The sequence below is a fragment of the Hirundo rustica genome, chromosome 3, assembly GCF_015227805.2.
Source record: "Hirundo rustica isolate bHirRus1 chromosome 3, bHirRus1.pri.v3, whole genome shotgun sequence".
Lineage (NCBI taxonomy): Eukaryota > Metazoa > Chordata > Aves > Passeriformes > Hirundinidae > Hirundo > Hirundo rustica.
Window position 1 is genome coordinate 83,573,569 of NC_053452.1, and position 72,089 is coordinate 83,645,657.

A 72,089-nucleotide genomic window follows, 5' to 3' on the forward strand; every position below is an offset into this window, starting at 1 on the left:
GGATGAAAAAATACAGTTAAAAAGTTAAAGAAGTTAAAGTTAAAACTATAAAAAAGTTAAAAGAACTGGTCGTTTTAAATTAGGCCAGTCATTGGGTGATCTTCATTTTTTTGAAAGAAAAAAAAAGTACATGGCATCGCATTTTTAAAATATTTACAATAAGGTATAACTTTGGTTTTCTTATACATCTTCATAATGACTTAAAGATTACTGTTAATTATGCCTATTGATCTGAAATAATAAACAAAAAACCCTGTAAAGTTGCATGACAGATACTTCTTTGAAATATACACATCCAAAGATCAAGCTGTAAATGATGAAAGAAAGAGATGTGAGAATAGCTTTGGGAGGTGTGACAATTAAGAAATTAGCTGAACTATGGTGTGCAGGAGTTTGGATGCAAGGTGGAAGCAGAGGTGGGAGGCTCAGACCAGGGCAGCTGACAGCAAAAGGCTGAATTTGCTTTTATGTACTCAAGGAGATGAAAGTTAGAAAGAGAACAGGTAGCAACAGAGTGGCGGCCTTACAAGAGTAAATGGAATGGTGTTACAAATGTCTTCCTAACTTTTGTGCCATGTCCTAGGTTACAATGTAAAATGTGCCCAAAGTATGTATTCTATCACCATCTACATGAAATGTTGAAACTAAGTTGTGCACCACTGTTTCCCGTGCCCCCTCCCTCCAGACTATCTTCTGTTAATGGCCCATCAATGCCGTCCTGCATGACTCATAGATAACTCTCCCCAGGAGCTATCTCTGTTTAATAGGCAATCAAGGACCCATTACAAAACTGATAAAATGATATCAGTCCATTGTGAGATGCTCCGCCCAGGGGGAGGAGCCAAGCATTCCCACCTGGATATAATCGGGGCCTTGGGACAGCACAGGCAGCCTTACCCACTGGCTTCCCAGAGGACAAGAGCTACCCGACCTTTCTGCAGGAGCACTGCTTCAACAAGACCACTTCATCTGGACTGCTACCACCACAGTTTCAGGTTGTATTCTGACTCTGTCAGTGATCCTTTGTACTATTGCATGTGTTTTATTTTATTTTACTTTTTTTTTTCCTCTCCTATTAAATTGTTTTTTCTGACTTGGAGTCTCTCGCTGGTTTTGCCTTCAAGCCAGCACATGCCAACACTTTTTTTTCTCCACACATTAGAAGTTACTAGAAAAGGCAACAAAATTCTTTATCTGTTTTTGGCAGGCTTTCATTAATTGCCCCTCAGATTTTCCATGATGAGAGTTCAAATCCTTACTTTTGAAGACCCTGGATTTTGTCTATGTGTTCTCTGGGTTTTGCTTCCCTTCGTTCCCCTGCTCACTCTACTCAATCCAACTGATGTGTGTTTCATCTTTTTCTCTACCTTTTACAGATTTTACCTACATTTCTGGAGTTCCCTCAAGGACTAAATTTATTGTGTTACCAACCTCTTCTTTATGTCCTTCCTCAGAAAAGGTTTCCCTGGAAACCCTAACCCTGTTCTCTCACAAAAGTTAATCCATGCCATTTTTCTCTATACTTACTCTTCCTCTTTTTGTATTAATAAGGTATTTAATTAACAACATTTAGATCTATGGAGAAAAAAATAAAAGCTCCAATATTTTGATTGACCTTGAGTATGTATGACTGTAATATCCTTATTTTACAGGAGGGACCCTATTTTGCAACTGAAATGATGAAATGGAACTTTAAAAAGACAGACCACAGGGAGGTATACAAATACTAAGGAAAATAAATAATTGCAACATCAACCATATGGTTCTGTTTATACCAATCTGGAGTGTTTGGGGAATTTTTAAGGTGAGATTCTTCACTCTTTCTCCTTGCAACCAAGCAGAATGCAGCAACCTGTAATTTCAGATTTCACCACACTGTAGTGTGCCCCAGAGCAGAGGTTGCAACAGGGCCCCAGTCACGAAATCACAGAATGACCTGGGTTTGAAGGAACCTTACAGATTGTGTAGCCCAACTTCCTTGCCATGGGTAGGGACACCTTTCACTAGACCAGCTTGCTCAGGCTCGCATCCAACCTGGCCCTGAGCACTTCTAGAGATGGAATATTCTCAACTTCTCTGTTCCAGTGCCTCACCATCCTCACAGTAAAAAATTTCTTTGTAATATCCAATCCAAACCTCATCTCAGATTAAAGTCATTATCGCTTATCCTATCTTTACAGACCATTGTAAAAAGTTCCTCTCCAGCTTTCCAACAGGCCCCTTTAAGATACTGGTCTGCTGCTCTAAGGTCTTCCATGAGCCTTGTTTTTTCCAGGCTGAGCAATGCAAATTCTCTCAGCCTTTCTTCATAGGAGAGGTGTCCTGTCCCTCTGATTAACCCTATGGCCCCACTCTGGACTTTCTCCAACAGACCAGTGTCCTTCCTATGCTGGGGACAGAAGAGCTGGATGTGTAATCCAGAATGAAGACTATCACATCAGTTTGTCATTTTTTTGGGTAATAGTCATCTCTCAGGAAACTGAGCACAGAAGAAGTCAATTTTACTTTTAAATAGTAGGATCCAACTACATTAAATAACTCTCCTGTGGATGTATTACTGAGATACAGTAATTGCTACATTTTTAAGGACAGCCAAATATTGAAATATTTTGCAGCTCTCATTTGACTGCATTGTCCTTGGAAGTGATCACTGAAGTGTGTTAAAAAGGAGTTGTTGTAGCACATACTGAAAAAGAGATACAAATGTTAGTTGTTTTGCAAAATTGTGCTTTGGGATTACAATAATTAGGAACAGTGGAAGTCAATGCATGTTAAGAAAATGGAGTTTGTGTGGCATAAAATATGATTGCTCATTTTAGACCATTATTTTTCCTTGTGCCTTACTCATTTTGGTGTTCTGTCATTTAGTGCTGTTAAATCAGCAACTTTAGTAAATTATTTTTGTGCAAATGATGTATACCATGAACCTGGTTTCACCATTTATAAGGAGTTTGTTTGTTTGTTTGTTTGTTTTAGCAGATGGGAAACTACAGTCCTTTCTTCATTTATTTTTCAGTCCCTGAGCACTACTGGGAACCATGGAGTCAATCAGTGCAAATGAGTCAAGCCATATATCTAAAAACAATGAGCTACTGAAGAGATAGTTTTGAAGGGGAGAGCTTTTTATTAACCTTTCTAACACTATCCTGAAAGGGATTCTCAGTTCTCACCAGCTTCAAAGACAATTCAGTGTTCAATATTTTCTTGCAGAACTGGCGGTGCAGAGACGAGGGACAGATGATGATGTGCTCATAAGACCAAAAACACTTCAGAAAGGCAATGCTATATGTAAAGAAGCTTTTTTTTTGGTCAATTTTTAGTATGTCATGGATTGTGCAGTGACAAAAAATGGCATAAGATGGCAGTAAGAGCTTGCAAAATACAGTGGTTTGGTGTGACATAGTCCAGTGAATCAACTGACTGTCTTGAAATAAGGATGATTGTATAACAGGTGATAAATGGGGATTTCTGGACTCTTGGGGGACTTTGTTGTCTTTCTTTTTGCATTTTTCTTCTCCTCAGAGGAAAAAATCTCCAGTTTATTTGACATTTAAAATGTTTTATCTCAGTGTGGGAAAATAGAATCGTTTTTCACAGTGCATTGCCATCTGTGTGGAAGTACTTGAAATTCACTGCTCATACTTTTTAAATTTGTGCTGTATGAAAACCACTCCAAATTTAGCATTATATTAAATATGGTGTCACGTGCTGATAGAAACAAAGTAGGGCGAAACAACCGCGTCAGTAATGCGCATGCAGCTTTACAGCCTTGCTAGTGAAGCAATATGGACAAGGGGCTGGTAAGTTTATCACTGCTGAACTCCAGCGGAGGACAGGCTGCTTTGGGCCCAGACTTGTGTTGGCAGCTGTAGTCAAACCCCAGGAGGGTGGAGCTGGTGAGCCCTGTGGGAAGTTTTGTTAGGGGCTCACATGACACCAAAGCTCTAGGGTCTTTTCATGATTTTCCAGTCCAGGGCTATGAACTAGAGATGCAAAACCGCCTTCTCTTGGCTAGAGAAATGACTTCCGAACATGTAAATAATTACTGACCGTGATACCTATACAAAAAATTGAGAGCTTTATTTCTGGAGACTGATTCCTGTAAGCTTAAGAACTGCTAAGATAGAAAATGTATAAATTATTTGCAAAATATAGCTGTTCAATTTCTCAGTGCTAATGATTTCATTAGGTCTGAGTTGATATTTTCAGTAACAGCTTTATATTAATATATGTATAGTATATGTTCTGCAGCCCTAGTAAATACTTTAAGTTCCTCTCAGTCAAAAAGATTCACATTTCCTGAATCCTTTCCAGTGGTGATGATGATAGCTTTTTTAGCTACTGCTCTTTGTCCTTAGATCTGAAAGTGACTTATAAATGTACACACCTCTGACCAGAAATGGCTTTATATGATCAAATAAAGTAAAATTAACATAAAGTAACAATGAGCAATAAATGTCTTCTACAGTGACTGGCAAGGTATTGCCCAAGCTCTGATTTAGTGGGGAAAGGTAGATGTGGAAGGGACCTTTATGTTTGTTTAAGTTCTTTATGACTTTCCCTCAACAAAATTATTCTTTTTCAGCATCTGCTTTAATGTAATTGCTGGGGAATTATGTGGTTATGCATGATTTTTATTTGATAACTAAGCCAGAGGTCAAAGCACAAAACTGACATTTAGAAAGATGATGTGGATTTGTTGCTCTCCCTGAAGGCCTTGGTCTGTAAGCCAGGAGATGGATTACAAGTATGAATATTTTCATCTTACACTGTAGTTCACATGCACCTGATTGCTTCCAATGAAGATTTCAACATTTTAGGAAATAAAAGCTCGATTGATTTTCTTCAGCATTCTTTTTTAATAATGATGTTCCTGGGAAGGTCAAGTGGACATTCCATCATATGTCTTTTCAGGACAGTGTTTGATCACATGTGGCATAGGAGCTTCTCTGCACTGTAGAACAGGTGCACCATTTAAAACCTACGTTTTAAAACATTAAAAGAGAACTAGTAAGGAAAATGAAGTGCAACTTGAGGTTTCAATCATCCATTTACTCCAAATTTGTGAGAAAGAGTAGCTTTAGAAGTAATATAGTTCTTTCTTTCCTTTTGTTAATATTTTTGTTTGGTGTTCAAATCCTCCTTCATTATAGTAATAAATTAATAATAATGAAATTACAGTAAGGGTACCTTTTATTGCATCTTTACCCCATTGATTCTAATGAGAAAGTAATAAAGATCCCTCCGTTTTGATTCAGTTGTGTAAAGAACATCAAAGTTTGGGTTACTGACGTTCGTATTTTTGTGTTTAACACACATAGATTCATAGGAGCCATTTGCATTGGAAACATACCTGAACTGAAAGTGTGAGTTGTTTTTCTTCAATCTGCTTAGAAATTATTTTAAATTGTAAGTAAATTTCTTTACCAAACTGCTGTTATTCTTAATATAGTAGATTTTTGAAAATTCAAGTGCAAGGCAGCTTTTTATTCTTATTCTTACCTTTTGAAACTGCAGAATTGGAAGCTCTCAGGTAGACTTCCACAGCTTTTTAGGATTTAATTGTTTACCCATCTTTATCCATTTATGAAGATATTTCCATATTTCAGGTATGTATTCTGATAAAAACTGTCTTCCAGTGGGAATTCTATTAATATATGGAAATCAGAAAGTTATCTATATAACAACTTTTTATCTTACCTGAAGAGAGAATGGATGCTCTCAAACCAAGATTTTTTTCCCCCATTTTTGTTATATTCAATGCAGTACCATGATTGACAATTCCTGTCTGCAAATGACATATTTTCAAGATCATTTTAGCCTCTGACTTCTCTTCCCCATAATTTTGAATGATACAAGGTATCTTGAAGCACAACACAAACTATTTCTGATTTCAGTAAGAAATCCTTGCCATTGCTATTACAATGGAAAATTTGGGAGTGTTCATACATTGTCACTGAATGCAGCCTCTTTCTTGTGTACTGCTTTCTTGTGTACTGCTGCATGATACTGGAAATAGCTGACAGTGGTGAACTCATCCTCATGTCAGGGGAGGGCAAAAATCACTAAATTAGTCACATGAATTCACCTCAACCACAAGCATGAACATGTTTTAACAACATTGTTATGCATTACCCCAATCTATTAACTTCTGATAAATTCCAGAATAGAAGGAATTCTAGAATTCAGGTTGAAAGTCCGTTTTTCATCAGACAATTGCAGAAAAACTCTTGCAGTACAGATTTCTGAGAGAGTCTTGCACATTTCTTTGGTCTTTCTACTGGCCATAAGTGAATGACAACCATATGGAGCAATTTGGAAGCAGTTTATCAGGTTATGCATGACAGCACAAGATATGAAGTCAAAAACTGCTAGACCTTCTGGACTGAAATGGGATAAGTAATACATTGGCCCTGTCTTAAAGATTCAAGGGATAACTTTTCCTGCAATGACTGGACTAAACCGTTTTGCTGTTCTGTCATAATCTTGATGAGTGCCTTTGCACTCATATTGGTTTTCCCCTTGAGGTCTGATCCAAAGATCGTTCACAGAAAAAAGGATCTTCCAGTGGGCTTTGGCTCATGTCAGTGAGTCAGGTCAGGTCAGGCATCACAAAGCTTGGCAGGAAAGGGAACCAAGTCACAAAGACCACAAAGGCAAAGAAAATCCGCAAGTGACATTAGAGAGTGTAGTGGAAAATGACACCAAGTCAGAATTCATCTTGACAAAGTCAGACATCGAAAAGTTACTTGTCATATTTTCTTCATAGCCATAGGATAAAAAAGAAGTGAGCTAGTGATTCATCGAACCTGTCTTAGATATCTACTTTAGGTTGAGATGAACTGCCTCCTGGAGGTGTCTCTTCCTCTCCTTCTACTATAAAGGAGCCCAGGGGACTAGCTGACATTTAGGGAGCTGACTTTTAGGTGATAAATTTAGAAAATTTCTGTCAAAGGAATCTGTGGAAGTATCTCTCTTTTGCTCTCTCTCCTTTGCTTCCTCCTAGCTATTAAGACAGTATTACAGGTAGGTCTGCTGGCTTGAAAAGGCACCCTCCTGAATCTCTGGTATGTCTGGAGATTATGCTTTCCTCTAGAAAAGTCTCAGCTAGAAAACAGACATTTATTTATTTGACCTGAAGTAAGTTTTCCTTTCTCTGAAAATCAGGATTTTTCAAATTTAAGAGTAATAATTACAATTTAATAGACTTCTTAGGTTACTTAAAAATGAGAATAGACTTCAAGATTCAACTGCACCTCTGTTTCCTTCCTAAATAATATAAATATCCTGTATTATTCATTCTGTCCCTTCTAGCAGTACGTTAGCATTTATTTAAATAAGGTTTTCCTATATCTGCTAACTACTGCTCTAGAGGTGGGGTCCAGGTAACACATTCTTGTTGAAATCAAAAACTCAATAAGTTGACTTCGTATTTAATGCCTGTCTTTGCAAATCTGCCACAACATTTATTTGGGAGAATAAATGCAGAAATAATTGTTTTATAGAACAGAGTATATCTGTGTCCTTCACAGAGAAGAAAAGAATTTCAAAACAAAATATACCTTCTGTTTAATGCCATAAAGCAGAACAACTGACACTTAATTTCTTCAGACCATTTGTTTAGAGCTGGGCTGAGTTCATTTTTTTCACATTTTCAAATGAGATGTTTTATAGATAGCTTAATTCTTAAAGGTATTTGGGTTCAAAACTGTGTGTTGCTCCACTGTGTGGGATTTTTACCTCATACTGCCTTTATAAGGAACAAAATATTTGGAAATTGATAGTCAATGACATTTAAGCTTCTAAATTTAATTAAAAATATATTTAGGCTATTAAGGGAGTTAAATCTTGAAAATTTAGATTTGTATATTGAATCAATTTATGATTTTGTACTCAGTTTTGAAAGAAAGTTATTTGATTAGAAATAGTATTTTTTTAAGTGGACCATAATTCTTCATTCAAGTGTAACATTTTGGTTCATTGCAAACAAATATCTTCAGGAAATTATTAGTGCAAATGGAAGCAGCTCTTATAAGACACTCATGAACTGCTTTGGAAATAATCATCACTTGAGAAACAGACTTTAGTTTCTTTATTTTTTTCCCATTTCTTTTTAATCACTGAGAGAGAGAGAACAAAGTGTTTGTTACAGCAAGGCAAGGAAAAAGAAGAAATAACTGCAAATAAAATGGATCTGCTCATTAAATACTTGGAACATTGTGGTGGGACCATATGTAGTTTGAATTTGACAGTTTCTGATATATATATGGATCCAGATTCTCCAGAACCAGATATGTAACTTAAAGTTGCTGTTTTTGTAGCAAGTGTGGTTGGATCCTACCTATCCTATCTATTCAGAAAAGGTCAGCTGTGGAACAAATAGAAATATTACTTTTATTTTTAGTTATGCGTGCATTGTTTGATTCTGAACCTATGGATACATCAAAAATAGAGTAAGACATTTAGTATAATTGTGAAGATATGCTTCTTCCTGGGGTTAATATAAGCTGTCTTCAAATGTGAAAACAAAATATATAAAATTATAAAACAGTCCACTCTGTATTTTAAAATATTTTAGAATAATATGATAATTAATTAAAATGCTTATTAGTAAAAACATTTGCCAAACATAAAATTAAGATAGTTTCCTCTCAGTGCAGTTCTCTTTTTGGGTTAGCCAGAATTTTAAGCACTTCTGGGAATGTTTTGGTGTTAAAATATATGAAGGTAAGTTTTTCTTTATCTGTTTCATTGTCTTAAGAAGATGCCTAGATTTATGGTCTTCAGAAATATTTTGATTGGTGCTCATCAAAAGAGTATTTTAATATCCTTTCTGAATCCCTGCATTAATTCCTCCAAAGCTCCAGGATTAGCTTGACTAATAAACTCAGTTCTGAATAAACTTAACAATGTTCTTCATTGCTTATAAACCTATCTGTCGACAACAATGAATCAGCCAAAAGCAAGAAAGCCAGAGGAAAATTAAAATCCTTTCTCATATTTTATCGAGAAGAAACAATATTTTGCTTTCTCTCTGAAGCTGGTTTTGAGGCTAAGTCTTGAAAAAGTGCTAACAACTCTCTGCAGTGAGCACACTCTTCCCTGTCATCCATGCAGTTTCTGAAACTGAGAAATACAGAGCAAAGAAGAGCATAATTTACAAATTCAACTCTGAAAATTACATACACATTTTCCTCCCTGGGTCTGAACTGGAAGCTAGAAATATTTTTATGTAAAACTGTTATAGACATTCCTGTGTTCATTTGCCACACTTTACATCTGGTAAAGCTGGAGCTTGTAGTCCATGCCATGTTCAATGAGAAAATTTAAAGAGTTTGCAGACTGTGGTTGTCTCTCTCTTGATGGATTTGGACCACAAATACAAACATTTGATTCAAACATAAACCTGGCACATATCTCCTACACAGAGAAAAATACAGTTGAATAGTTTGTCAATAATGTGAACACACAAAGTAAAACTGATTCCAGATGGCTTTGTAAACTCCAGTAACTCAGCAAACGTTAGATAAATTGTTCTGTTCGTTACTCTCAGTAGATGAACTAAGCTATTAAACAGCAGTATGTAAAAAAGAAAAAAAAAAAGCCATTATACATATAATTTTTATCTATTCAGAATTTTAGGCTCTCATGCTGAGTCGTTATTGTAATGGAAGTGCAATGTTCTGGTGAGAGGGATAGAAGACTGACTCTGCTAGCTTGGTTTTGGATTTCATACTGATACAAACAACCCTGGTTCATAGGAGATAACAACTGGGAGTAAAAATCACAAAACAAGGTATCTGAATATTAAAGTTGTATATTTCACGAACCACAACTTTTTTAGATGTTTACAAAATCTGGGAGTGAGCATGGTGGATATAATTTGCATGAGCAAACACTGTCACCCAAATATTGAATGGGGCTTCATGTGCTTTTGTGTCCTTAGCCAAATGCTTGATACAATTCCAGCAGTAGCTTCCCAGCTGGATGGTTTTGGCATAAATGATTGCCTCACTTCCTGAAGGTGAAAGGAGCTGTTTTCCCTTCTGTGGTCTCTTCTAGGAGCACATTCAGGCCTTTGAGATGCAATTTTCATAATCTGAATGCGTAATAGGAAAAGTGTCCCTTTGTTTTTGGTGATGTATATTTTACCTTTAGACTGTAGGTTGAGGGGTGCTCCTCTGTGGGTATTTCTTGATGCTGATGTAGCTGCTGAATTTCAGCTATTCCTTTGCTGTGTCCTCGGTTAATAAAAGTAATGTTATATCAAGTTTCCAGGAGCAAGAGAAAGTTCAGGCAAGAAGAACTTGGTAAGGGACTGTCGTTTACATTACGTGATCCTGGCTGATTCTGTCCTTGCCCATCCAAGACATACCTCCAGGAAGATTTCCCCTGGTGTGTACATTTTTTTTAGGATCCCTTATTTTCTGCTATTGGCTAAGAGAGTTTGTGGTGGGCGGACAGCTTGGTCTGGGATGGCATTTTTTTCCCTTTCCTTATGACTGTACTTCCCACAAAACTTAGGGTGTGTGCACAGGGCACAAAGCCATCTTGTTCCAGATAGCCCAGGTGAAGGGCTGCAGTTTCCTGGGCAGAATAGCTGGGATGATGTGGGAGCCATTCTTGCTGAGAAGCAGAATATCTAGGCTATGGTGATGCTAATATGATCTCACTGTTCCCAGTGACCAAGCAAAGTTGATAATTTGGGTAACATATCCATCTTAATTTGTATGCTTATTCTTTGATTTTTAGAACGGCTGAAGTTTAAAAACTTCTCCTGTTTAAAAATCCAAGCATCAGGAAATTGTCCACACAATAATGCATTTTAAAAAATGTTCTATCTTAAGTATGAAAGTCAATCCATTGAAAGTATGGTTGCTATGGCTTCTTTCATGGATTTTGCACTTACTGTCTGTAAAACGCAGTACCTATCTGTGACCTCCACACAAGGTGTCTCCAAACTCCCAGGGAAGTGATATTCAGCAGTTCATGAACAGGCTGGGCACCCAAATCCTGTATCATGTTTTACAATGGAGCCAGTGTTAAGTACCTGTCCTGGAAACATAATTTTTAAGCTCATGCTATGTAATTATTTTTGTTCTGAATTCAGTAGGGTTGGTATTAGCAATAGACAGCCCATGGGGATACATTGGAACACCCTGTGGAAATGGAGCTGTTTCAGTACCTCTGCACCCTCTTGATGCTGGGGTAGGAGTGGGATTTTCATCCTAGAACTATTTCATGAGCTCCGGAGATGAGCTGTTGAATAAGAAACATATGTGCTTATTGGGGAGGAAGAGAGGTGCTTTTCCTTCTTGTCAAAATTCAGCTCTCAGCCAGGAAAAATGGAAAGCATCCTTCTGCTGGGCCAGTAACCACTCTAAGCAAATGCTCTCTGCAATTGTCCCATTGCAGACAGACCACTGGATGTCCAGGAGTGTAAGCTTCCAGGGACACAGGGGAAAAAGGGTCCTGACATTGTTGGGTAATGGTAAGAGCCACAATTTGGCAGAAAGGTGTCACTTCTATCACTACTCATGCATTTTATCTAATTGCTTTCTAGTTATATGTGCGTAAATGTTGTTGGAATAGAGATTAATATCTAGGACTCTTGGACTCTTGACTCTGTTCTGGTTTAAACCCAGGCATCAACCACAGAAGTGCTCTCTTACTCCCCCATGCACTCCTGGTGTGGTAGGGAGGAGAATCAGAAAAACAGTAAAACCCATGGGTTGAGATAAGAACAGTTTAAGACTTTAAATACAGTAAAATATATTACTACTACTACTACTAAGCAATTATAATAACAATAGTAAGAACAAAATTTTATGGAAAAGGAGAAAGAGATATAAATAAAACTCAAGAGAAATAAGTGATGCCCAAGAAAATTGCTCTCCACCCACTGACTGCTGCTCACCCCATTCCCAAGCAGTGACCTCTCCCTCCTGGCCAATTCTCCCCAGTTTAAATACTGGGCATGACAGTCTGTGGTATGGAATATCCCCTTGGACAGTTCAGACCAGCTCTCCTGGCCTTGCTGCCTCCTGACTTCTTGTGCACCTGCTCACTGCCAGAGCATGGGAAACTGAAAAGACAGAATCATAGAATGGTTTGGGGTGAAAGAGACCTGCCATGGGCAGAGACGCCGTCTCACTCAACCTGGCTTGCTTATTTATTTATTTATTTATTTATTTATTTATTTTTACCCGAGGGTTTATTATTGTGGAAGATAAAAGAAATGGAAACATTTTTGTTTCATTACTCAACCAAAAAGTTGTGTAGTTGAGCTATCAGAGAAGTTGCAAAAATATATTATTTCAAAATAAAATTAGAAAGTCCTAAGTATTTAAAAGATCTAGCAAAGGTAGCTTAAGAGGAATTTTTCCCATTGCAATATTTTCTGTTTCAAATTGTTTCGATTCTTCAGCCGCTCTTTAGTGTAAATATATTTTTTTCATGTATTCTGGTTTATGAGTGCAGAGGCTGCTGATGTGATGTTATGTCCAGAGACACTGGCAGTCTATCCAAATAAAATACTGCTGGAGTGTGAGGCAGAAGTTGCTACTGCTGCATTAAGTGCTCCAAGGATTGTAAGCATAGTGGTGCTTGAAGAGTTCACAGCAGAAGAATTGCTAGGCAAGGATGTAGCCTCAAAAGCAGGAGGATTACAAACAGCAGAACTGCTCTCCAAAACATCAGAGTTTCCAGATGATGATGTGCTGGCAAAACTGGAAAACATTGTAAAGAAGAAACTGGTAGCACTATTACCACTGCTGTTCATGGGAAATCTTGGCAGCTCAAAGCTTGATGTTTGCAGTCCTCCAGATCCAAAGGAAGGCAAGGGTTGAGTGATTGTGTTCTTTAATTCAGATGGCACAGCTGCTTTTGTCAATGCATTTGAAGCTTTCAACTGAGACAGCTGATTTTTTCCATTGTCCATTCTGTTGGACAGAATTTATATAGAATTCTAAATGTTAGTGTTTGCTCTGCAGTCATGGCACTCCAGATGGAACTATTCTAGCTAGAAATCTAAGAAGCCTAAGACATTCAGGTTTTCTTTCATTGGTGAATAAGATGAAACTATCCATTGTTGTGAAGATTCCCAAATTTCCATGCCTTTCACTACACAGTTAAGATGTCTCTTCCTCTTTATAGCCATCAGCAATATTTTGACTGTTCGTAAATGCAGAAAATCTGTTCTGCAAAAAGTCCTTGACCTAGGGTAAGAGCTACTTAGCAACAACCAAAACATTAGTGTGTTATCAATATTAATCTGATACTAAATCGCAAACCACAGCACTGAATAATCTACCAAGAAAATTAACTCTATCACAGCCAAAACCAGGACACTCTCAGAGGAGTGTTACTTTACCCAGTTTCCCTGGGATTTATGTCACAGTGTCATCATTCCTGACATTAAAATAGTAACTGAAGAACAATTATTCAATTGGGGGTAAGATTCAACTGTTTTAATGTTAATTGCTTTGGAGTTAATTGTTGAGTAAGAAAGTGATGTAGGTTCTTAATTGTTGGACAGAGAGACAAATTACTTAGCCCATCCTGAAATGAGCTATGCTGATGAATCTCTGAGCAAAAAGACACCTCTATAAAAAAAATGCTCCATTGAGTATAGAGGTTATGGAGAAGACTTGTTTGCTAGAATTGTTGAGCTTGACAGATGAAGTGCTGGGAGACAAGTTGCATCCTAGGTTTGCTATAAATCAGGGTTTGGGTTCCCTATGAATCACGCCATGAGTGCCTTAATGTGATTGATTTTAAAGAGCAAATGGGATGTCAGAGGAGGATTTGAACATAAAACAGTCCAGTCTTCCTCCTGCATATGTGAAAATTAAATGATTGCTCATGTATGGAGGAGTTGCACACCAAAATAGCCTGAACAACATAGGAAGCAATTCTGGTGTGTACAACAAAGCTGTAACCGAAAGCCCAGCCAGCTTTCAGAGGTCTGGAGAGCCTTTTAAAATATTCTTCATGTAATTTCAGTATATATATTTGAGATGAAGAAAACCATTATGGTTATGTTTTATTCATATTTATCTTCTGCAGAAAGGTAGGAGCTTTAGGAAATGAGACATGCTGTGCCCCCAAGGGGAAAATCCTCCTGTAGATATGTCCTGTACAGGCAAGGACAGGGCAAGTCATCTGGTGGGCACACTGCATATTGCCTTGCTTGGTGGAAAATTGCAAGTTTACTTGGATTTTTCTCCTGCTGTTTTTTTAAACACTACTGAACCTGTCACTATGGAGGGAAGGTTGTATATGAAAAATGTCCAAAAATGATTAAGGTAAGTGGCATCCTATTGTGTTGTTTAGTGCTTAGGGCATAAATGGCAAATCTCAAAAGACATGACAACAATAGAAATAATGTGTAAAACAGCAAAGCAAAAATTACCATACTGTATAGTTTAGTTGTATGCAAATCAGGCAGCATTAAATGTCAGTATCCTAGCATTTTTAAAGAAGGAAAATACAGAGCTAACAATGTTAAACTTCCTGGTAGTGCTGACAGAAATCCTTTCAATTCCCATGTGGTACCAACAGAAATGTGAATGTCTGTACATTCTACTCATAGCATGTCAGTACCAACCTCAGGGGCTCTCCAGGAAACACAACACAGTGAAGTGAGCACTGGTCTGGGTCCACCAACAGATATGGGTGCTGGAAAACTGTGTGTCTCTGTGTATAGTCCAGCTTTAAGATTCCTCTCACCATACAGGAATTGACAGCCTTACAATGCCTGTCCTTTCTGCCTCCCCCTGTCCAGGACTGTATGTCTCCTAAGAAATTCACAGTCAGCACTAGGAGGGGAAAGTTGTCTCAAATCACTTTGCGGGGATATGGCGAATAAGCTTCCATCTCACATCCTCATCTTTGCCCGGAGTCAAAGTTTTCCTACCTGTGCCTCCAGAAAGGCACTTCCAGACACCCTCAAGTAAGGAGATTGTCTCAGAAATTTTCTTTAGAAGTGGAAGAGTAGTCATGTGTAAGACATAACTAGAGGAAGTATCAATGACTTCCTTACATGTAATCTATATAATGTAATTTGGAGTGGGCAGAATACTCTATATGGGACGCAATTCCATTCCCTTCTCCATCTGAAAGAGTTCCAATTACCTCCCACCACCTAGGAGAATGTCCCAGCCAGCAAGATATAGATGCTCTGGCAGATGTTAAAGGAAATAGAAGGAAGTAGAATAGAAAGAAAAGGGCTGCTAGTTACATTTTTTTAAGTGTTGCCTAAAATTGAATGGGAGCAACTTAATTTTTAATATATTACGGAAGGATAAAAGTCCAGGGAAAGAGCAAAACAGCTGATCCATCCAGCCTGGGGCCAGCCAGCCAGGAGTCATACTTGCATGAAAGGCAAAGTTCTTTCACACTGTAGTCTCATCTGCCCAAATTAAGTGGAAACTTGTGAAACATATCCGCTTCTTCACTGTTAAAAGATTGTAAGACTTAAACCTCTTATACAGTCATTCCATTTTTCTGGCCCAGCTTGGAGATACATGCTGCTTAGGTCTCTTCCATGTTCTTTCTCCCTGTTTTTTCAGTGTCTCTGCTAAAGCTTTTAACTGTTCTTCCATTCTCAGTGCTGTCTTTGATGTCTGTTTATTCCTGGTACCATGCAGTGTCACATAATCAGATGCAATAACCTCACTGAACAAATCCTTCCATTCCAAGCAGAAAATATTTCGTGCTGTTGGACATAGATAAAAGTATACCCTATTTTGCAGGGTACATATTTCCAGTGTCATTTCTGGGCAGCTAATCCCACAAGGCAAGTTCTAGGAGTCATGGAAATAGCCCCAGATAATTTTTTTCTGATGCACCAGCACTGTTTTATTTAAAAAAAAAAAAAAAATTTGCAAATCCAATGTGAAAATAAAGGGTCCTAGAGACAAAAGTAGAATTCACAGCAGTTGTCTTAATTTTTTTATTACTTTATACTTTTATCTTTATATTTTTAATGAACTAGTATGAACATTTTCTTATTTAATGTTTAAATAGCTGCCATGGGTCTTTTGATAACTTCATGCCTTTGACTTATCCACATATCAGAGCTTAGTGGTATGACAGGTGTAATGAGCAACCACAACCGTGTATTTTGCTCTGGAGAGTTGTTAACTAATGACAAAGAAATAACACCATGATTTCGACACACATTCTGCACAAACTTAGGGATGTATTTTGTGAGTTAGCTGCAAAGAACTTATTATGGTTGGGAAGCTCCATCATTTACAATGTTGTCTGCAGTGGGTACAAACCTGCAAGAGAAATGGATATATGGATACATGGATATATGGATATGATACAAATTTTGTATATAAAATTCACTTCTGTGTAGAAGCCTAATAAGAAGCCTAAATACCACTTCTTGTCTGATGTTACAGAGAACTTGAACTTTGTGTTTGCAATGTGTTTGCAATTTTAAGTTTAGCTAATTTATTATACTTACTGCAAGTTATATCACAGGAATGCTAAAATGCTGGGAATTTTTTTCTGCTGATATCCATCACTGCTTGAATGTATGTTTATACCTATATGGTTCAGCCATCTGACTTAACTATTTTTTTTCATGGATAACATTGATTAAATTTGGAATTTTACTTCCTTCTCTACCTTTTCCTCTTCTCAGATGATGGTGGCTGTATTTGGCAGGGGCTGAAAGCGCATGTGTTCTATTCCAAATATGCCCAAATGTAACCATAATTTGGTTTAAGGGGGAACTGTTACAAATACTTGATTGACCTGCTATTTCTTCATACATGACCCCACAAAAGAGGCTGCTAATTAATGGATTTAATTTTTCTTATTGCATTGCTTTCCTGTATATTTTTGTCCACTTATATGTCAGCTAGAATCTCTGTAAGGCAGGGACTGGTAAACTGGTAAGTTTTTAGGCTGTGCACATCTTGAGACTTCTATCTGTGACTTTATTTTTGTAGCTCTCAAAACAATGAGCACAATTTATAGTACTTTCCTGTTTTGTAATGTTGAGTTATTCCATCAGATCTCAATGTGAAAGTTACTTCAAAAGGAAGCTGCTGGTTAAGAACACAGAAATTTGTCAACCTGTGAAGTGTTTTGACTCCTGATGAGAACTTTCCCATTTAAAAACTACTTACATCCTTTTGTAGTATTTTTTGATCTTATGTTGAAGATTTTAAATTGGCTTTTGAACTTGTGTTCAGCATTTTATACAGCTGAATTAATAGTAAGCTTTATGTTGTCTTTTTCTTGAAAGACTATTCAGTTCCATTTTCTCCTTATAAAAATGCCATAAGGGGCTCCCATGAGCCCACGAGAGAAAATGAAAGCTTTCAGTTAATAAAATGCATTTACCTGTGTGTGGAAGCTGTGACTGACTGAACTTCCCGGAGCACTGCTGTTATTATATACCATACATCTCCCACAGATATACAAGACTCAAGGTCAGTGGGGAACAAGAGTTTTTGTATAAATGCTGGTATGCAGAAGTCCTTCATCTTCTGAAGTTGTTGTGCCTGAAGTGTGAAATGGCCATGAGAAAATTTGCTAAAATAACTACTGCTTGCCTGTACACTCAGCTGCTTCTCCGAGAATGACATTTGCAGCTGCAAAGGGTTTCTGTGAACAGGAACAAAATGGTTGTGGTTTAGCTCACAGAGATTTTTTAGCAGAGGAAGGTAGAGAGAGGAAAGGAAAGGAGGGGAAGGGAATCATAGAATGGCTTGGTTTGGAAGGGGCCTTAAAAACCACCTAGTTCCAACCCCTCTGCCATGGGCAGGGACATCTTTCACTAGAGCAGTTTCTCAGAGTCCCATCCAACCTGGCCTTGAACACTTCCAGGGATGGGGCATTCACATCTTCTATGGGCCTCCTGTTCTGGTGCCTCCCCACCCTCACCATAAAGAATTTCTTCATAATATAGAATCTAAACCTGCTGTCTTTCAGTTTAAATCCATTCCCCATTGCCCTATCACTATAGGCCCTACTGAAAAATCCTTCTCTTTCTTTCTTATAAGCCCCTTAAGTACTGAAAGGTTGCTCTGAAGCCTTCTCTTGCCCAGACTGAACAATCCAATTCTGCTAGCTTTTCCTCTTGGGAGAGATGTTCCATTTTTTACCTGTGCTTTAGCAATGACCAGGTAAACTGAGGTTTTCTGTGGGAGGAAATGGGTTCCTCCCACTTATTGGCTGAGGCTTGTTTTAAATTGCTCAAGCTGCTTTTAAGGACAGGACTGCTGGTAAAAGTGCTCACTCTTTATGAGAGAAGTGTGTTCCAGTATCACTTTGTTTTAGAGACGATAACTATCTGCTTGTGTACTTACATCCTTTTTAATTCCTTAAACCTCCTTCAGACTTAATGCATCTCAACATTTTTATGTCCTCCAAAGACTCCCACACAATCATCTCCTGATTACTTAAATATACTAAATAGTACTGGTCCTCTACAGCTACTTTTAAATTCTTACCATTTAGGTGTCTAAATTGCCTATCTTTGTATATTTTAATCAGTTTCAAATCCCACTACAGAGGTTTGACATTTAACCCATGACAAATTAGTTTGCCTAACAGTCTTAAAAAGAACATAATGACAATCCAAATAAATTTTACAGTACCAACCTGCTTTATCTATTAGTAGTATGTTAGTAGAGACAAAACTTTCTTATGTAGAATTGCTTTGTCTCTATTGCCTTCCCTCTAAAACACATAAGTAGTGGAAGCCACACCTTCAGAATCATTTGACTAATTTCTTTGAAGCTGTGCAAATTTGCGTCCATTGAAGACTTGACCAGTAACACACAAGTCTAACCTCATCAAGCAAGCCCTTCTCATGCAATTAGTCCTTAATTGTGTGAGTAGCCTCATTTAGGTTAGTAGTGAGACAGAATCATATATTTTGGCAGCTACAGGCTTTTGTGCTGAGGTGAGTCACCTCAGGAGCATTTACTTAGGTGTTATATCAAAGAGCTGGTAGCTCTTTGAACTCCCAGAATTTTCCAAGCTGAGTTGTTTTCTGCTCATGCTGCTGAGGGTTGAGATACTGAGAACGGAGCCCCTTCTCCCCACCTTTGGCCTTTCTCTGAAGGCTTATCTCAGCCAACGTTCTTCATTAAGGAAATGGGATTCCCCATTCCAACACTAGCTGATGGATAGCAGAGCTGCTCTCTCAGTGCATGCAGCCTGGGGAATGCCTCTGACCTACTGCAATGGAAGTGAGCACTTAAACTTGTGTTCCTGTGATGCCAAGTATGTGCACGCTTTCTCTATAAATTCACTGACACTCACATTTGTTTTGTAGTTTTCCTGTGAGCTACCTGAGAAACTTGCAGGTACACATTAGTTATTAGTGGTGACCAGACTCTACTTGCTTTCAAGGTAGCTTTTCTCTGTATTAATTATAAAAATCTTCCTCAGGGTTTTTGCTCAAACCAAACCTGCAAGCAGCATGCTAGTTGTTGGGTTGCAAGAGTGATATACTCGCAAGTGAAAGGGAGATGTTTCCTTGAACCCTTAATATTTGAACAATCTAACAATGCCCCCAGGGAAGATGAGAGCCTTGTGCATGACTATCATGGCTCTGTTATGGGGACCCCACTAAACAGCCACTGTGTCAGAGGGTGGTTTGTCCAATATTTCAGGGTCACACATTGACGGTGTCCCAACTCTTTGTTGGTTTATTATCAGTTTTGTCAAGCATGTCATCCACTGCCAGCAGCTGTCAGCACCCTTGAAGGATTCAAACTCACACTTTATGGAATAGCACACTTTATTATCAAACACACTGGTAACAGAAGACTGACAGGTTAAGGTTCAGAGATTGCCATCAGTAATATACTGACTGCAGAAATTAATCTGAAGCAATATCCAGACAAGCTCTAATCACCAATGATAGCTTGATCAGGATAATAATTTGGTGAACATAAAATAAGGTTCTTACCCAACTGGCATCCCTATGGAGACAAGACAGGTCCAGCCTACTGATGGATCCCAGAAGTTACAATGGAGTCTTCTCTAACCTTCCCCCTACTTAATCTATATTTATATTATTTTCATTGTGAGAGAGGAAAATGTAAAGTTATAGTTTCATGTTTAGGTGGAATTTGAGTGACTTTACTCATTAGCTTATGCAGGGCATGAAAAGTAATATGTATTTTTGACTTAATGAAGCAAAGTTCAGCTTTTGATTGCCGTATGGATCATTCCTTTGGCTTGGTTCCATCCTTTGTTTCATATGTGCATTGATTTCAACAGAGCATGACTGCAGCACCTTTGTGCCACTCCATCCTTTGTTTCAGGGCTCCCTTGGACTGGTACACCCACCTTCCTCAGTGTTCCTGCTTCTAAGGTGTGCAGGCAGTTTGTGAACTATAGCCAATGCATGCTCTCCTTGCCGAACTTTGGTTTAGGGTTTTCCCATATATGATGTATATATTTGTGTCTCTATGCTTTTTCCCTCCATTCTATTTGTCAGATACTTGGGTGTGCTCAGGGTAAGAAGTAAGGGCTGTAATTTTGAGTTGTAGATGCTTGAGTGGTGACCCAGGGGATTAATCAGCTTGGTGGTTTTGTGCCTCAGGCAGCTGAGGATGAGCACAACCCCATGTGGACTTCTTGAGGGGGGCCCCCAACAAAAGATGCTTTGTATTATACAACAACATATCAAATAAAAATATCAACATAGGCCTGTTTAAAGTTTCTCAATAGATAAATACGTCTGAAATTATCACCATCTTATTTTTCAAGAGACTTGGGTAAAATGACCATTAGAGTTGATAGGTCTAGACATAATGCTGCTAGAAGGTATGTACTTAAAAGTAAATTGTTGCAAATGCTGCTATTTATATAAAAATATTAGGGGGATGCAGAATTGTGAGTAGAAATACTTTGTCAGCTTCATTATCAAAGCAATATCCAATGATATCTGGTGAAACGAAAAGTATCGCTGGAGAGAGATAATGCCATGTTTCTTTTTTTTGTAAGTAAGCACTGAAATGGTGGTGGTAAATTCAGCCAGGGTATTTTGTGTTATTTTAAAAGGATTCTTTAGTACTTTCATTCCTTTCTATTGGCTTACTCTGCAAATGGCAGCTAAAATATTTTCACAACTGCAGATGAGCAGAGGGCATATGCCATGGAGTCTCTCAGGCAGGAAAAATCACAGCATGTGGCAGTATAAATATGACATTGAACATTTACTGGTCGTTCAGAGACCTGTGATAAACCCAGAGCAGAAACATAAATCTTCCTTCTTCATTTAAGATTATATCTAAGTAATGTAGTCTCATCTTCTAAGTTAAATACAGAGGGTGAGGTTTTTTGTTTTATATTTGAGGGGAGGGAGAGGGAACAACTAATTTACAGAAGAATAAAAGTAAAACTGTCTTGAATTTTTGATCTGTGCTGTTATCTTTGAGGTGGTTAAATCTTCTGGGATGCAGTATTCCTACACTTGGACATAAGATGCTATAAAATATGAAGCTGTATAACTGATCGTGTGTAGGCAAATAAGGTCCCGTTTCTCACTGCTCAATATTAAAAATAAAAATCTCATAAAGCATGAGACAGAAAACTCAATCAAGTTCATGGGTACTGTAAAAACCCCTATGAATATGAATACTTTTCTACCAGTAATAAAAGTCTAAAATGAAAAGGTATGAAGTAGAGTAACTGATTTTGAATGAAGATACTGACATCTCAAATTCAGCAGGAGAGAATTACAGGGAGCCCAGAGAAAGCAGGGAGCTAAGCTTAAAATAAATTCTTTTCATTGCCATTCATTGGGGAATATGCCCAACCACAAAACCTTCCTTTGTAGGAAGCAAGTCAGAGGAACTGTCTCAATATAAAAAGACACCAGAAGAGTTTTAGAAAATTCAGTGGAAAAGGAAGAATCAAACTGATGATATCAGGCAGTATGAGCCAAGCATATACTTGTGTTGAACTCAGGGTTGAGTTTGTTGAACAATTAGTTGTAGCTTCTACTTTATTGTTTAAAATGGTTTTTTTCTTTTGGATGGTTCAGGAGTGGCAAATGTAACACCAGTTTTTATCAAAGAGAATTCAAGGAACTACAGAACAGTACCTCTGACTTTTGTGTCGGTCAAATTGGTAGAAGATGTAACAAATGACAGAAAAGAGTGGAGAGGTGAAATACAGCATAGAGGAGAAGGGTCAAAGCAGATTTCATAGACTGAAGTCATCCTTCACAAATCTATTCTAGTTCTGTGAAGAATATGTGTGTAAGGGTGATGAAGTTAATAAATCTTTTTAAAAAATACTTTGATGATATTTTTAACCATAGAGTCTTGATATTAGAGTAAATGATCTCTATTTCACAACAGAGAGGAGTATGCACAGCTCCAGACTCTGTTCTGTTTACTGTATTCATTAATGATTTGAGAAAGGGGATAAGTGATGTGGTGACAACTGCTGCTTGATCAAACAAAATATTTCAGAATAACCAAAAGTTAGACCAACTGCAAAGAGCATTAGAAGGACTTCTTGTTATTAACTGACTGTAAAATAGAAGTGGCAGATGAAGTCTTGGGGCCAGGTATTTTAAATAATGCACCTGGGAAAACCAGGCTCAAATATATGTATGAAATTGTAATTTCCCTATTAGCTATGTGAATTTGAAGTTATTATACATAATTTTCTGAAAAAAATTATAACGATTATCGATAACTGAAAAGCAAATGGGATGCTGAAAGTTATAAGGAAAGGGATAGAAGATAAAATATCTCTTTGTCACTGTTACATATATGGAGTGTTGAATAAAGAGCTCATTTCTGATGCCTTAGTCTCAAGATGATGTAGTAGAAGTAGAAAAGATAGAAAAGGACAATAAGGTTAACCAGAATTTTGAAATGGCTTCTGCACATGGGGAGATTAAATGAGCTATGGCTTTTAGCCTGAGAAAGAGGCTACTGAGATGTATATGGTGCAGTTCAGCTGGAGATGATCATTCCCTGTCTCTCCCAGCCTGTGCAGTATGGACAGTGTAATGGTGCTATTAGACATCTGGCCTGAAACAAACAAGAGGAAGTATTTTTCCACACAGCCTGTAATAGAGCTCAGGAGTTCATTGCTACATGATGTGTCAGATGTAAAAGCAGAAATGCAAATTGGATGGATCTGGAGAATCAAGGCCATTGAGAACAAACTGGCACAGAGCAGTCTCAAACACCTGCTTGCTGGGAATATCAGCTGTGGTCAGCAGGGCTCTCTGTTTCCTGGCAAGAGCATCTCCTGATAGCCACAGACAGAGACTGGCTACAGGAATGAAGGGACCTATAGTTTGATGTGTCTGGTTCCATCCGGCACCGGGCGGGAGATGACCTCTGGCTAGCTCGAGTCAACCCAGCCACAGAAGGTCCCAGTTTGTTTCGGCTTCTCGGCTTAGCAGCTGGACCCGATAGTGTTGTGACAGCCAACAGCAGCAGAAGAGAAAAGGCTGGCTCTCAGCTTAGCAGGTTAAAAGATGTTTATTAGCTCAAGAGCTGAGGAGCAGAGAGGCTCAGAGCTCCAAGCTGAGTGGCTGAGCTGAGTGGCTGAGTGGCTGAGAGAGTTTTTTCCTCCCCCCTACCCCCTATAAGCGGGGGAGGGGTTCCAGGGGGGTACCACAAGACAACAAATCAGGGGATTCAGGGGGTAACAAGGTGTGCCCACCCCCAAGCCTCGGACCACTAAAATCCACAGCTAAAGGAATTCCCCCCAGGGGGCCTATCACCTGAAGCCCTCTCCCTGAGATTTCGCAACCGGGGAGGGTTCCTCAAAGTGATAGACAAGCTGCCCCAGAGAGGGGGGTGGGAGGACTGACACAAAACACCTTGTTATACAAACACAAAAAGGGTTACAACATTGGGGATACAGTGAAATGAACCATAATATAAACTTCTTATAAAAACCTAATAAAACAGTTCTGCACCACCACAGTTTGACTGACGTGTCCTAAAATATTTAAACTTATAGCCGTTCCACCAGATACATGGAATTAATGCTGTTCTTCACTATTGACTGAGTGATCAAAGGCTGGCCTGTGTCAGAGAACTCGAGTGGCGGCTGTGACTCGAAACCTTCTACTAGCAGGAGGTTGTGGCTCTGCTGAGATGAACCCTGCTTTCAGGCTTCCCCAGCACTCCTGCTCTGTCTCTCTCCTGGACTTTCTTTTTCCCTCCCAAGCCTTGATTTTCTTCAAAGATGGGTTTTAAGTTTTGTTCTTTGTAAGGAATATAAGCAGAGGCGGTGCCTCGAGGAGGCACATGTGCATGATTCCAGCACATCCGTGTGTTGGTCTTACAGCAAAATACCTTGTGTTACTTCCTGGCATGCAGTGAGCAGTGCAAGCTCTGCTGTCAGGATCTTTCTCTGCCTGCTTGCTGTGGAGGAAGGAAAGGTGCCCACTAATGAGACAGGCGATTCATTATGGCATGAAACAGACTGACTAGGGCTCCTTTGTAAATAACTTCTGGCTGTGTTTTCTGTCAGGCAGGTGGAAGCTCCTTACTTGTACGCAATAATGACATGTGCTTATCGAAGAGTGATAATGCAAGGAGCAAACAAATGACATTTCTAGTATTAATATGTAAATTACATGCTAAGAAGAAATGATCAAGCACTCCTGAAATACAGCAGCAAGCACTAATTGCATTCCTTACCCTTCAATATGCTGCGCACTGTAGATAGCTCTTTTCCCTAAATGAGCATTTAAAGCTTTAATTTTTTCTGTTACTTCATGAATAAAGATTTCAGATATATTTTTTCCTAAATTTGTTACACTGTTTGCATATACTGCTTTATTGTACCTCATAGAAAGTTGATGTGACCAAGGGTTTGCTAGAGCAGCCTTTGTATGCTCTGATTACCTAGAAATGTCTGTAAGTTATTCCTAGCTTGCGTAAAGCAAGCATTGTGCTGAGGTGGATTTCTGTGCGAGAAACCATTCCAAATAACCCTCATTTGTAAGCACATCCAACCCCATCCTAAAAACTGATTGAGGGTTTTTATTTTGTTCCTAGTACACTTGTTCTGGAAATCTGTTCCAGAACTTCAGTCTCCAGATGGCTGGAAATCTCATTTCTTTGTAACCATTTTCTTCATGTGTCAACAGTGTCCATGGATTTGCTTCTGTTTTCTTGTTGAAGCGTTTATAGCACAGTTGCACCCTCTATCTTGATATGGCAGCTTTGCTTTTTGTTGAGCTGAAGAAGTAATTTTGTAATAGTGTCCCTTTTTAAGGCGAATCCCTATTTTTCCAGTGGTTTTAACCACTATTCTTTGAACGTGGGACAGTCTGAGTTCTTTTTTTTTTTTAACATTAGCTTTTAGGGAATGTATGCGTTGTGTGAACTGGGGCCTTCCTTATCAGAACTTAATCCAACAATGCTGCTCCTCTCCTGTCTGTACATAAGAGGTAGGATGACTGTGAATCTGATGCAGAGTTGTACAAAATGTCTTTCCAGATCAAGCATCTCTGAGTGAAAAGATCCTGGTAGAACAGGAAAGAATACCTCAATATTCAAAATAAACTACATGTAGAATATCCAGAGATGAACTGAAGGAACTTATGTAGGACAATTCAGGTTCATCCTTGTTCCTGTCCAAGGGACTTGTGCAAGCCCAAACTGTGGCCACCCAGCACAGTGCTGTTTGGGTGACAAGTCTGGGAATGTGCAGTATTCTTTTTCCTTACTGTAGCTGTGAAGAAGGATTACAAGGGGGAAAGATTGACATCCTCTTCTAGCAGCTACTTTTGTTGGCAGAAGGAGTGAATTGCAAATGATTTCCCAGCTCCTGTATTCCTTTGCCTGGTCACTGGCATTCACTAAGGAGAACTGGTAGATACTGGAAAAGGAAGGGCCTGGTGGGTGAGACTAATCAGACATCTCTTTTGTACAGAGAGGGAAATTTGTATTGAAGCTTTATTTATGTTTTTGCATGATACCCTGCTGTATCTATTGTTGGAAGTGGTATAAATTAGTTTAAGAGAGAGGATTCCTACCTGCAAGTAATAATGGCAATTAGGCATTAGCAAGCAGCAATTCCTGCATGTAAGACACCTGAGATGCTACATCAGCCTTTGCTTTCTGAAAATGTGAGGTACTATCTGTTCTCACTTGCAGCAGGCACAGTGTTGTTATGTTGTAGTAGCTGTTCAGAGGAGTAGATTGGATATACCTGGTTTAAGCTAGTTTTAAAGGTCCTTAAAGCTCAGTCAACTCATCTGTACTCATTGCACTTGTGTTTGCCCTCTTAATTTTTTAAAGATGGCTTTTACACTGAGTCACTAATAATTTCCTTTTGCTTTAAAGTCCCACTTCTGAATGTAGCAGTGAGGTGCTAGAAAGGGCTGGGGATGGTGTTTTATTCATCAAGAAGCTAAAGGGAGACTTGAGGTGATATCTTTGCCACTGATGAAATTCATTCCCTTATCTAGAAGCTCTTAAATCATCCCTGGCAGAGGTGACGTTATAAAAATAATTCTGAAGAATAAAAGTTCTTGCCCTTGGAATACGCTGCATTGCACCAAATGGTAGGCTTTTATTGCTTTTATCTTTCTTTTAGGGAGTCTAGGTGGATGCTTCAGTTTCCTTTAGATTTCTTAAATCGTTTTTGCAAGCTGACAGATGTTTTCCCCCCTCAAATGAATACCTTGTCAAAAAAGCTGCACAAAGAACAGCCAGACTGGTGTCTGGTAAACCCCAGGGATTTGCTTGGGATACTTTGGGTTCATCCCTGTCCCACTTTCAGGGGCTTTGGGGAACTGAGCCCTGGCTTGCCATTCACCACCTCTGAAGTGGTCTGATGGCCTTCCTCCTTCTGATAGTATAAAGAGATGGAAGCTGACACACTCAGGTAAATTTTTTCATAGAACGGAGGCAGTTTATTGGCTTGTTTTTTTTTTTTTTTTTTTTTTTTTTAGCTGTTAAAGCAATACTTAAGATGTGCTGAAGGTGAATTATGAGCATAAGGATATATGGAAAACCTGCTAGTTAGGACACTAACATCTGTCTCTTTCTGTAGATTATTAAAAAAACCCACCACAGACTGTAGGAGCCAGCAAAGAAAGGATGAAGGTGGTGAGTCTATGCCATTATATTCAATTGGGACCTAATTCAGTCTGAATGGATAGATTCATGCACAGATAATGCTATTTCGAAGTAATTTCTGTTGTTTGTAGTGATTTTTCAGGACATTGGAATATCCCTTTGTTTAATTTGTTCTGGAGGCATGTCAAGTGTGGTTTAATGAGCTTGTTTAAATTCTGGTCAGGATTTTTTCTTCTGTATTAAAACAGAGCATTTGAACTCTTCTATTATGCAAAATGTTAAGTGTGTGTGTGAAAACTTAGAGCTGGTCTGCAGTTCAGCAACAGTAGTAAATAGTTCACTGGTTTAAATTCTGTGTGTCACTAGAGTCAGAAAGGGGCTTTTGAGTGGCTTATGCCTCAGATGTCCAAGGTACCAGCTCTGATTTTAGTCAGGAAAATGAGACATATTTTAAAGAAAATCCACAGCTTAGCCAGGAGAGTTGGCTGCAAATGCATCATATGGTCTAAGAAGCAAGTAGACAACTTGAATAACCTGATTTCTATAGTTTTTTATATATTTTAGATCATCAACTTGATGCAGCTGTTCCTTTTTTTTTTCTTTTGAGTTTATTGCAATAATTTCTGCCACATAGTTTTGATAATGGTTTCCAGAATACTACAAATGGCTTGAAACAGGAGCTGAGAATGACAATGTCTCAGCCACAGCAGCTACTACTGTCCTCTGAGGAGCTGCTCAGTCTTAGTGACAAGTGAGGGCTTCTAATTTAAAAAAAAAAAAAAAAAGCCATTTTACTGCGTACACCTGATTAATTTGCCTGATTTGCAAAACGTGACAAGTAATCCACACCTTCAGATCAGTTCTGAGACACGGTAAATTGCTGGGAGCACTTCCAGCAGCAAAGGTTTTAGCATAATCTAACATAGAGTATAGTGTTCTTTTTTGCATAACTTAGCTTTACAAACTGGCTGCCTCTGACCTTGATACTCTCTCATCTGGACTGTGATAATGGTGAATTTTGAGAGTACTCCTTGTATCTGATAAGGGAAATGCTATTTGGGAATCTGTGGGTGGTAGTGAACAGAGGTGTCTCCTTTAGGAGACAGCTTCCTGCTGTCTGGACAGCATGAAACTCACTTGGGTTTTTGGTTTTTTTCAGGCATTATGCAATTCAGGTTTGTTCAGGGAACTTCTGCATAGGATGAAAGTGTTGCATCAGTTTTGCCTGCCTCCTGGTTGCTAGTTTGTGGCCCTCAGTCCTACAGGTGGGTGAGGTCCCTGGATACCAGGATGGCTTTGGAAGGGGCGAGCAGGGAGGCTGCTCTGACGTGTATGGGGGTAGGAGAAGGCTGTTCCAAAGACTTTAAATCTCTACTGTAACCCCTCAACTACACACATTTCAGCTTCACTTGGCTGCTTTTGTTAAAAAACTGCCACGGATGTAGCATTCAGCTGGACATGACATTTTAAAAAGCTTTCAGGTGGGGGGGGAAAGCAGTATTGTATTCAAAACTGCCACCAGGAGTTTTATCTATCAAGCCTGAAGTCTTAATGGGGCTGAGGCCACGCTGCTCTGACCTAAAGGAGATGTGTTCATGCACTGGAGAAAAGCCACTGACCGCCTCCTAAGGAAGCATGGGAAGCTGGACATCCGAAATGAGAAGTTTGTAGTCTTGCCGGCAGTAGGTCCATGTTGGGAGTAGCCTGTGGAACAGTGCATTGCACTTGTGAGTGAACTGGGAGCTTGCTGTGTCATCACTAGAGCTGCTCTCAAAGATACCAGTGACTTTATTGGAGCCCCATATACACTGTGTGAAAGATTTCTGTCCCAAATGTGATAATGAGCTGATATTTCATTATTGTTTAATTTTTCCATGCACCAGTGTTACTGGTTGAAGTAATCAAGCCAGATAATGAAACTGAGACCTGAGACCCTGGTGTGTGTCCCCGAACAGTGGCCAGAAAGAAGTCATGGTGGCAAAATTTCATCTGATTTCAGAGGGGGCTGGCTGTCATCCATAGCAATAAACTATCCCTGTCCCTAATAGCACTAATAGACAAACTATTTTTAGCTTAACTTTTCATGCTTTACCTATCACTTTATTATCAAACATCTTTCATACTGCAAGCAATTCTACAATGTATATAGAGGTAGTAAAACAAGCAGTGATTCTGTAACTCCTAAAATTCACTTAGAATGATGACATATAATTCTAAGTTTTATTTTGTGTGACTTCCAATGGGGAAAAAAGCATTAAGAGTTTTGTGTTTGAACATTTTCCTTTCTCTGACAGATGTAAACTTTTATTTGATCTTGCTGTTTCATTTTTCAAATAATGTATTTCTGTATATTTAAGGAAACCATTTCAAATCGCTTAAAACCAAAATATTCTCCTCATCAGATACTAAAATTTTTCTTAAGAAAATTTTCTCTGTTTACTTTTGATTTCTAAGGCTTAAAAATGTAAATAAAATGTGAATTATTTTATGTGTGGAAGCTTTGTTGTGGGAAGGTCCAGGTAATCTTTCTGAGAATGGAGAGGGTATGTGTGGAGGTAAGTATGTATATATATGTGTATATATATATATATGTATACAAGGTAAGTATGTATACATACACACACACACATACATATAGAACAGGACCTTGTAAAGAATATAACAAATAAGTTTAAAGAGGAGGGAGACAATAAGGGAGCAAAGAAGGTGGGAATGAAACCACAAGATGATATAAATTATCTGTAGGCTCAGCATGGTGTTTATGAGTCATTTCAAAACACCTTTAATAAGAGGTGTGGGGTGTCCCTGACTGCTGTTAACATGTGAGGATTATTACCTGGCTGATAGATGTCACAGCAGAGGTAGGTCTTGAGGAGAGCTTTGAAAGAGAAGATTTCTATCAGGTCTTTTTCAAAGGGTACATTTTCTCCTTTACATCAGTTGGAGTTCCCAGAGCTGAATCATTAATAAGCATTTTTTTTCTGATGAAGTTCAGAGACCCACAGCCCTAAGAGTGGGATGAAAGTAGAGCTTGAGAGATTTGCCATGTACACAACCCCACAAGGGCTCACTCTTCTCTGCCTCGTTTTCTGGAGAACTATTGTGCATAAATGAGTCATGGCCATGCAGTATAATTCCCCTGCTCAGCATGTTCTTGGAGTGTTTTTCAGGGTAACTTGAGGCAGGCTGCAGTCATGGGAGTGACCTGAGGAGGCTGGTGCTGCCTGTCCTGACAAGCAGAGGGCTGAACTGGTGTGAGTCCTGCAGAAAATCACCAAGTCTGGATCTATGGTAAAGCTTTTAAGTACTTCAGGAAGGAAAACACCATTATGCTAAGCTTATTTCTTAGATCTGTAAAAACCCTTTCGGAGTACATGTGTGTTGCACAGAACCCAATGGCACTGTCCTTACAGGATTGTATCTCAAGAAGAAAAGCTGATTTGGTTCAGTTTTCAAATCCCTGTTAAAACTTTGACTTTTATGCCAAGGTAGTAAATTTTAGTTAGAGATGAATGGAACAGGTGGGAGTTTCTTTTAAAATGGATTTGTTTCTTTTAAATAGAGTTTGTATTTTTAATCTTATATGCAGGGTCTTATCTGTACAGCTTTAGGGAGCAGAGTTTTATAGATAGATATCTACATAACTTGATGAGGCTGGTACAAGGCAGGTGCCTACCTATCACTGAGGACATGGATTATAAGCAACACACTCCTTCCTTTCTGTGGATAAAAGCAGGATATCCACTTGGGCTCACATCTTGCCTTTTATATCTTAACCTATGTCTGCTCATGATGCTGAAGGAAGGATTTATGGATACCTTTTTTGTTACCACAGCAATCATGCAGTGAAAGTGGGAGTCTTTTCTTACGCTCCTCACTTCCACGGGAGAAGAGACTGGGTTTAACATTTCCCAGTAGAAATGGGGCTCCTACATTTGGGCCTGACCTACCAGGACTCACTGTGAAAGAGGATTGCTCCTCTGCTGTAAAATATTAATGGGACAAGTCTAGATTTGTGCCTTTAAATTGAGTCTGCTGAAAGCTCGATGTGGTACAGATTTTGGCACTACTTTGCCCCATTTCTAGCTAGGATGGAACATGTTTTACATGTTATTCAAAGACCCAGATAGATGAGATTGATCTTAATTACTGAAGTGATAATAAAATGTTATGTAGATAAATTTCATAGAGACTAGCAGATGGGCACTAACAGAAACTAGATTTGAGTCAGTCATTTCCCAGTCCTCCAAAGTCTTCCTCTTTGTTCTTATTCAAGAACAACTACAGTCAAGCACAGCGCAATAGCCGGGGAAACTCTGGAGCACTATAGCCCAGGGAGGCAATGATTCTACTCACACTGTGAGCAGTGGTAGCACTCAAACACACATTTATTATAGGATCATGGAATGGTTTGGGTTGGAAGGGACCTTAAAGATTGCCCAGTTCCAACCCCCCTGCCATGGGGCAGGGACACCTTCCACTAGACTGGGTTGCTCAAAGCGCCATCCAACCTAGCTTTGAACACTTCTAGGGTTGGTGCATATCCTGTATGGGATGTCCATTACCCCAGCTGAATGCATGTTCATAAAAGCTGTTTGTCACTTTCTTTACTCACATTAGTTTATTCGTAAGTAAAAGCAACAGCTCTCGGTCTTCTTTCATGGAACAGCTGACAGAAAGAGAGATGTTATTTAAATGGCTAGTGTCTTTGCCTCTTCTTCTTTATTTTTTTTTCCCCCTTTGTGAGCTTCAGAAATTTCCTGAGAATCATTTAGGTGAAAATTGTGCTAACAGATGAATGACAAGAGAACTTGGCTATAAGGCAGCTATTGTGCCTGTGACTCCTATGCTCACTCTCAGCAAATGTGTTTCAGACCATTTTTGGGGTGGAGGCCACAGAATTTTGTGTTCAGGCTGCTGGAAAGGAGAGTCCTGCTGTCATTTCCAAAGAACATGGCAGCAGGTTTTTTTTTCCCCATGAGATATAGGGCTTTTCTCTCTTTTTTTTCCCTAAATCTCTATCAAAGCTCTATTTCTTTGAATATTTTCTGAATAATTTCATGTGTCATCCCCTTTCATTGTTTGTCAACCCTCCTTCCCCCACCCATCTATCCCTGAAAATAAGGTGTGTGTCCAACTTTTGGTTCAAAGACAGGTTTTATTTTAGCTTGCTTTTTTTTTCTGAGCAAATATGAAATATGAAAACATGCTGCATTTGTCTGGTGATCAGTTGTGCACAGTCCTGCTAACTGGCCCCAAGCATTTTGACACGAGCTGATTTCATCCAAGTTTGTCAGAAATGTAAAGATATGAAAAATAATAAACCCCGTATGAAAATAATGAACCTCTATGTGAAAACAGATGGTCAGGTAGAGGAGGCAAAGGGTTCATGACCCACCAGGGGAGAAGCTGATGTCAAATCTGTTGCTTAGACATCAGAGAGTCCAGAGAGTGAGCGGAGCCTTGTGATGCAGGTCTGCAGGACACCATGTTTCATAATTTCTGCTGCTTATAGAGTGAGGGATTTAATTTGTCTCTCTTGAGAGAAACTTTGAACTGTTCTTCTTTACTCCCACAGGTGTCATTGGTGCACTTGAATACATTATTTATTTGTTTGTTTGTTTATTTGTTTATTTATTTATTTGTTGAACTGTCAATTATGATTAATTTAGGTTTTGTTGATGCTGCTTATTGCATAGAAAACTTCTCACTATGGCATCTACAATGTGGAGTCTGTCACCTGATTTTTCTCTGCTATTTTTATGTTTGTTCATACATCAGAGAGGAAATAATGGCTGTGCTCCTAAGAGGAAAAATGACTACTAATGGATGGGGTTGTATCAAATGGATTGTGAGAATGAGATAAACAGCCATCACAGGGCTGAGGTAGCCAACACCAACCACAACAAACTGAATTTTATTGGCAGCAGAAATGAAAGTAATAACCCAGAGAGGAAGATAAAATTATATAGACTTAAATTGACTATGGAATAATAGTCCCATTCCTTCTTATGTTTTCTCTCAGCCAAGAAATAAACCTTTAACATCACATTTTTCTCAAAACATCATTCAAAGATAAAAATAAGTGACTTTGTTGACATCATGTCTGTTTCCACTGAGAGCTCTAGCAAAAGAGATGAAGTAGATATCGTCTTTCTGGAAAACTCAGATTAAAATCTACTGTCTGGCAGTGCCTTCCAAGTAGAAGAATGTGTTGAAGAGTAAGACTTGTTTTATTCCTTTATAAGTAAGTGAAGATAACTATGAATTTAAATGCTTACTTTAATAGGGTCCCTAACTTGTGCTTTGGAAAGAAAGCTTTACTGTATCAGAGTTAGGGGACATATTTCTTTGGTTTTCACTGAACAAACTTTCAGCTTTTGTGGTGTCAGACTCAGTAGGACCAATAACATCTAATACCTAAAATTTTCATAAAGTTTTGAGGCTTTAAAATGTTACAGTAATTTCTTCTGTCTCAAGATATTTACAGTAAGTTTGTAGCACAGGGCAATGATTCAGCAAGGGAAGGGTGATTTCTCCTGCACAACTTATTAATGAGCTGAGTTTATCTTTTACTCAGATGTTTGACTTCTTTCCTGTAATATTTTTGTGGACAACCTTTTTCAGCAAACTTCAAGAGATTAGAATAGAGGTAGGCAACAGGGAATATGTTACTAGAAGGAAAGATGAATAACATGGTTAAAGCTGGTAAGAAAAAAGAATGTGTAATTTTTTCCCTGAATTTTTAGTTTTTATTTATTTTGCAGAAAACTCATTTTGGAGAAGAAAGATGGTGCCATGTTGAAATATCACATTGCAAGTTGTGATGTTGCAGGTTGCAAGCCACCTGTGATTTCTATGTCCATTGAACCCAACTATTCAAAACTCAGCTGTCAGAGGAAAGAAACCCTGAGCCGTAAGTGGGAGTATATTCAAGCCTTAAAAATGTGGGTTTTTTTGGTTACAGTGAAAAATTAAAATCTCAAACATGTTTGGGATTAAAAAAATCTTTAGAGCACACAGCTCAGATAAAAGAATACAATGGTTTTGCTTAAATTTTAAAACAAAGGACTTGAACACAGAAATTTTAACTTTTTTTTTCTCAAATAAAACCTAACAACAATTTTTAGCAAGTCAAGGTGGGAATTATTAATTGAAATTTTCTCACCTGCTCCACACAGAATTCTTAGATAGCTTTCATATTGCATCTGTGAACAGCATTCTCTGAAACGGGCAAGTTGTGCTCTCTGGTCCTCCTTTCATCTTCACGAGAATGTCTACTGCATGCTCAAAGCTTCACACAGCCAGTGCTGCCACTTTTAAGGAAAAAAAAACAAACAAAAAACAACCAAATCAACTGCATAATTTATCGAGATACTATAAAAATTTCAAGACCAAATTTTTGAAGGATGCTTTGACTCATGGCCTCTTTATTATGAACTTAGTTTTATATTGCGTACAAGTTAAACAATTTGGAGATGAGGCAATAAAAATTATGGATTACTGAGGACTCTGCATAGTCAGACATGTTTCCTTCTAACATACCCCTTGACAGTTCCATTATCAACTAATAATTGCATCTCTGCTGTCATATACCCCATCTACTTATTGGTTATTTCACATCACCATGAGCTAATTTCTCCTGTACTAGTGCTGCCCAAAGCTGCAACAAAATGGAAGGCTCACAATTCTTTTTGTTCTCCTTGGAAAAAGAAAAAGGAGTTATCTCTGGAATAAGAGTGAGAGGATCAAGTAATATTGTAATGGCCACAATCAAAGTGGAACCACTGAATGAGTCATTTTGTCAGTGTGCACTGTCTGAAATCTGTCTGGCTTTAGAGTTGAAATAAATCCACCAGTAAAATAACGTCTTATACCTTAAAAACTTTTCTGGCTGTTAGTAACCCAGAGGAAATTCTTCATCTCAATTTTATGAATCATATCAAAACTGATACGAAAGTTTGCCAACGATTGTATATGCTTACTATAGTTATTCTGAAGACTTTACTCAGTGATTGGACAAGAAATAAAAATATATTAAATCTGTATAACCTCCATGTTGATGTATTAGTTGATATCACACACACACACACACACATATATATATATATACATATATATAAACACTTCTTTATTGATATAACTGTCTCTGCCTGGGCAGACTGCAGGAATTTAGTTAAATTAGTGTTGCTATCAAGACAGCTAAACAAAGGGAGAAAAGTAAATGCTAGACACAAAGAAGGGCAGGTAATTTCTGTCACTCCTTTGAAAAGTGGTTTTCCAATCAACAGCAGATTTCTGTGAACAGAGTAGGCATTCTTACAAAACCTACAATAAATGAAATGTCATTTTTATGAATAATGATGCTATTTGCTCTAGAGAATTCTACTTTTACAAGAGTTGGTTCAGAACTTGCTGGTCTTGTCTCCATCAACCCTATGTTTCTCTGCATCAAAGATGTTAACTGAGTCCTATAAAGTAAATATTTAAGGATCTTGGGAATCATTCCTTCAAAATTTTGCATGAGCTTTTTTCAGTAGCATCATTTTTTGTCAAGATGTACTTGCAGTACAATAGAGGAATGATTTTCCCATTGGAAACAAGGAAGCCTTAATTTTTTTTTTTTTTTTTTTTTTTTTTTTTTTTTTTTTTTTAAATTCTGCCCTTGATAGAGCACAATGTTTTTTAGGCTTTGTGTAGGCTGCATTTTTACTCCCTGGGAGCACCCAGACCTGCAAAAAAAAAAAAGAAACAGCATTGCACTAATTCCATTTTCTTGTTTCCTTTCAAGTTTCAGCATCGTGACTGTGCTTGAGCATCTGGACACGACTGTTCACTCTTCTACCAGGGGACCAACTCCCACATGCTCTTCCTTCCCTCACCCCTGCCTGTTTCCTCCTTACTCCCACCCTGAAGTCACTTTTCCTGAGAAATGGGAAGGCTACCATCATGTCCTCATGCTTCCAGGGCAATTTGTGATCTGTCTTTGCTCTCAGAGGTGGGTGACATCTGCTTTCTTTTATGGGCTGGTCGGAAAGCAGCAGGCACAAGGGCCTCCAGAAAGGCTGGAGCTGTCCCTGTGCTGCGTGGGTAACACACGGGCAGGGCTGTGGAGGAGGACTGGTGGGAGGTGGTGGGTGATGGAGCAGAGCCAGGGCCACCCATCCCCAACCTGCTCAGCTGAGACGGGCCTTGAAAGGCTGTAAAATCTTGCATGGATGGTGAACGCTGGCACAGAAAAGGAAAAGCATCCAGCTGCCACGGCTGCTCTTTTCTGGAAGAAAAATCTATAAATGATAGTTGTGCTTTGAGAATGACTTTTTTTCCAAGTTTCTCTGCCTGTTAAAGGTATTTTGTTTCTCTGCCTTTAATAAAAGTACTCCTTGGTAAGCCATTTGTTTCCTGTTGCCAGTGGGGACAATTTGCTCCCTTAGTCCTTTGCTCTGCTCATTGAGTCAGGATCATTTTCCCTGGTTTCTGGGTGAGGACTTTTGCTGCTCTAGCAGTGATTTACTTTAAATGTGAACCCACCTATAACCATTTCCACCCAGGTCCTGGTAGAATGGTTAAGAAATGGCTCATATCAACCACAGTCTGGCGCTCAGTACTGTTTATCCAGTACCTGTTTAAGAGGTGATGGTTAATATTGACTGCCAGGCTCACCAGACTCGAAGTGACAGCTGGAGGGAGAAAGACTGTATCCTTCTACCAAACTGAGAACGGCAGTCTGTGCTGGGGGAACGTATCTGAGGGACAACCAGACCCAACACCTTTGAAGGTGAGGTTTCTCTTGTGCCTGGTCCTGCTTTACCTGCTGAAAGACTTTCAGTGAAACAGTTGAAAAGAGTATGTTAATGCTGTTTCACAGCGTGACACAGACTTAAATCACAGATTTTATTAATTTTTTTTAATAAACAGAAGGTTGTTGAATTTTTACCGAAGCTTCTAACCCTGTCTAGAATTTCAAAACCAGCTTTGGACTGGAAAAAATAAATCCAACAATGAGAGAAAATATTCAAATCCTCCCCCACACACTCCAAATAAAAGCAAAGAGGAAAAAAGTGATATGTCACTTTAATAATAAAGTTAAAAGGCTTTGAGAGGGAGCAGAACTTTGTAGAAGAGAAAGTGATGGGGGTGACAAATCTTGAAAGAAGGGGAAATGTAGTACTATTTTTAAAATTCTTCTATTCTTTTCAGATTGTGCTATTTTGTAGAGCCTTACAGATGACAAAGCAGCTGCTTCCCCTGAGCCTCACAATGCTTTCTCACACACCACTGGGCTGTTTTTTTTTCTTTTGTGTCATATTGATCTTGTCTTGTTGTGCTGCCTCTAACATGCCATTAGGTGCCTCTGGCTGCCAATAGTGAAGAGCATCAGGTTCTTGTGGGTAAACTGCCATTAGGCTCTTCCTGACATGACTTAAAACATTAAAGTTTTTGTTGACTCTTTGAAGATATTTTGAGAGTTTAGGATTACCTTGTTACTGTTTTTACTACTTGTACTTGAAGGAATTTCTAGGGGCCCTTGTCCACATCCATTGTACTGGAACTGCACAAATGAAAATTAAAAGGCAGCCCCTGTGTCCCAGAACTTGCCTTCGAATGAGTGAGACATAAAAAAGGGAATTATTATCTCCAGTTTTCAGCAGAAAGTTTTCCACTGCTACACAGAAAAAAAATTGTACTACAAGCTCAAAGTAGAAGTAATGTGGGGAAAGGAGAATGATACTACATCTATCCTAAAAACCCCACCTTCTTACAACCTTAAAGGTGAAATGATATGTTAAGGCAATAAAACAAGGTCCCCACAGTGGCTAACAAGCACAAACAGGTAATCAGTCATATGAACCAGCTTGGCAGCTCTCATTCATTCTTACAATCTTGTTTACTGCCCCTGGTCCCTGAAAATCAATATTACTTCCTCACCTCTTTTCAGGGGTACACTAATAAAGCTCATACTGCCCAATATACTGCAAAGTAACTTCTGCAAATATGTGCAAAACAGCTTTATCATCCCCCCTTGGATCTTGCCTTAAAATATCCCTCTGTGTCTGTAACTTCTGCCAGGACTTGGTGAGGATGTGTCACCGGCGGGTGGATGCTGTTGTCTGTCTCACCACTCGATACTGTCTGATGGGTTCCTATCTGCCTGTAGGGGCCTGTTGTCTCTTGTTAAGGCTGTGGGTGGCCAGGAGAGCAGTTCCAACCTGTGGAGCTCTTCACACAACAGAAATCTAGTAAATGTTAGTTTTCTAGGTCCTGAAGTAACACAAACAATAATAACATATAATAATAAGCATGGAGGAATCTTTCTTTGAGCGCATCACTATGCTTGTACTCTCAATACCCTTCCCCTGCCCCTGACTTCTGCCACAATGGAACATACTTAACAAATCTTGCTGTGTGGGGAAGCAATTTGCAGCCACTCATATTAAGGATGCCTGTATTTAATAATTGAAAAGAATTAGCCTAATGCTTGACTCATTGAATTTCTGTGGGGAAACAGTAACCTCCAGTGGTCATTTAGAGTCCAGTCATGTTCTAACAGACTTCAGTGAGTACAGTGTTAGGTCCTTAATTTACACCTGGCTTTAAAATTTTCCTTGAAGCCTTAAATTATACATTCATAACCAATTTCTCATAGAACACATAGATGCTAGAACTGTGCTCTTCAAACGGTTTATTTTGCAGTTATTTACCTTTGCCAAGGGCCTTGAGAGTCAGGAAAAAAAAATCCCTGTGAAAATGAAAAGTAATACCAATTTTCAGTGAAAAGTGAAAACTTTTTTTAAGGAAACATCCATACAAGTACAATCCATATAGTGTCTGAATTTGGCTTAGGAATGTCATCTAAGTGCTAAGTGAATACATCTTTTTAAGGTGGGAGACATCTTTCAGCAAGAGGAAAGGCTAAGACAATTTTCTTATGCATTTTAAATTGGTTAGAGGTTAGAATCCGAAGTGAGATGTGCATTTAGGAATGCTCTAATATGACCAGTCACGGTCATAGGGAACAGGGGTGGTAGAGACCGTGGGAGGACTCCTACCCTGAGTCCTTCAAGGCCAGGCTATCTCTAGTTAAACCATGTCACCCCTCATCTTCCTTCAGGCTGCCATCCCACAATACAGAGGGAAAGGGAAGGGAAGGGCAGGAAGGTTTTATGCTCCCTTGTGGCTCCTTCTTGTATTAAAGACCCTTACTGATTCTGGCAGGGTAGTGGAGCTGCTGTGTGCTACTGATAGTGGAAGGCTTGCAGGAGCTGGCACAACTGTTCCCTTTCCTTCAGGGAAATTGCTGCCTGAGAGCTCAGAGGCTAAATCTTCGGAGTGCTACCTGGGGTTGCAACACATTAATCAGGACTAAGCGCATCATAATTAGCTTTTCCGTGGCTGTGTTTTCAAGGGGTTGAGACTACACCACTGAATATTATTTGGGTGAGGTCACATGTACTCTCCCAAAGGTTTTAATGTTGATTGTCCACAGGGTGGGGTAAATCGTTATCATCTCCATTTGATAACTGAGGACCAGGCAAGTGCATGTATTTATATTTATGCTCCCGGTCAGGCACTGTCTACGTAACTACTGCAAACTGCTCAGGGCCCAATCTGTCAAACTGGGAATTAAATATATTAAACCCTCTGCAATTCAGCTGGAAGTGCCCACTCAGATGGCTGGAAAGGCAAGGGGAGAGCCAGCAGGGAGAGATCTTGTCTGATGGCAGATAGCCAAGATGCTGGCTCTGTCTGTGCCTTTCCAGGTAGAACTACCTCTGCTACCTTATTCCCATCTCCTGCGTGGACATTGATCCACTTCTGCGTTTTGAGAGTAGTCAAGCTCTTCCCTGAAGTCCACAGGCTCATCCTCATTGCTGACACATCCCGTTCATCCAGCACAGTAAAAGGCACTCTGCTGTGCCTCTGCTGCAAAGATGAATTCTGCTCATGCTGGAGAGACCACTTGGACTGAGGGCTTGCATGAGAATGAGGTGGTGCTTAGCTGAAGCAGGAAAACAAAAACACCAACAAAATTAAATTTAAGAGCAGACAGCAGATGAAAGCAAAAGCAAAAACAACAACAACAACCAACCAACCAAACAAAAAACCCACAAGAAACCAACACCCCAAAAAAACCAACAAAAAAAAACCTCAACCAGAAAGGTAGCAAGCTGTGATTAATATGGGAAATAGGTAACAAAAAGAGGAAAGTTAAAGTAATTAAAAAAGACCACAGGCAACACAGTCAACATTATTTATGCTGCAACTGGTTTTGCTCAGGAAGAAAGCAAAGGTGAAATAGGCAAACTATGAGTGCTAATCTCTCAGTCCTGCCTTCTTTCAGTTAAGGATTATTTCTTATCTTTATTTTTTTTTAATGAGGACTGCAAACACCGATTGGGGATTTAACAAGAGTTTGCCTTGATTTTTGTTGTTTTTCTTATCTTTTTTTTCTCTATGGCATTGTGATATTTAACATCTTTAAATTGGTCATTTGCAGGAAAATTACAATATGTGCCTGTCTGAAGTACCAGTGAATTGAACACTCAGAAGACAGTAAGTGATCCTCTTCTTCAATGCAGACTATGGGTCAAAGAAAGCGAAAAATATACTAGTGAAATTCATGGGATGGGTGAGGACACATTCCAAATTAGAGACTAGCATCAACAAGAGGTGATGTATGGTTCAATTATGTTGGAGTTTTTTTGCAGTAAATCTGTAGTTCTCGTTCACTTTTGAAATATAATAATTCCTATATCATCCAGTGGAAATTTAGGTTTAGGTTTCATTTCTTCAAAGATGGGATTGAGGGTCTGTGCTAATAGATGCTATATGAAACCTGGAAATATGCCTTCATATAGGTGGTCCTTTCCTAAATTATATACATTGGAAATAGGCCATTGTGGAACAAAAAACTCGGTACAGTTGTAAGCACTATAACATTAGTTGCAAATGGAAACAATCATCTAAGCATCAGCCTTTCTAAACTATAAAGTAAATAGTACCAGTCTTCTTCAAGACTGATCTGGAAATGTGCTGAAACAAACTGATTATATTGACGTCCTGAGAAGATTCCCTGACACTGTCCATAATAACAGAACCCAATAACAAGAGCAGTTACAAAGCTGAGTGTGAAAATCTCCTTGGACTATTACAGGAATCCTATAGGCTTATTGAAGTCCTACTCTCTCTCTGTCTCTCTCTCTCTCTCTCTTTTAAAAATTACTGCCTTCAGAATTTAATTTCTGTATATTAATGGCATATGTGGAAATGATGGAAAATCAATACGGTATTTCTGGATACAAGGACATACATAAATATGACTTTCTCCACGGTTAGGAAAGATTTATATTTATTTAGTCCCTGTTTCATATTTCTGCTCTCTGCACAGTCCAATGGTAATATAAATAATATTAAAACAATGCACTGACTCACTTTCGTCTATGTTTCTGGTTAGTTAAATTATTAATAAACACTTGGTGCAAAACTGATTTCAGCTAAATTTAGCAGTCTGCAATGCATACATTTATATCTGATTTAGCTTTTTAGGGCTCCATTTACAGTCAGTGGGGGGAAAAGCAATCCCAAGGAGTGATGCACATCAAGAGTTTTCAGTTCATTGCTTAAATGAGATGAACTATGCCCTAAAACACTAATCTTCCTCCAGCTAGATCTGTTCCAGATGTTCTTAATTTGTAGACATGAATTTTACCCTTTGTTCAGATAGTGTAATTTCTATGAGTACCTGGAGCATTACTTACAACCATGTCTAGCCTGAGGTAGCTGAAGGCACTCTTCTCCTGTGACGTGAGGTGGGGAATGATCTCCCTTCATGAGCACACACTGGCTGATAAAATAGCCACTGTTTTTTATGAGTGTCCTTGGTTGCTTTTGTGAAGGCATCTAATTCTGCTCCTGCTGTGTTAAATATATTTCGGATTCAGTCTTTCAAAAAATGTGGCAGAAGCATGCTCAATGCCATGACTCAGGTCTCCCTCATGTGGGAAAATGGTTTGAGAAGCTCCCACTGAGCAGAAGCTGGAGCACCTCAGGCATTGAGTAGACTACAGTAGATAGGAGGGTGCCTCATCCAGGGTAAAACCATAGCTGAGAGGAGATTTTTTTAAAAAATTATTTTTTTAAAATTATGGTTTTTTTGGAGGTCTGTTAGTTTTGCCTCAGCTGCATGTCAGCGGCTCAAGTCCTTTACTGGATGTAACTGTTAATAATATTTACAACACAGGGATTTATAGACATATTTATTCTGGAGGAATTTAATCACTGCATTGCTTTTGTAAATGTAGCTGTATCAGAAGCAAACAGTGCATGAATTTTATGTCTCGGCAGGATTGATCGTGCCCTTAGGAGCTAACAGCAGCACCCAGAGAACAATTATATCCTCCTGCTCCCAATAATGAAGTATTATTTAGAAACAGAAAGTCATTATGTAAAACTTTGAGAAATTATGCAATTACATTACATTGCACATACTTTTGTCATAGACCTGGCTTGCTATATAAGATTTAAATGCCTTCTGAGAGGGAATTCTGTAGTGCTGGTTTCCTGCTCTTGTTCTCCCAGGCACTTTGCCTTTCTGTTACATGATGAAAGAGAACTGTTTAGGATTGGAAATATCATATACTCTGAAAATTCTAAAACCTCACTTATAAAAAGAAATAGCGCTTGAAAACAAGCAGTAATCATATTAATATTCTGCCAATTTAATATTAAATAACCTGTTAATTTGCCAGTATCTATTTCATATTTTGCTTTACCATGTTATTACAGCAGTATGTAACTCAAAGAAGTGAACACACGCATCATTATTTCTGTTATCCATCCTGTATAGCGAACTTGATTTCTTCTTTAAACCTGTTATTGTTTACAAATTTAAATTTAAGCCATAATTTTTTTGCTCCCATTTGCATAATAGTTGGTCTTTGTTTTGCATGCTGGAGCTGTGTGATGGGAAGGAAAATGAGCTGTGTTAGTCTGGTTTGTGTGTTGTTCAGTAGTCCCAAGGCAAAGCTCTGGTGAGGGGCTGAAATGTGGGGCTGGGGTAGATGCCACCCCTGCATGCAGACAGGATTGGGAAGCGGGAAGCATCATGAATGGCCAGGATAGATCTGCTCTTTCACAACCTCTTCTGTTTTAGCTATAGAAAGTGAGACTGGGGAAACAGACTGGTAGGAAAGGCTAACACAGCATTTCCAAAACATCTCAGTAACACTCCTAGATCTTAAGGATTTTTAAGGTGAGGCTAAGATCACTCCTAGATCTTAAGGTGAGGCTAGAACCACACCAAACATGAGTTAGTGCCTGAACAAGCTGGCATTGTCTGAGTGCATCTCATTGCTCTCACTAACAGTTTTTGTTTACACAAGTTTTCCCTTGAAGGGGAGGGATATTAGACATGTTTCATAGCAACCTTCCTACACCTTTTATTTAACTAGGAATCTGCCATAATGTGAAAAGAGTTCAATTCTTGTTCTTAGAGAAGCTCCCAGGATCCCACAGGAAAAGCCATAGGAAGCTCTCTCCTATGGAAAAAAATAAGGAACTGTTTTAAGTGCATCAACAGTCTGTTTCCTCAAAGGCATTTGCTTCTGCACTCCTATTTCTGTCTCAATAATTGATTGTGGATGGTTTCAGCAAATGTCTTGCATCAAGAACTCACCATCAGAAGTGGAATTGAACCAGGGTTTAATTTTTACCCACCATCTCCTAGTATTTTATAATGTGTTGTGTTGCAAGTTACTTTTAAAAATAAATTATGCGGCAACCACATCACACTAACAGCATGTGTGTGTGTGTATTTCCACACTGGGAGAGTGGAGCTCCATCAGAAAACTTGTGAGAAGCCTGAAATTCCAAGGAGGTCTGATGAGACCAAGTTAATCTTTTAGGTGTTTAAGATTTTCTGCCTAAGTCTTACAGCACAGAAACACTTAAGTAGTTCCCCATCATAACTGATTACTTCAGGAGGCTGCTAAATGTCCACAGCACTGGAATAATACATAAACCAGTCCACCTTACCCTCCCAGGAGCCATTTTCCAACATTTTAGTCACAAGCATTGCTGTGAGTTCTAAAAATGTATTAAAATTTTAAATAGGTGGAAGCCCCCACAGATTTGTTATGAGAATAGCATGGTTGCATTTTGACAGTATTTAACCTTTATTTCAATTATTCTCATGAATATAGTGCCTCATTCCCTTCTAGATCCTATCCAAGCTAATAAATTGTTGTTGAGAGCATTACATTGCAGAAAGCTGTCACTAGCATCTCACACGAGCTGCATTTTTGATGTGGCAGTCAAACTGAATTAAACCATGCACAGACACTGCGTGATATCTCAGTGACTACCCTCTTCCTTGTCATCCTAAGGGGTGACTTTGCATGAAATTCGGTGCCACAGAGCTCCTGATGCCTTCCCATTTTTTTTTTTACCCAATTCTTTCTATGATCTCCAGGCATAGAGATGAGGGCTTTATATACGCTCTTGTTGCCTGGATGCTGACTCTCTCTGTACACATCTTTGTTCCTGAATTTCTGATGGTCAGGTTATATTAGAACATGCTCAGGTCCAGCACTGTTGGTGGCCAACTGTGACACTCGGAGCAGTTCCAGATGCTGGGCAGCCCTGAGACACAGGAAGCTGCTTCAGTCCTTCAGCTGCCAAGTGATGCTTGCTCTCCTCTTGTCGGGTTTTTTCCTCGAGATTCAGGTGGTTTTAGAGTCTTTTGCCCTCTGCAAAGCTCTGAGCTAAACGCAAGAAAGAGATGGAGTCTTCAGGTTCTGACTTTTCAAGGTTGCGCGCTTTGTTTATTGTTTCTTATCTTACAAATTTGTCAGTGCCCAACAAAGGTCTGTGCAGCTGCTTGGGCATCTGGTGACTCCTCGACTCCTCCCGGACTGGGCTGTTGCTATCTTTTATATTAATTGCTACATATTTTTTATTTATCATTACTCGCCAATACCTATCACTTATACTAAACAGGTCATCTCTGCTTTGACCCAATCTCTTTAAACTACTTTGTGCCACCGTCACTGCAGAAAATGGAGTGAGGGAAGAAGAAAGAAGAAGCAGGAGACAACGCCCCAAATCCTCCATCTTGCCCCCATTCACTTCAATGCTATAAACCTAAATCTACTGTTTTATCACCCTGTTATAAGCTAAACTACAATCTTTCACACTCTTGTGGCTTGCAATCCTTCCCGCAGTGCAGGAAGCCTTTCCCATGGACTGGGATCAAAGCCAGTATCCCTCTGAGCTCTGGGCCGGGGTCCCAGACCCCCCTGTCCAGGTCTCTGACCCTCCAGGGCAGCCAAGGAATGCCCTGGACTCCAACATCTCCCCCTCCTGTTTGAACTAAAAACATTTCTTTGGCAACTTTGTCTTTGGCCTGCTGTATGCACCAAAGCAAACACGGCAAGATCATGAGAAGGATTACAAGCCTTACTAAAACATATATAACTGTTTTTAAAATTTCTTTCCCTGGACTCCAACATCCTCTGTGCCTGCCAACAAGTGTGAGAGGGTTTTTGTTTTCTTTTGTCTTGACTGATAAAATGTCAGTGTAGTTCCCACTTATTTCTGGAAAGCTTCACTGCATTTCAAAATTGCCAGCTTGTTTATAAAAACAGTAGTTTTCAAATTATGCAGTGGCTTGTTTCTTCAGTCAAAGGCTCCTGGACACAAGTCATTACAGGAGATTATTCACTTACTTCGGAAAGAGAAAAACAACCCAGTTATTAGTTTTAGTGGTTGCAGTGGAAAACACAGAAGTCATGACTCAGATTACCCCAATGGCAAATTGGAATGTAAGTAAAAATTATGCAGTATTTGTTTATTTTTCAATTCCAAATTCTAACAGAATTATTTATATATATGTATAAGGTCTTTTGTCTGCCTTATAGGCTGAATATTTTCAATTGATAGGCTGATGTTGATAGCATAGTGCTGTACAGGACCACACACTCCTTGTAGATGACGGTCTTAATTTTTAATTCCCTCATCTGTCTGTCCCTCCTAGGGAAGCACACTGTGTCTTGGGTAACCCTGTGATTTCATTTAATAGTGCTGAAGCTCCAGATTCAAGGACAAGAAATGTATAGACTGCAAAGATACCTAAATGCTAAATGTAGTGAAATGTTCTTGTACAGAAACATTCAGAATACTTGGATAGAAATGACATGGAAGATCTGAAGGAATCCCTGTCATAAAAGATTTTAACAAGACTAGAAACACTTTGCAGACATTGGGACAGTGAAGCATTTGAGCAGGGATGAACTAAGTGATGTCTTAACATATTTTTCAATTCTCTCTTTATTTTCTCTTTTTGGACTTTGTGAATGAGTTTTGTGTGACCCTCTGAATCTGAAGTTTTCTCCTCTGAAGATAATATTAAATCAAACACAATCATAAAATTTTTACATATTATGTCTGTGTAATTAATTTACAAATCATGTAAATCGTGTATTAGAGATGTAAACCTGATTTTGATAGCAAGTTGTTTTTCATAAAGCCAGCTTGATGGACATTACTTCTGTATCTGGTTTTGGATTATTTCATACCTTCCTAAATGACCCTGTCATGTTGCTGAGCATCATTTTGTTTCTGTATTTCTGGTTACCCTTTGGGATAATGGTGTACAATTAGTGATTTTCCAATCTTCTGAAAAGTCCTTCAGTGATCCAAATTACATCAAATTCATATCTCCAGATAGGCTCTGTGGCTTATTTTCTATCTGTTTGGATGCAACATCTTTGTTCTAAGTAAACCTAGTGGAATCTGTAGAAATCCTGAGTTTAATTCTTGGAAAAGTGAGATGGAACACCTGAAGGATGGGGCTGTTTGCATGCACACAAATGAAACACCATGGTCAGAAGTATCTTACTTTCAATGGAACTTAAAACTTCAATGAATTTTGTACTTATATACCAGTCCAACAGAAAAAAACAGCTTAAAATTTCTTGTGACATCTGTTTTAAAACAAAAGTTACTGCTTTTTCAGAAAACAGGAAACAAAAATATTTCTGTTTTGTCTTTGAGAAGTGATAGTCTTGAAATATGGGTGTGACAGCACCAGAGAAACAGCTTTCATTTTCTGTGTTGCTGAAGGGGATTGCAGTAGTGAAATAGGAGAAATCAGTTATAACAGTTGTTTTTATGAAAATGGCATTTGCCTTGCTGCTCTTTCACCAACTATCAGTCTCAACTGGATTAAAATCAATGCAGTGGCATTATTAAAATAATTTTCCTAGTATGTTCAGTGAGATGAGCAACTGTATGTGCACCATGCCCTCTTTGACAGCAAAAATGGTATGAGACTATGCATAGTTGTTAATTACTTTCATTTTAATAGTGAGCTCATTTTAAAGGTTTCTCTTCTGCCCCATGTAAAGACTGTAGGTCCATTTCTCAAGACATTTCACGGTATTGTGACAAAGGAGCTGTTTGTCAATAGAAATTTTCAAGGAAGGTCTATTTACAACCTTTGAGTTGTTTTTCATCATCTGAGGGTTGAATTTGGACTTTTTTTTCTATCCATATTGATACATTTTTCTAAGAGGATGTATTTTTTATTCACTCTGAAAACCCACAGACATCCAGGGAAGATGTAGGTAACTTGTTCAGGTTTTGTGAAAAACATTGAGAAATTGACCTTTTGTCCAGTAGAGTTTCTGTAAATAAACCAGTAATGTGCTTGTGTATGTATGAATTGGGATTAGAAAATATCTGTACAAAAATTCTAAGATATTAAGAAAAGGTAGCATTATTCAAAAAGTTTTGCATGTTTAAATTCTCATTTGTTTTAAATGGTAAAAAGAGCTAACAATGAAAGACTTAAAGTGAAGAATTAGAAGAACAGATCGCAGTTTGCAGCTGGTGTGTAAAGAAAAGTCGTGTCAAATATAGGATTTAGACATCACAAAGATAGCATCCCATTCTGCTCCCAGCAGGAATGTTGTGATTGATCTCAGTGCTAATAGGATCAAACAGAAATGCAAAAGGCATGGAGAAGTGGATAAAAGCAAAGTGTAAAAGGAACAAGATTGTGAAAATGGCCTGCACTGATACAAAAGGATGGCAGTTCTTAGAATTAGGCTTTGCAAAAAATGCAACACCGCTATTCAAAGTGTATAAACTGCTTGCAAAAGGATTGATGTGCATAAGAGTTCTACCTGCCTCATGACTATATCAATAACTGGGTTATATAAATATGTATATGGCTACAGCTCTTTGGTGTTGTGCATAAAAAAATTGTTTGTCAGTAGCCTTTCTAGCAAATAAAAAAAGAAAATTTGAAGTATTTTGCAATAAAATAGGCCATACCATAGCTAATCCAGCAAAATCTTTCCAGGGCTCAATGTGACACAAGAAGTTCCACTCATGAGATGCTTTTTAATTCATCATTTGGTGGCACACAAGCACATCATTAACATTATTCAGCATTATGAGAGCAATAGTACCAACAATAAAAGATAATGAAATAAGATTTTTATTTAAATATAGTTTTGATTAATGACATTGTTGTAAAATTTTACCACAGATGAATAGAAATCAGCTAATGGAAATTAAAAAAGTAATATTTTTTCAGTTCACATCTTGAGAGAAGACTGAAGGAAGCTTCAGTGAAAGGCTTTTGAATAAAAAGTGGCTTTGTGTGTGATGCTTCCTGGTGTAGAAGGGAACCAGTAGTCAGGCTTCTTTCTGTCTTGGTCTTAGAGGAAAACCAATGTGATAAGGATCTGAAAGATTTGGTGGCAGTCCTTACCAGCGAAAAATAAGGGAATAATGATTCATTCCATTTACTTTAGAAACATACCTTGGGATGAGTATTAGTCTCTAAAGAACCCAATTATTCCCATGGAAGAGGAAGCTTCCTAACTTAGACTAAAAGTCAGCCTCAAACAGCTAAAGCTAGTGTTTCCCAATATAATTTAATGTTATTCACTTTAGTGTTAATTTATGCCTCATTGGCACATTTCCTTCTTGCAGCACAGCTTCACGAATTGTAGCTTTCCCCACAAGACTAGACGGCCGCCGAAGATAAAAGAAGAGTCTCGACTCTCTGACTTCGGGTTGGATATTTCTGCTTTTATTCTTATGTCCTCCTCGGCCTTGGAGACCCTTCTCGAAAGACATGTGATGCCAGAGAGTGCTGGCCCCTCCCCAGCCGTGGCTTTTTCCCCCAGGGGCAGGGCCCAGAGGCGAGACCCAGAGGCATCACCCGATCAGTGTTCAGGGGGAGGAAACAGGATTAGGTTACATCTCAGTGAGGGGGGTGGGCACTGCTGGGCAGGGACAGATAGAAAAGAACATTACAAATATAAACCCAATTAATGCATTACAGCAACGTATCATGTCACAGCCTGGCTGCCTCATCCAAGCCTCTAACGTGAAAGAGAAAGAAGCCTTTACCATCTTAGGGCACAGAAACACCAGATGCCGTGTTTCGGCTGGAGGCTCTTTCCATGGGATTTGCTGTCTCCTGCTCACCATGTTCTATAAATGATATTGGACTAGTAGCTTTGGTTTTATTGAGAGCTATGGTTGCTCCCACCTATCTCCGTACACAAAAACTTTGCTTTGAAATCCAGTGGGATAAGATATGTATGCAGCATGCTTTAATGAATGACCTACTTTGGGAACCAGAGCCAGAGCAGCAGCCCTAGTGCAGAGTGGTGAGGACTTTTGCAAGGCTGGGTACCCTAGTCTTGTGGAAAGAACAAGCATGATGCAGCTCCAAGGCATCTCTCTGATTTCTTTGGGATTCTCTGTGCAGCACTGCATTTTGTCAAGTAGATATATTGGTTAAGTTAATATATGCCTAATAAGTATATGTGCCCAATGAAGACAGATGAGATAATTTTATGTAGAGAAGCTTGGAGCCTGTGTGGAGCTTGTGACAAGAAGCAGTTAATTCAGCTGAAAAAAATGTATCTAAAAAGGTACAGCATGTGTTTGGAAAGGGATGTTCAAATTGTGTTAATTCATCAGGCATCATGAAATGGTTACTTTTGAAAATATTTTGGCAAGATCTCCTGACATGTAACAGATAACTTGTAAATCCTATTGCATTCACTCCAGTAATAGTTCTGGGGGAAAACAAAACAAAACAAAACAAAATCTCTGGTTTAATTAATGAAGTTCACTGTCTTTGGAATTCCACTTTTTCCTGGGTCACAGGAGTGATGATGAACAGTGTTGAAATAAAAAGGTCTAAACCACTGAGACAAAGAGTAGTTTCCTTCCCCAAATTAGGGAAAAGAATACTGTCTGTAAGTTGGCCAAAGACCCAAGGATAGCACCTGTGGAGTCTGACTGAAGCTACCAAACATATGAGTCATGCCTAAGTATGAGATTTAGGATAGTCTTCCAGACCTCCAGCTGTGGTTGGTGGAGAGATGGGGAATGCTCTGAAGCTAATTCACAGCTGGAGCCTAATTTGGATTCCTGAGTCACCACCCAGAATTACCTGTAGAAGAGACTTAGCCCAAACCTTGCTTTGGCTGGCCTTCAACCTCAGTGGGAAGCTGCAGGTTAGGAACTGTGCCAATTTCCCTTGTCCCTTTTATGTCATCATAGTAGGTTCTCCATATGTAGACTGTCTGCTAGATCTGCTGATAGTGCAGTGATTCTTGGCCTCGACTTTTGCGATTCAGGGACTAAATTATTTTTCTAAGACTAAATCCAGATTTGCTGCTGAGAAAAACCTGTTGAAAATGCTGGTTTGAAAAACTCAGGAATCAGAGGGGAATGAGTTACTAGAACTAACTAACTGTACCTCACAAAAGTTGCTGAATAAGAAATTATGACAAAGAAGTAATCTCAGTGCACAGGGTCACTTCAGCATCTTCTTCTTATATAATGATAGGGAGGTAGAATAGGGAAATATTACTGATTAATAAAACCTTCTGTAGTTAGGTATCCAAGGAACAGAGAGTTCCTCTGGTCTATAAAAGGATATTTATTTTTACTCACAATAAGGACATCTCATAGAAGTTGCATTTATTTTCCATTCTGCAATGCAAAACTTCTTCCCAAGGTGTCCTTGTACTATGATCTCATTAGGGAAATAAAATTAATGGTGGACTAGATGAGAAGTGAAGTCTTCTTCTGAGGATCCTAAATCTTCCTCAAAGTTATATTTCTCTCTAAACAACACCTTCCAAGGAAAGTTTAGGTACTAGCCTTCAATAGGTCTGGAAATAATTGTGATTCAAGTTTCTTAATGTTTATGTTTGTACAGGAGAAGGATGAGAAGAATCTTGATAAGAGCTTTTGATTTTTATTCTCTCTTTTTCTTTTTTTGGTACTGAACTATTTATGCCAGGTATTTTTCTTGTGAGTTCATAATTTTAAAAGAGACATCCCAACTAGATATCAGTTTGTTTATTTGTTTATTTGCATGTACCTCTCTGAGATAAGAAAGTGAGCTAAGGATAGAGAGCTGAAGTGCTCAGAATTGTTCACCATCATTAGATTTTGCATCCTAAATAGCCTTCTGACAACTTCTGCCCACCTTCTGCATAGCTTGGAGATGTTGAAAAGTCTGTAAGTTCATCAAGGGTAAATCTGCTTTAGTTTGATCTCTCATCTCATTTACCAGGTTCTGAACAGCACAGGGTCCTACGTCTGGCCTGAAAACTCTGGGAAGGCTTCCAAGAGAAGTCCCACTCTCCCCTGCCTTTGCAGTGGGCTCAGGAAGCTAGTTCCTTGGGAACATGCCAGGATGGAGTAGCAGTCACATCACAGGATGTAATCTGGAGCTGTCCTCTGAAGGACTGGCTAGGGTAAGTAGTATTGGAAGAAGGACATGAATTGCTGAAGTTGTTTCCGTCCCAGATGAAATACTGAGTGTAGTTTTGCCCATTTCTTGGTGCTGGAGGAGCAGCTATGCAGAGAGTTTGCAAGGCCTGCTAATGGAGCAAACAGCCCACCACACACACTTCTGGCACAAAGGGCCATGTAAGAGGATCCAGGACTGGGGTGTTCTTCACAGTGTCTTAGTAAGAGTCTGGCTAGGAGGTAATCAACTAAACCTGAAACACATGGTAATGCTGAATCAGAAAAGGCAGTGTACTTCTCTCATAGTAGGCAATCTTCAGAGAGGAAATACACAAATTTCCTGTGTTGTGCTTTGGATGGAGGCATAGAAGGCATACTAATGATTTCTCATGATTCTCTTGCCCTTTTCACTGTTTTGGTTTATTTGCACTCATTTAGAGAAGGCAGCTGGTAGAACACGTGTGTTTGCACAAGCAATGTCTTGGGACACAGACTGTGCCGTAGTATGAGGGCCAAGGTGAGCTGTGATTGTCCTGAGTTCTGTTGTGGAACTGAAGAATGGCTTGTTAATTGACTCTGGTTTTATTTAACAACTCATTTAAAGAATTCAGAAACCACATTTTTTCAATTGACATATTTGCTTATCCCAATGCAGATTTCAATTTTTTATCGATTTGTTTCTCGGTTTTCCAGCATCCTTCCTGACTTTTTAAAAACCAGCCAAAGCTCACCGTTGTTTTAAACAGGTTTGAAAACACTGGAGTCTAGGTGCTTAAAAGTATATGCATACATATATGTATTTATATTTACACATATTTCATTTTACAGCATGAAAATATATGGCAGAGACCATTCATTTAATATATAAAAATGCTATGTGCAACTCTTGCACTATATCATAAAAACAATACTCAGTAAATTACATATATTTGCTTGTATATGACAGCCTGCTTAAAGCTGGAGTCTCACCTACTTCGGTTTCAAACTAATTAAAAGTTTTCTTTTAAAACTACTGAACTTGTGTTTTGGCCCCACAGTAAATCAGAGTTTCAAGGTTCTGTGATTTCAACTAGCATAGAGTGTGAAGTATTTGTGAACTTGCTCAGAGAAAGATGAGCAAAAATAAGCAGAAATATTCAGTAGTTAAGTTCCATGATGTGTCACATCTCACACTCTCACTTCAATGTCTTTGGGCTCCATGACCTCCTGCTAGACTCCAGTTTTAGCTCTTGCCCCTCTTTCTAAATAAATACTTCCACAGTGTGGACCAAACTAACTTTCGTGTCCACTGGCAAAGGAAGTGATAAGCTGTGCCCTGAGCACCTGCTGTGCAGTGACTTCCTCAAGCGCTCGCTGTGCAGCAAGGAAGAAGGGAAGGGGGTGCAGAAGACCCTACAGCTGTCCCCTGGAGTGCTGGCCAGTGACAAAGTACCGAGATGAAATGCTCTGCACTTCCCAGATCTCCATTTTATATTTTCTCCACCTGATAAATGGGTGGTGTTTTATCATGACCATTTTGCTCCAATTTTCTGACTACTTGTTGGATTTTCTCTCCTGAATGCAGAGGAGTCACTCTCAGCACTGGACTCTAACCTCTTCTGGCTTTTAATCAGGAGTTACTACCAAGACCAGGGCAACAGGCTGGGTGAGTCCATGTAGTGGCCTTGCTGCTGGAAAGCCAAATGTGCCATGTAATGTGCTGAATGCCATGTTAATTAATGTGAAGACTTTGACTCTTTCGGCAGGTTTGTTTCAAGGAGCTTATTTTCAGCTCTGCTTTTCAAATATATTCATTATATTTTGACAATGCATAATTGCCCCAGATGTCCCCCTTTAACTTTATTTTCATCAAAACCATCTGACACACCAGGTGATACCTTCATTATTGATATAATAATATTCATGGTCAGTTATGCTTTTTCTTATGGATTGGAGAGATAAGTGATAGGACAGAGTTCTTGTCTGAGGGAGGAATGTCAAAAGGCCTTTACTGGTGGGTTTCTGATAAAATATTTTGACTTGAGTGGATTCAGGCACGTGCTCTGTGCTGCTGTGCTGGCTGACTTTCAAAGCTCTTGGAAAATGTGCCTATGCCTCTGAGTTCCTGTGCCAGTTCTCTAGCTATAGTGCAGATCACAAGGGCAAGTTTCAGGTGTTCTGCTCTCCATGTGCAGAGTTGTAATTCGTAGTGCAGGCCAAATTAATAACCTGATTAATTTACCTATACCTGGCCTTCTGCCACAGAGTCCAACACGTGAATCCTGAAGTAGGTGTCGGTACATTTGCTTATGAAACACAAGCCACAAACTGACAATTTTTTTTAAACCTAAATTCAATATTGATTGGGATGGGGAGGAATGATCAATGCCTACACGTAGTTAATAATTAATGTAGCGCTCCAGAAGCTTAGTGAAAAGCCTTCATGGCTAACTTATTTCTCAAAAACCTAGATAGAAATAAAAATGTATATTGTGGGTCATAGAGGCTAGTTCTCCAACTATGGTGAAATCTTAAGGAAAAAACCTCAACACCTTCAAAGATTCGTACAGGAAATGTTAGCATAACTGTTTCCCTTGCTTGAAAACAATTTTATTTTCCTTCAAGGCTCATCCTTTGTTAATCTTAGGTTTCCTACTGCTGCAGTGACTTTCAGCCAACGTGTGTCCTTTAAGACCAGTAAACACAAATATCTCTGCTGCCAAGATAAACCGCATCTTTAAAACCCCAATTTTCAAAGTTTTGCACCCTCTTCAATTTGCATATGCATGCATCTATGCATACATGCAAACCTCTAAATCCTTTTTGACACACTTTTAAGTTTCTTCTTGAATTTTTCTTCCTGGTAACAAATATTCTAAATGCATCAGCTATGAATACTTATTCAGTTGATCTTAGATTTAGCTCGAAAAGAGATGAACATTTTAAAGCCAAAAATACAGAAGGTCATTGCTTCTGGGAGAAATGGATGGTGGGTGAAGCATAGCAAGAGGCTAATTCTTTTCTCCGTCACTGACTAGCTTTTGAAACCTGGACAGATTTGGAGCCAGAGGGACTGGCTTTTTACAGCATCCAGCTGAGCTACCACCTGTCTGCTGAGCCATGTCTCTTAGTTCATCTGGTTTGCAAAGTCAAGCATATTAGCCTAAAGAACCACAAACATGGTGAAAACACAGGACAAGAAGATAGTCTTCATTTACGAATTTCAGATATTCAGATATTCATTTACAAATTTCAGTTTGATTCAGGGCAGTACAGGGAAGATTGCTAAAATGAGTAAGGAGGATGAAAGAGCTGCAGACTACCTTTGGAAACCTTGGGAAGGCTTCAATTTGGATGGCTTTGGAGTGTATGGCTAAGGCTTACAAAATCATGGAGATATGGTTAGGGTCACTGCAGAACTGTTATTTTCTTTAAATACAAAATCTTGGGGAAGTCATTGAAACTGGTGAGAAACTATTTTAAAGGACATAAGAGAAATTGTATCTTTGTTTAGAGGGTATAATCTGGAACTCATAGCCTTGGAAATTAATGGAAGCCGAAGGTGTCAGCAGCTTCAAAAAGAGACTCGACAAAAAGCAATGCAGTTATAGGTCCATGGACAGATACTAAAGGGAATGACCTGCTCCCAGGGCTGACTGGGCTCAGGATAGGTACAGCAGCAGGTAGCTTTGCTTGCATAGGTGTAGATATATACACTTCTATCTGTGTGTATGTGGGTGAATTGATGATGGCATGACTGTTATCTTGAATCTATAATTAAGTCACTGTTTTAATTACAGTAAATCCTATTGAACCCCTTTATGAACATCAAAGTAATGTCAATGATTAAGTTCTTGCTAACCCATTTTGTACCCTTATCTTTGTTCATCCATAACATTTTCACCCTTCTTGATCTCTGTGTAAATAATTTTGAATTGATTTCCCTTTGCGTGCTTGATCTATGCGGTAAATTATAGAGTGAACCTTGCCATTGAATTGTTATGTTGCACTTTCACAAATTTGTATTAAATTCTGCTTTTCACCAATGCTTTTGAGGGTAATTCTCTAAGTCTCCCAAACCACCTGTTCACGACAGACCTGTCCCAAAAGTAGGGTCCCAGCACTGCTCCTTGCGGTGGGACAAGTTATTTTGCTAGTCAATGAGAGCCATGTATGAGCATGTTAACACAGTCTGTTATCTGAATCTGTCCTGATTTTAATTGCTCATTGGCTTGCGCCACGCAACTGGAAGAAGAAAGTGAGCTGAGGAGCAGGGCTAGGAACCAGGCAAGCTGTATCTGGATTTCAGATGATGAGCTGGATCAGTCTCCAAAACTTGCTTTTCCTTGTCTTTCTGGTGGGACAACATTATGAACACCTGAAGCTGCTCCTCCCCTTGAGAGTTTATGAAAGGAGAAAGTTTTTCTGTTTGTTTGGCTTTTGTCTTCCCTTGGTTCAGATTTGTATTGCTCACAGGTGTTTTTAAAATAGGCTTAATAAAAGCTCAGAGTCCACCTGCAGAGTATCATAATCTCACCAAATTTGTACAATGCTGAAAGCCCTGTGCAAGATACCTAAAATCTGTATCTGGAGAACAAAATGGGAATTCTTTTCCCCACACTCCGTGGCTGCAGGAGATACATGCTCGCACAGGATATCCCTGGGCAGCCTCATTCTGGGGACAAGGCAGGTCCACTTACAGCATTGGATGAAAGCCAGCAGCAGGAGGAGCTCTTAGGAGCTGTGGCAGCTTATGTAAAGATGATCTGCATCCTCCAGGGAAATGAAACAGGAGTTCACCCACTTGTTCTCCTATAATCACACACCTGTAAAACAGTCTAGAAATGAAAGACAAATGACAGCTCCCATGTTGTGCTGCTCATCTCCTGGTGAAGACAGAACTGAGTAGGAGCTGAAATTTGATGGACAGATTTCCCAGAAATAAGAGGATAGGAAACCAAATGAATAGCTTTAGACAAAGGCATGGCTGTGAGTATTTTTCATCTGAGCTCAGTTTTCTGTGGGTGAATATGATTATTCCAAGATTTGAGGCTCACATCATTCATATTAGCAGTGCGTTGGAATCATACAGCTCATTGATGTGGCCAGGCAGAATGGGATAAATGATTTCAGGCTAACAGCTAATGGCAGTCTCTTCCTTATGTTCCCAAAGGGCTGGGAAAAAGCCCTGTGAACCTTTCCTCTGTATTTGTCAAAGATTACTTTTGTGTGTCCACTGGGTCTGAAATATTTGATGTTTGCTTTGAAAGTACTGTCAAAATGAAATGTACTATTGTGTTGAATTCTGCAGATCATGTGGCGTTATTTCTGATGCCCAACTGACTGATGGATAGAACTAACTTTCAGCAAGAGCACTGATGTCCAAGTGCAGGTATGAGGGATTGTTTTTAGGAATTTAGATTGATATGAGTTTAAACCTTGCATTTTTTTTTCTTTTTAATTATCCAGAGTCATAACTTTTGAAGTATTTACACAAAATTAAAGGGCATTAATACAGTAAGTGAGTGTGTACATATACATACGGGGAAATTTGACATATTTACCTAAGGTCCAGCAGTAGCCACCGGCATTTTGTAGTGTAAACGTCCCACAGAAATATCAGCAACACCAGTGTTCTTACAAACACTCACTTGCTGACCCCTTATTTTTTATGACATTTTCTATGATGTCCCTCCTACCTCACAGCCCCCTGGTTTCTCTTTCTCTATTCTAAGGTGTCCAAATCTCCTTGGAGATCATGCCTGATTGCTGAACAGGCTCAGAGGGGATGGTTACAGTTTGAGGTGCATTGGGTTTACTTGACATAGCTCCAGAGATGAGAAGGGGTGGCATACCCGGTGCCTGCAGGCTGTGAGGACTCCCTGGCCAGCATGGAGGGAGGGATGCGTGCACATATGAGAGTTCTCAGCATGAAGATGCAGTCTGCAATGGCTTCAAGCCTAAATGGGGAGTGTGAGGACCAGGAAATTGCCCCATGTCTCAAAGCTGTTAGTACTCACTGCTCAGCACAACTTCTACAGCAGCAGGCTCCATGCCAGACAGCACCGTGATTTATTCCTTGCTCTCAGCAGTGCTGGCGCTTGGTGCAGGGCTGGGTACCCACAGCTGTGTACTCTGTCTCACCTCTCTTCTCTTCACCGCGTCAATTTGCTGCAATAGCTCATGTGCATGAAAAAATCCCTGAGCCAAGAGGGCTAATGCCAAAGCCTGTGGCTGATGGAAGAGCTGTGAGCACAGTCTATGCCCTAAACCTGGCAGTCCTGCACGTTCTTACTTCCTATGGACATTGACATTGTGCCTGACAGGGCTGGGGTTCTCCTGGCATCACACCTAACTGCCACAAAACCACACCCAGGTTATTTCTGCCATGGCTTCATCTCTTCTTCATCCATCTTCTGGAGCCCAGGCCCAGAGCTTCTGCTCATTTCTTAAAGTAAATAGATTGGTAAGTGAAATTGTGTTCAGTTGCCAAAAAAACTGTTCACAGTAGTTCTAGACTGTGCAGCATGTGTTAATAGCTGTAGATTGAGGTTCAGAGGTTCAGGTTAAATTGTAAGGAAAATTACTTCACTGGAAGTATAGTGAAACAGCTCATAGAGGTTGTCAGACCTCAGCCTTGGATCTTTTCAAGATATGGCTCAACAAAGGAATTACAGACCTGAACAAGTGAGGGTGATGATCTAATTTCAAAGAGAAAGTGGAATTAAGCCATCTTCAATCAATATTTCTATATTTTTGTGATTATTCATGTTCTTAAATCACTGGATTGGTCCTTTGAATGTGTTTGGCCTGGGACTAGTATCAGTGTCCTGAACCATCCCCATGCATCACTTGGGAGTTAGCCTAAGGCATTCCTAACGCAGTTTAAATGATGCTGCCTTGTTTATAAGGGAAAGAGAATCTTAAAGCACGTTAACAAGCTATTCCATACAAGTTGTCCCCAGTGTTCAAGCATCCAGAAAACACATAACTATTTAAATTTCTTAAGACAGATGTGTTCTGTCAAGGAATCTAAAGTGACAACCAACACAGATGTGTTTCCCACTTGGCTTTGCTTCTGGTAAAGGCAATCACGGTGTGGCCATTTTGTTGGCTTTGACAGAGGACTAACAAAATGTGCACTTATTTACTGGAGCACTAGGATCACTGGTTTATTACTTTTAAAGTTCTTTAACACATGGAAATGACAACCATTTATCATTGCTGTCAAGAGAGTAATCTAGTTGCGATCTAGTAGAGATGTTTCTGAGGATTCTGTGGCAAAATAAAATTTATCATTGTCTTTCTCTACAGAGATGCAGTGTGATGTTAAAGCTGTCACATAATCATTTGATTTCCAAGACTTGAAGTTTATTTTCTTGAATTCTTGGAGAGGGCTTTCCAATCAAATAAACATGAGATTCTGGCAATCTTTGTTCAAAGTAGTGTATTTCTTAGGCTCTAGTCTAAATGTGTCTGTAAGCAAGCTGGCAATTCAGTGTTTTCACTTTAGAATTTAGCTATTGCTATAATTTTAATTCTAGGATGGATCATGAGAATTCTCTTTCTGGATAAGACCAGGTTACTGAGTCCAAAATTCTGTCACAGTCACCATCTAGGCTCAGAACCAGTGAGAGCCTGAGATTCTGGAAGACAGTGGACACAACAGTTAGTACCAGATGGTGAAGAAAAAACTGCAAATAGCCCTGCAGCAAGGGGTCTGGAGTGAGAGATCAAGGAAACTCTCAATAACCATATTCAGACCTCTTTTTCTGACCTTTACGGGTAGCTTTGCACTGCATCTGAAATGTCTCCTCTGTTCCTGTTCATGCTCCCCATTACCAAATGCTGAATGCAGAGGAGCTCTGTCTCTAGGGTGCTGTGCTCCAGGCTAAGAGGAAGGACAGCACGGTGCCTTGAGGCACAGCTGGCCTCCACTTCCCTCATGGGGAAGAGAGGCAGACCAAGCTCAGCCTTGGGCCAAAACTCATGCAAATAAGCTGTTTCTTAAAGCTATGAGTAGAGCCTGTAGGCAGTCCTGCCTCCAATGATTCCCAAATTGCCATTTGGGACTGAAACTGTGAAAAATGGATTCACACAGGATCAGCCAGCTCTTCCTCCTAAAACCCTCCCAAAAAAGTAACTATTATTTCTACTCCAGAACTGGTGAAGTTGCAGCAGTGAGGTTACACTTTCTCCAAAGGTGCATGAGGATTTAGTGAGAAAATTAGAATTAGAACCTGTCTTTTCTGCCTCCAGCCCTGAGTTCAGGCCTGCATAGTATGCTGCTTTCTTCTTAATTTCCTCTTTTCTTTATTCCACCACATCCACTTGGAGAATGATGAAGACATTGTGTCTCCTCTCCAGGTTCAATCCCTGTATACTCATTCAGTTAGTGTGCAGATGCAGATTTGCTTTTGATTTTAATACAGCATTCAGTGCATCAAGGCGCTCTATTTTTTTTTTTTTTTTAAGGTGTTTTAGTATTTCTAAAATTAAAAAAAAAAAAGAAGATTTTTTGTAGTGGCACTTTGAAAAAGAAACATTTAATAGTAACACATAATTACATTCTATAGTTGTCAAACAGAACAGTGGTTAAGTAGCTGTCCAATAACAGGCAGCAGCAATGCTATATCAGGTATTAATGCTGCTTACATTTTAGCTACAGTGTAATTATTGGTATTTTAGTCTGCATTTATTCCCATGTGAAAGTGCTGCTGTAATGTGGGGAAGTATTCTTAAATCATAATGTTTCTCAAAGTTCATGTACATCTGAGTGAAACTGAAAATGTCAAATCACTTATAAAGTGAAGAATTGCTCATACTTTCTAAAATCAGTTGTTTAAAAATAAAAGTAGGACTGTATTAGAGGCACCTGACTCTTGTGTTCTGGAAAAATGTTCTACAAACGTGCTCTTCCCTTACTTTATAGAGTAATAGAAGGGCTATAAAAGAACATGGTGCTTGAACATAGAGGGCAGTAGAACATAATAAAGGTCATTTGGCATTACTCAGACTGGTAAGTGGCTGATAGTATTTAGTTCAGCATGTTTTTTATAGCACCCTAAATTAAACATCCGAAAATTTTAGGAGGTCGAGTTTGAGCCTAAAAAATAATGCCCTGGAAAAGCTAAGTCATCTCTTACATTCTTGAGGTCAAGGTGGGTTTTCTGTATTGTTTCAAAACCTGGATGCATTGAGAGGTCTTAGCAAAGAAAAGCCCCGCATGTAAGGGTTTGGGGCATCCTGAATATATGTTTCTATAGGGATTAATTTCCTTCATCAGGATAAGAGTGTAGGAATTTGGGCAGTGCAGCATTCTCCTCAGATGCTGCACATACTTGCTGCCTCATCATTTGACAGCACTTGCAGCTTGTCAGTCTGTAATAGGCCACACTGAAAATATACCTGACACTCTTTCCTAGGTTATTACACACAAGCAGAGAGGAAAATGCACAAACAAATATGATAGCAAGTAAAAATGACCCACAGTAGAAGCATAGGGAAAAAACATACTATAAACATCCCTTAAAATTTCAGGTGGTTGCTCATAGAAAGTGTTTCTTTACTAAGCATTTCAGTGAAAGGATACATGCCAAGCAATGTATTTTCTGTGTCTGAATACCTATATTCATGTCAAAATAGTCATAGCTGGAGAGGAAGGAGAATGCTAGCTGGTTTTAGATGGGTCTTATTTGTCCACTGTTGTTGTGCTTGAATCTCTAAAAAGATTTGCCTGGAGGGCAGCAAAAGTATTATGTGAAATGTAGCCAGTCATATGTCAAACAGAGATTAACTGCCTATTTATGGATTACCTGAAACAGGCATTTATTTATGTATTAAATTTCTCCTCTTTTTCTCAAGAATAACTGACAAGACAGGATTGTTTGCAAAGAGGTTAATGGATTAAAGTGCCAGATTTATTAACAGTGAATCATTCAAACAAACTGGCTCAGATTTTTTATTTTTTCCCCTTGGAATAAAGAGGTGTTAATACATGGAAAGAAAGGGTTGCTGTCCAAAAGATGGAGCACAAGATACTCTCTGGAAACATAGCTGAATCCTTTAGTATGTATGTAGCTGCAGTAAATGTGCAGAAGTATTATTTGGTACATTTATTTCAGAGGTACTTTCAGGTTCTTTTAGATGGCAGCTGCCTGCCTTATTATCCAATGTCCTGAAATGAGTAGTGGTATCTGTGAACCCCAGCTATGACCTGTATATTCCTAATAAAACAAGAGCTTTTTCATAGCTTTAGTAAAATAGGGTGAATATTCCAGACCAGCAGGTGGATTGTGCACTGAGTAAATAGTGGCAAGCAAAGCTTATTTGGTGTTAGTTCTTCTAATTGCAAACATTAGGTAAAATCAGAAGCTGACTAAGCTGGAAACAAAGTGGTCTTGTCTACTGAGTCAGCTGGTAGCTGGTAAAAGCTATATCTGAATGGGATGAGCAAACTCTTTCTCACAGGCGTCAGCTTGAATCATAAGGTTGGAGATCACAAATAATGTGGCATCCACAGCCTCTCATCCTGTTAAAGAAGGCAAAATAAAATTCTTTGTATGAATCAGAAAGAATTAACAGAAAATTTTCTGGTTGATTCTTCCATCCTTTGAAGCTTGTGGAATGAGCTCTTGCAGTTTTTCATTTGACATTAATTTGACATTTCATTTGACATCATCCCACTTTTTTTCCCACACCTGTGATATATGCACATCAGAACTTACTGGGAAGGATCACCCATAATTTCAGCTCAGGTTCCCTTTTACTCCTGAGGAGTCTTTAAAACTTCCAGACTGTCTGGGAGTTTGCTGAGAGCTCTTTTTGCAAGAAAACAGAGTCACTTTTCACCCTTTGACATCAATACCCTCTTCCTTCCCTCCACTCTGGTACTCTGCTCATTTAATTACTTTTCTCCTCAGCTAAGATGAAGTAAGCAGAAAGTGCCTCCAAATTGCCATCAGTTGGCTTTGATGGAGAATGGAAACCCAAATGCCTTGGGGAGAGACATTGGAGGAAGAGACCTTTCTGCTTTGCAGCAGGAATGAGGCAGGCTCTGTTCTGTAGAGGCAGAAGTTGACACAGCTTTGTGCAGAGAGTCGTCTCTGGCAGAGTCAGTACTGAAGTATTAAGTGCAATCAAACATAAGTCAGCAGGGCTATATAGTTCATTTCCCAGTGGTATTCTATTCAATCATGTGCTTAATGTTTTGATATATTTCAGAAGCATGGTAATAAAAATATATATCTGTGCAATGTCATCTTTCACTCCTTTCAGTGCCACTCTAGACATATTCAGTATCATCTGTCCAAAGTGAAGTACAGAGTAAAATCAAGCATCTTAAAAGAGGAAAAAAAAAAAAATTTAAATGCTAAGTCAGGCATAATTCTGAGTTTGGACTGGTAAGTCCTCATACTTGGCACATAAGTTATTTCAGCAGGTGATTCAAAGATGAAGAAGGCCATGACCAGAGCCTATTAAAAAATCAATGATGAAGTAGTTTAGCCAGCATTTTACTTCTTGGGCTTTCATACAATCACTGATTAATTAAAAATATATATAAACAGAAAAAAAACTCTTTTTTTTTTTTTTTTTTCTTAATGGGTGAGCTGTGGTTTTTTTCTTCTTTTAAGGATTACTTATTGACTTCACTTGTGTTTTGTTTATTGAGGTTTGTCAATGACCCACTTGTATTGGTTCTGGTACAACTTTTCTGTGTTACAATATCTAAAACTTTTCCCATTAAATGCAATGCTGAGACTCCCAGGTATTTCAGCAATCAGGGCTGTGGGATAGCTTTTGGTTTGGTGACAATAGTCTCAAGTGCCTCATGCTGATGTGTATTTTATGGCTGCAGATTCAGGCCCCAGAGGGACATAAATAACTATAGCATAGAGTTACCAAAGTAAGAAAAACATGCATTATTTATTTACTAGGGTGGAACTGGAAGAGTTACAGTAAGGCTAGATATTGTCTCAGATACATCCTTATTGTCTGATCTCAGTTGAAATTATACTGGCATCTGTCCCATTTGAGGAACTAAATTTGAACCATGACTTGACAGCAGAGGAACATTCCTATTGACCAAAATAAGTTTGTTTGTTTGTTTGTTTGTTTGTTTCATTCCTATAGACTGAAGTGATTTAGCAAACATGCTGGCTTAACACAAGCGTAGTCGGGAGGTCCAATATCTTCGCAATGACTTCTTCCACGTACTGAATCTTGGTTAAAATCTTGGGTCTCATCTTTAAAATGCTTCTTTGAAGCTTGGACTTAAGCTAAACTGAAAGATCAGCTAAAGACAGGAAGTAGTTGTAAACACAGTTCCTTTAGCATTATTGTGTCTGTGGAGGTGATGTGTCCTTTGCTACCTTCTTCCATCCTCATCTAAGGTCCATTATGTGCCCTAAAAGCACAGCTAATTATTGCATTAGGCACACAATTTCGCTTTTTGTCTGAAGTGAGAGTGAACAAAACCCAAGCACTGTGTTGTTTAATGCAGTAGCAGAAGGGATATTGACATTCTGGGAATGATAAGGCTGCAGGGATTTCTGCAGAAGAGAATGAGTGGCTGATCACTGCTCCCAAATGCCTCAGAGCTTTGTACATGCAGCTGCTGAGGTTATGATGATGAGTCTGGTCCATTAAGAAAGGTTTTCAGAACTGCCACTCAGCTTTATTTAACAAACAGAATTTACTGGCAAGTCTCATGGCATAAGAGAATGGGAGGTAACTGAATATGACCTGTGTGAGAGGCTTTTGGTCCGAAAACTGGGGTAAACAACAGCAAAACAGAGAGTATTTGAATGATTGAGATCCAAACCAACTGACTTGGCACTGCTGTCTCAACAACAAATGCTCAACAACTGCTGGCTAGCAGTGTCAGCCCAGCTGGTGTTCAGAGTTCAAATGACCCTAAAACTGATCCCAGAAGCAGCAGCCAGGAGATCTGACCTATTTGAAAGTGCCAGAAAACTCTTGGGCTTGGCTGGCTTCACACAGAGTTTGTTTCAGTAAGAGCTGGACAGAGCTCATGGTTTTGCTCTGTGTTTTTTTTTGTACTAACAGTGCCATTTTTTGTCCTGGGATTTTGGATACAGGCTGACTGATGAGTTTAGCTTTTTTTACAGCTTTTCATACATTGGCTATTTCATGTTTGTGACTTCTCTTTCACCAAAAGGCAATAAGATCTGCCAGCTGTTACATGGACACCATTAGCATGGGGGCCTGCTTACATTGCTTGCTTCTATGTCTCGAGCTTTCTGGTGGATGTTCCCTGACTGGTTTTGTCCAGCTGACTCAAGAAGATAGAATGACAAATTCTATGATTTTAGGTTGGAAGAGACCTTAAGGGTAACCTTGTTCCAACCTCCCTGCCAAGGACATCTTCTACTAGACCAGGTTGCTCAGAGCCCCATTCAACCTGGTCTTGGACACTTCCAGAGATGGGGCATCCAGAACTACTTTGGAAAATCTGTGCCAGTCCCTCACTAATGTTTTATATTCTTTTTAGTTCACTGTGATTACTTCAGAGAAATTAATTACTAATTAGAAAACTGACTAGATGCCAAACCTGGCTTATACTCACACACAGGTGCATACCTTTGGGGCTGGATTTTTTTTTTGTAAACACAGATAACAACATGCTGAACTATTTTTACCTGTGATTCATGCTAACAGTAAGTTATTGTTATTTTCTCTCTTATTCCCTGGCCACTCATTACCACTCTGATATTTGCTAGTCCCAATATACACAATAAACAAAAATAGTGGGACCAATTTAAGCATAGGCAGAGAGACAGCCATCTAAGGTAACAGTCTGTAAGCACTGCTAAAATTGTAATGGTGAAGGAAAGCCAGAATCCTTTGCCAGGACTGACTTTGTCAGGGCTGCTGCCTTGGAGAACCAGGCTTGCTCTTGAAGGAGACATGAGGGCTAAGGAGGCAAAAGCTCCTACTAGAAAAAAGGAGTTTGTACTCTAGATGAGATTTTCCAGCCGATGAGAGAGATCCCTGCCCTCGACTTACCACCAAAATGAACTGAGCCCTCTCCTCCAACCTGGCCCTCCTCTGCTACTCTGTTGCTGTGTCCCAAATGATTTTGTCATGGGAAGTGGTGGGCCAATTTTCAGAAATCACAAGTTCATCCAACTACATTCCCTGCTTTTTTTTTAAATCTTAAAATACCTCAACATCAAGAGTTCAATCCTGTTCATCCTGACTCTGTGGTGAGAGGAGCCTGGCATTGTTCTCAGGACGTGGTCTGCAGCTCAGATGTCTGAGAGCACATCTATTATAATGTAGCTTACCACCACAGTGTATTAACAGGCTATGAAAGACTATATTTTCCTTGACTTTAATCGGTAGCATTAATGTGATGCAAGTATGACCTAATGGAAAGAATATCAAATCCTATGGATTCTCAAAGTCATTGTGGATGCTGGCTTTGCTGCTGAAGAGTTACTCTTGTCTATGGCTTCATAAATCATTTTTCTGGCTCCTGCAATACAGGATGCATTTTAAATTCTTACCACAAATCCATGAAGAAAAATATTTATAGGGCCTGTGGAAGGTAATAATTTCAAATATTAATTAAAAAACAAAACCCCATGCAATTCTTCTTCTTCTAAAATTTCACCCCCTCTACTTTTTTTAAGAGTAAGCAGTATCACAGGGGATTTTGGTGTTTAATATTCTATGCCCATAGTCTCACTGAAAATGGCAAGAAAGTAAACTCTCTAACATTATCATTTTCATATTAGAAAACAGACATTCTTTATTACAATGCTGGATACATGAGGGGATATTTCTACCAAAATATAATGCATGTGGATTTAGAAAAGCTCCTATATATATGTACACACTGTATTTTACATAGATAGTCATTAGTTTTCACAAAATAAACCTATGTAGGATAATCATTTCCCCAGAAAAATTAGCCTATTTCCCCTCCCATTGGTGCATGTGTTTTCTTGTACTGGGAGTCTCTCTGGTAGGCTTCAGTGGGTGTAGACCTTAAAGTTATAGCTGACTGCCTGATGAACTTGATGTTTCTTCCCAAATATGGAGCTGAGTTGGCACAACCAGTCTCGATCATTCCTTTGGAGACCCCTGACCAACAAAGCGCGTTCTCCTGATCCTCTCCTTGATTAGTGTTTATCTGGAAATTCGCCTGGAAAGATTAATTAAAACAAAGGTTTTTCTGGCTCTGAATAGTCTCAGAAAGTTACTAAAAAGGGATGAGGGCATCTGCATATTTATCTGAGAAAAAGACATCCAGTTGGAATCTGAGAAGAAATATGTACAGTTGTACACTTTGGATGGTTTAAGAAACCTGAAGCTATATTTTCTGTGTGTTATTTTTGCATCTCTGACTACCAACAAGGAAACATTTCCTGAATTTTGGCCATTGGCAGGAGCATCTGTGCAATGGCAGAACAGGAAGACATTGTAGTAGCATTATAACCAAGCATTATATTTTTATAGGTTTGGTAAGGGTATACTCCCAAAGAAATGAATCTAAAAACCAGTTTTTATTACTTAATGCAAAGTTGCACTTTGAAAGACCATCGGTAACAAGTTCCAGTTCAGATTAATTTTACCTGGTCCAAAACTCCAGTTACCAGACCTTAAACTGTTCAAAATGACTGGACTAGGCTGCAGTATAGAGGGGAAAACAAGAGATGCACAAATCTGTGTGCACCCCAGTCCCTCTGCAGAAGATGGGAACTTGCCTGGACATGCTGAGAACTATGCTTTGCTGTATGAAAAATGAATTAATATTTTTCAACCTTCCTATTGTCTCTGAAAGGACCAGTTGTGGGTGCTGGACTGATCTTTGACCTGGTGCTTGCAACCTCAAGACTTTCTCTGTGTTGGTTGTTGCGTTTAACATCAGTATTGAGCTATCACAGTAGAAATAGACTTTGTTCAGAGTTCACAGCTCACTGCAACTGGACCTTTTATATAACTGAAATGCTAATGATAATTTTTTATTTAGGCCTCAACAAAACAAATTTCTGATTATCAATCAAACTCTGACACTTGAAGGAAAAAAAGCAAAATTATATCTTCTGCAGGTAACTGGGCTTTCATTTAAAGAAGACAGCATTTGTAGCTTCTCATTTCATTAGCAAGTTCTTCTGCTTCTAAATATCTGCTAACAAGTTTAAGCTCTTCCCCACCCCAAACCACTGGCAGGAAATAATATAAGAATTCCAGACCTTGGTTATAACTATGACAGCTCCATCTGGGTAATTGGATTTATCAGAAATTACAGCCTCATCAAACTCCCACGCTTACCTGTCTTGCCACTGAGCATTTTTTGTGGTCATATGCCTCCAGTCGTAGATGACAGAAATGCTGACTGTGTAGTGTCATCAGGAGAAGTTGAAGCAGGAATGCCTCAAGGTACTAAGGCAGTCAGGGAAGTACAGGGGATGTGGGTGGAATAGCCCAAACACCTGCTATGCCATACTGACATTATTGCAAATAACAATGTATTACATATGGGTTTTCTGAGGTATGAAATGTCTTGGGCCAGTGAAGGCTGTGAGAGATCTTTCTCATCTGGGAATGTTCTCACAGCCCTTGTAAAAACAGTAGTTTCTATGTAGGTATGTCATTCTTAACAAGCAAGTAATATTCATGCAGATGAATCATAATAACCACTGTTCTAGTCCTTTAAAGTTTCCCTTTTGAGATGGGAACTTGTACCAAAGCAACTGAATCCCTGGAAATACTGGTGTGGTGTGACTGGATTCAATGTGAAAACAACAGTTACTGAGGTACTTTATTTTTCTCTGGGATTTTCTGAGGCACATCTGAACAACAAAAGTGGGCTTTGGTACAGGCTGTACGTACTTATGTTATTTTCTCAGATCATGTTGTTATTTTTGAATGACCTGCAAAAGGGGAGGATATGCTGGGCCGTAACATGCATAGATTACAGTAGCTCCCTTTCCATCTGCCTGTAGGGAACTATGTTGTAGCTCTGGCCTAGGCTTAATTAAAAAGGAGTTTAAATTCTACGTAATTTGAATTATTGTTGTAATTAAATTCAAATTCTTCAGGATTTAATTTGCATAGAGGGTAGATCAAATATGCTTAATCCATCTGTGGTCTGTGATACTGACACTTGTGGCCTGATGTGTTTCTCTCTCTCTCCCTCAGAGCCCCGGCTCTGTTTTTGCCTCAGCTAGCTTGAGAGAGAAACCAAGCCAGAAGGATTTTTCCCTTCAGGGTCCCAAAGGATCCCAGAGGCTGCAGACCTTTTCCTTTAGAGAGAGCAGGTCCCCCACTGATGGCAAAAGGAAAGAGTCTGCCTTTGGTCTGGGGGGAATCACGGCTTTACTCTGGGGTCCTGCCCCTGCAGAGTCCGGAGCTCAGTCCAGCTCCTGTCCCTGTCCCGGTCCCAAGAGCTACAGAGATTTCCATGCAGTCCCATGGCTTTTACCCAGGGGGAAGGGGCTACAGGCAGGGACAAGCCACTACCCAATCAGGGGTAAGGTGGGAGTGGAACAGAGTTGGGTTATATTCCAGTGTGGGAGGATGGGCAGGGAGAAGGAGCAGGGACAAACCACGTGATACATGGTGGTCCAAAAGAAACCCAGTATAAAAATGAAATACAATATAAACCCAAATAATGCACTACAACAGTGGCCAAAAAAAGTAACATCGAAGAATGAATTCACTTCCTTCGCGTGTCACAAGGCAGAGATGCCGATAGAGCAGCAGAAGAGAAGGAAGCAGATAAGGTGTGGAAAAGGCCATAAGGTCTGTGAGAGCCACCACACTCCCTTGTCAGAGCCTCAAATATTTTGTTGAGATGAGCTCCAAGAGCCTGCAAACAGTGTTTTGATGATCCACAGGACACTTTTTTCCAAAAGCTGCTGCAAAAACAAGCCTGATATGTCAGCATATTTTGAATGTCAGATACGATTTATGAAATGAATCTTCAAGTCTTATTTCCTTTTATTACTGAATAAAAGTTATTCATATGCTTATTAATATAACCTGAGAATCAAGGAGGAAAACAATGAATCACTTGCAAAGAAGAAATGAATCTTTAAGAGAATCCTAAAAAAGAAGCATTTATCATTCATGTGTCTTCACTAATCTCCCCAGGCTGAGTTACAGTCCCATCTATATGACTGATGCTGTCTCTGAACAGTGTTTTTCCCCACATCCTGCCTTGCCTTTCCCTGGTTAGTCAAGCCACCCACCCACGTGGGTAAATCAAGTGGCTGGAGCTTCTTCAAGGTGATGCGACAGTGTTTCTCTCCCCTCCCCCATTGACATTCATATTGCAGCCAGTTCAAAGAGTGAACACAAATCAATACTCTCAGCTGCTGAAATCAAGCAAACCTTATAGGTTGTTCTTTGTTGTCTTTCATGATTAAGTTGTTTTCCAATAGTGGTTTCTTAGGCTGCCATTACAAGAAGAAAAAGAGAAATTTCTCCAACTGAAGAGTTGAAAGACAAAATCAAGTGATATTGTTTGATCCTGGTCTTCCCCTAGAAACACCTGCATGCAAAGCTGCAAGCTTTAAAGTATTAAGACCTTCTTAGGTGGTGTGGTTTGCATGCTTATGGCCAGGTCAGAGGTAGGGTATTTACTGATTTCACCCAGGTGCCCCTTGGTGAATGATCTATTTAATCTGTTCCATCTGTTTAATTTCTTGTCCAGTTTAAAACTAAATTGTTCCTACAAAACTCTCTCTTATCACAAAAGCACTACAGAGAAACAAATTGCTAGATGTACTCATCTGTACATTAGCTCAGAGATTGATTTTTCCAGCTCACATCATTAGTAACCAACTGAAAATTTGGAAGTGTTGCTGCAATGCACTAATGGATCTGCTCTTCATCCCAGTCGGTGCTGGACTGGACTAGTGTTGCTAGTAATTAACCTACAGCTCTGTTTGAAAACTCAGGAAGAGAAGTAAGGGGTCTAAAAAGTTATCCTTCCACTCCCAGAAGTTGTTTGTTTCAGTTCCTGTGAGCAGCAGTGGCTGCAGTAGTGGAACTGGAGTCCCTCTGTTTGGTATGGCACTAGAGGGAGGGCTATCAAAAGTATTATTTATCATGATTGATGTTGAGTGTGGGGATGTGTACAGTCAGGGAGGCATTGGGACCCTAGCGTTTCTGTGAAAGTTCCTTGGAGATAAGAGGCTTCCTATGTATTCTGTTGAATTTGGAATAGGTATTTAAACTGCAATTAAATTACATGAATTCTGAAAATGAGAATTGCAATCCAGGTACAGGAAATATTGATTTAGGGAAGAGCAATTCAGCCCTTAGCTGAATCTCTGTGTAAGCATTAGAACTTAGTTATCTGAAGATGACCCAGGGGATTTTTTGGGCTTGATTATCTTCCAGACTGCACTGGTTATTCTTTTTTTAGCAAGAATTTTTATATCAAACATTGGCACATAACTCCTGTGTGGTGCACACACACACACACTTAAACACACAGAGTGGCAAACCTCTTTTATTTTCATAATGTTATGAAGATATCTCCCAGTTTTTGACAAAGATTGGTCTGAACTTGTTCAATTTGTTGATTCATCTATCTTCAATACATCTTCCCTTACCTTGGCTTGGCTTCTGCTGCCAATATGTAATTATCCACTGGAAAATGTTCCTTTCTCGAGTTGCCAGAGGACAATAGAGCCAACACCCACCCAACATCTGCCCAAGGCCATAGATGAAAAACTGAAGTGAAGCCAAAATCTACCATACCATTAACTAGTGGTGGCTTTGACATGTAAAACTACAGCACTGTAGCAGTTTGCAGGAGTCCAGTGCAGCCAAATATATTCTTCCTCTTGTGATTTTATGTATTTTTGACAGTGCTACTGTCAAGTAGAATCTCCTGAGGCTGGATCTGGGCTCTGTGGCAGACCTATTCTACGGCCCACTTTATGAAGCTTTTAGAAATTCCATGTACAGAGGTAAGGGATGAAGTCTGTAGTAAGCAGAGATTATCTGGGCCTGTGTTCTATTCCCATTAAGTCAATAATAGAACTGTTGCTGATTTACTTGCATGGGACTAAGATTCAATTATATACCTATTTTAAATGTTATATACGAATGAGAAATATTTTTATTAAAACATTATCAATTCTGTTGAAAAGCCAGATTAAATGGCATGCTGCCACAACTGTGAATTAAAAAAACCCCAAACAATAAGTAAATAGTCAAATAGGAGATCATATTTCAAAACATATTGACTATATTGATTGGACAGAAATGGGC

General features: G+C 39.2%; 1 long non-coding RNA gene and 1 pseudogene across 1 annotated transcript; one reads left to right on the forward strand and one right to left on the reverse strand.

Moving 5' to 3' along the window:
- Positions 1–12,290: 12,290 nt before the first annotated feature.
- LOC120750039 (nucleoporin NUP42-like) lies at positions 12,291–17,973 on the reverse strand (annotated as a pseudogene).
- An 8,368-nt stretch (positions 17,974–26,341) lies between these two features.
- LOC120750815 (uncharacterized) lies at positions 26,342–29,294 on the forward strand. Its single transcript, XR_005700162.2, has 3 exons — positions 26,342–26,539; positions 27,031–27,086; positions 28,216–29,294. It is a non-coding gene; the product is annotated as an uncharacterized LOC120750815 (long non-coding RNA).
- The last annotated feature ends 42,795 nt before the right edge of the window (positions 29,295–72,089 follow it).